This window comes from Fundulus heteroclitus, chromosome 12, assembly GCF_011125445.2.
Source record: "Fundulus heteroclitus isolate FHET01 chromosome 12, MU-UCD_Fhet_4.1, whole genome shotgun sequence".
Taxonomy (NCBI): domain Eukaryota; kingdom Metazoa; phylum Chordata; class Actinopteri; order Cyprinodontiformes; family Fundulidae; genus Fundulus; species Fundulus heteroclitus.
The window spans coordinates 38856252-38915133 of NC_046372.1; the positions used below are offsets into that span (position 1 = coordinate 38856252).

The window sequence follows — 58882 nt, forward strand, 5'->3', positions numbered from 1 at the left end:
CGCTTCCTCACAACTTTGGATCTGAGGCTCAAACACGTTAGAACCTCTTCCAGCCTAAATGCAACTAGACTGCTTCAGAATCCATAATAAACACGCTCATGCTAGCTGATTAGCTTGATTCTTGTACATCTGGTGATGTCAATCATCCAAATAAACACAGAGCAGAATTACCAGTTGGTATTTTTCAATAACTGCTTTTAACATTTTCGCGTTTTGTGAAATCTTGCATTAAAATGTCATACTAGTCTACCCAGCTGTGTTTATATTTTTTGCAATGGATTGGTTAGTGGAATAAAAATGCACCACTGAATAGTATCTTTAAACCATACTGGCAGAAAAGAAGGTTATTATAAAAAAAAAAAAAAACAAGAAGGTAAATGTCTCTCAAATGTCTCTTAAACACTGAAGTGAAATCCTGTTTTTGTAGTTAAACCAAAATCTAAATAGAGGAATCTTAGTGAACATTTCTCTTGTTGACTATGATAACCGACAGGTCTCAAACTTGAAACCGAGCTTCCAGAACGCCTTTTTTTAAAGTTTATTTTAACACAAAAAAAAAAAAAACATAAGAAATGTAGACTTTCAGAAATCTATTTCCACTGTTTTCCCCCCTGAGTTTGAGCGTCCCCAGCACAGTAGAACCCATCTTTTCCTATCTTTCTCCCTCTCATTGTTGCCGTGGGACTCTTGGCACTGTTTGTGCTGAATCATGTGGATATCGAACAATGACCGGCTGGACAAAACTGACAACTAATGAAATAACTTTGTGGGGGGATGACCCTCTGGGGTGGGGTGGATTGATTTGGAGTGGGGGCGGAGGTGAGGGGGCGACAATGGGGGGGTATACAGTGACCCCCTCATTTCAGTCTGGCTGGCCTATGGCGGGCCGATCTGCTGGCTGGCTTGGACGCGTTGGGTTCTGTTGGCAGAGATTCCCCCCCGGGCGTTCAGTATATATTGAGCTCCGCGTGCCACCACAAACACACTGGTGCAAGCAGGTACTGGTGAGGGGTTTGTGTTTATCATACTAATTTTGAATTTCTCATCATTTCTGAGTGATTGCTTGCAATCTGTCCACAGATCGCAAACTCTTCTTTTAAAACAGATGGACAATGTTTTTTTATGTAGAAATTTCAATGCATAACAATTGAAAAGGCAATAAGTGATTAAGAGATAAATGTCAGTATGGGGCTTGAATCAGTTGCGTTATAACGCTGTTAGTTTTTCTCTTCAGGTTTACTCTTGCCGATACGTTCACTATGGCTACAGACCACCAGATCCCTGCATCCAAGCAGCAGCAGCCGGGAAGCAGCGCATTTAAGGTGAGAGGACTGCATCTGCAGCCGAATCCGTCTCAGGTTAAAACTTTTAAAGAGTACCGCCCGCTTGGAACATTTTGTTTACCAGACATCAGATTGTTCCTTTTCACCTTCAGACTGAAGTGTCACATGTTTGATTTGGTTCACGATCGCTCCTCTTTCTGGCCCTCTTTGATGCACAGCTCATCATCTATGAGCAGGAAAACTTCCAGGGACGCTGCCATGAGCTGACTGGGCCCTGTAACGACCTCCAGGAAGCAGGCGTGGAGAAAGTGTGCTCCATACTGGTGCTGTGCGGACCGTGAGTGTGCCTCAGAAAAGTAGAAAAAGATTTTTTATTTTTTAACAAACCAGACAGATGGGTGACTGTGTGGGAAACAAGTGGACGAGCCCCCTGTCTCTTTCCTGCGTCCTGTCAGATGGGTGGGATACGAGCAGGCCAGCTGTAAGGGGGAGCAGTATGTGTTTGAGAAGGGGGAGTATCCTCGCTGGGATTCCTGGACCAACAGCAGGCGCAGCGACACCATTGTTGCCTTCCGCCCAATTAAAGTGGTAAGAAAGAGATTTTTTATTTTTTTTTAGTTCTCCTCATAGTCTATTATTCTACCTCAGTCGTGCTGTCAGCTACCTGATGTGATGCTTGACTGCATTTGCTGATTGGTTGCTCTCTCTCTCCCAGGACAGCCAGGAGCACAAGATTGTCCTTTATGAAAACGCCAGCTTTGCAGGGAAGAAGATAGAAATCATAGATGATGATGTTCCCAGCTTCCATGCTCATGGCTACCAGGAGAAGGTGTCCTCCGTTCGGGTCCAGAGCGGCACGTAAGTTCCTGCTCAGGACAAATGAGATATTATTTGAAAAAATATTTATTTATTTTTTACCTCTGACATGCATTTCTCCCTCCGGCCTCAGCTGGGTAGGCTATCAGTATCCAGGCTACAGAGGCTTTCAGTACCTGTTTGAAAAGGGGGAATATAAAGACACCACCGAGTTCGGAGCCCAGATTCCCCAGATCCAGTCAGTTCGGCGCATCAGAGACATGCAGTGGCATCAGAGGGGTGCTTTTCACCCCGTCAACTAAGCTTGTGACTGTTCATCAATTCTGACTTTGAAATCCTTGACTCCATCGAGCAGCAACATCTTTGAATCCCAGCTAAATCCTTCAGCCTTTATTGTCTACTGTTGTAGCAGGGGCATTCTTTAAAGCAAACTAATAAATCCGCATTGCTTTGACACTTCCCTTGGTGATGTGTTTTGTTTCGGTTTTGTTGCCGATAAGCTCGTCTCGTCTGTAATCTCACCTGAATTTGAATAAAAGCATCTCAAACACGTACAGTGCCTAGCGAAAGCATCCATGCTCTTTGAACTTTTTGACATAGTTTTGCCTTTTCAACCACACACTTTAAGTTTATTGAGATTCCTTGTGAAAGACCAGGACAAAGAACAAATAGAAATCTGAGAAGGGTGGTTTGCATATTTGTTGGGCCACTGGATGCCAACGCTTTTGTACAACCCCGACTGTTCTCCTTTTGCTGTGGTGGTTACACTCTCTTGAGAGGGGTCTGGTACAGTACAGCTGAATATACTGTATAAAAAGAGACATGTTTTTTTCTCACTTTCCCTTACAAGGCATGGTAACCTTATTTCATGTGAATATCACACTTTCTGCTTAGAAAAACAGCACTGAGAAATACTTTTCGTAGTCCCCCAGACCTAAAACAGCAAAAATATATGTTTAATATCAGACAGTCGGAAACCATTTGTGTCTTTTTAAACAGTGCATGGTTTCAGCTCGATGTATATATGATTCTTAATTAATACCGAAGTCTGCAGCAGCCACAGACTGGTACCTACTGTACTTCATCCACCATAGTGCGCTCAGATGTGCAGTGACGCCCTCCGACCAGCAGGGGGCGCTGTTGGGTTTTACGCCCTCGCTTGTCTTGCGTAAGAAAGAAAAAAAAACATGGATCCGTTTAGCAACATGCGGATCATTTTTGTTTGATACAAAGTTATTTTTTTTTTAAATAAGACAAATAAACGTGGTTTTAAAGCGTTTTTTCTTGAGTTCCTGGTTTCCACGTCCGCCCTTCAAAGCTCGTCTCACAGGAAACGTCGGTATGCAAAACTATTCTCACTTGAACATGTTTTAGTTTCTATATTTCTTACTGTACATTGTAGCATGATGAATGAATTAACATCAGAACAGCACAGTGGTTTAGCTTTGGGCTGCTGCCAATCGTTGAACATTGGAAACGTAAAAAAAAAGCTGGGTGAGTTTGGCTCTTGTAATCCTCGATACCTTTTGATATTTCTACCCCGAAAAAATCGCAGCATTACAAATTAATGTAGGCTGCTGATGTTATGCAATAAACAAAGTGCCGTTAAAAGATTTTAAGGAGTTTGGCTGATGGTTTGTGCTGCTGCAACGTCTCCTGCTTATTCCCAGTCTGTGGCCTCTTCTTGATACGGTCAGTCTTCTTACTGTCCGTAGGTAAGGACTCCTCGCCTGCTGCCATTCCTGAGCTCTGCACTGGTGGTGGCCCAATCCCTCTGTTAAATCCTCTGTCTTTGGCACCCTGAAGCTTGCTTCACTGCGATTGAGGCTTCCTTCCTTGAAGTCCTTGATCATTTGCTTAGCATTTAATTTGAGTGGGGTCATTTCTGGCATCGATGCCTGTTTATCCCTTTTGATGCAAAGCGACAATGATCAATAAATCGACAGAGGGAGGCCGGTTTCTGTGCCCTCGATGCTTTCACGAGCCCTGGCCAGGCTCAAAGACAGTACAAATGAAGTTTGTGTGATTGAGTGATTTTTTTTATTTATTTACATTGCAATTAACATCAGCAAAACTGGACTTGAAAGAAATTTCTTACATAGAACTTAAGCAGGAATGTTTGTTAAAAAATAAATAAATCCTAAAAAGCCAGATTTTCTTCATTCTCAGAAGCTTTGTTTGTGTGTAAAAGCTTTTCTCAAGCAAAGCAAACATATATGACGAAACTTTAGGTGAGAAACTGTGCATCGCCATGGTAGAAGGATGACGTCAGCAGACGTTTCTTGAGCTAAATTTGTAAGTACTGTGTTTTTGTTTGTTTTTTTACCCAACGTCTCTCCACAGTCAGGATGCCTGTTCTCTGCAGCAGCTGCTCTGAAAAGCGCGCCGTGCTGAAGCGTCCGAAAACGGGCCACTCGCTGTGTAAGGAGTGCTTCTTCGGGGCGTTCGAGGAGGAGGTGCATCAGACCATTGTGGCAGCAAAGCTCTTCAAACCCGGGGAGACCGTCGGGGTCGCCGCCTCGGGCGGAAAGGACTCCACGGTGCTCGCGCACGTCATGAAGCTGCTGAACGAGCGGCACGGCTACGGACTCCGGCTCATGCTCATCTCCGTGGACGAGGGGATCACCGGCTACCGGGACGACTCGCTGGAGACGGTGAAGAGGAACCAGCAGCAGTACGAGCTGCCGCTGAAGATCGTTTCGTACGAGGAGCTGTACGGCTGGACGATGGATGCCATAGTCAGGCAGGTGGGACTGAAAAACAACTGCACCTTCTGCGGGGTGTTCAGGAGGCAGGCGCTGGACAGGGGAGCCATCATGCTGAAGGTGGACAAGATTTGTACAGGTAATCTGTTTTGATGAGCTGACTTCATATTATGATCAACACTCACACAGTCTGGAAGATTATAGAGTTTAAATCTGGAAAACGGGGGGAAAATGTAGTAAAAGATATGGACTTGTCACCTCCAGACGACCTGACACGTTGCGTTTATCTCCTCAGGTCACAACGCCGACGACGTGGCCGAAACGGTTTTAATGAACGTCCTACGCGGGGACATAGCTCGCCTGCGTCGCTGCACCGCCATCTCCACAGCCAGCGAGGGCGACGGGGTCGTGCCCCGCTGCAAGCCCCTCAAGTACGCCTACGAGAAAGAGATCGTCCTCTACGCCTATTTTAAGAAGCTGGACTACTTTTCCACGGAGTGCATATACTCCCCCAACGCCTACCGGGGCCACGCCAGGACTTTCCTCAAGGACCTGGAGAGCATCCGCCCCAGCTCCATAATGGACGTCATCCACTCTGGCGAGAACCTGTCTGTGCGTGAGGGGGTGAAGATGCCCGTCCAGGGAACCTGCGGCCGCTGCGGCTACATCTCCAGCCAGGCGCTCTGCAAGTCCTGCGTGCTGCTGGAGGGGCTGAACCGCGGGCTGCCCAAACTGGGTATAGGGAAACACCACCGCCTGCACGACAAGATCCTCTCCCAGCAGCCGCTCACAGAAAGCGAGCAGCGAAAGCTGAAATCGGTGGACTTTTGATAATCGCCGATTATCTGTGTAAAGATGTAAGATGAACTTTTAGCCGGACCAGGAAAGCACATTAGCTGGAGTGGCAAATATACCTTATACTGGTGTCATCAAACTATGTTACATTATTCTCTGCTGATGTCTAATTGCACACATGAGGGGTTTATTATTATTTTTGTAATATATTTTGACTCATGAATACCCAGAAAACATTAATTTTTAAATGGGTGTGCATTTACAAACTTTTATGGAGGTTCATACATCGGTCGTGGAATAATCTCACTTTATTAAAACCAAGGGTTTATTTAATATTTTAGATTCTAGACATCTTTGCTGCGTATGTGACGGTCACCCTTGCCGTGTGTTTTATGATTCGTTCGGTTGGTTTTTGTTCTCCCTTTTAGAGCCTTCTGCCCCGAAACGTTCGGAGCCCACCGTGCATCAATACGTTCTCGCGTAGACGACCGGCCTTTTAAATCCGTGAGATTCGAGCTTTGTCACGACCGCTGTTAGAAATCGGGAAAAGCCTCAACTATAAAGAGAAATATGATATGCGTGGTTTAAGGTAAATAGTTATGAAATTGCAACACGGGGGTTCAGCACAAAGGTATGAAATGACAACGGGGCAAACTGACCCAGAGCTGTTTGATGACCTGAAATAAACCCTTTTCTTGATTTATCGGAGTCTTTATTGTCACGAGAGCTTTTTTTTTTCTGCTTGTGATAGTTGCTTATATTAATTTCCATTAATTCTAAGAGTTTATTTCAGACACACTTGTCCACGAATACCAAATAAAGACAAAATAAGGGAAATATGAGGGGTAACCAATAAAGCAATGCACGTAAACATTACATTGAGCTCAAGGAATAGCCTGAGTTGGTTTGTGTCAATAAAGTCAAGGCCCTTCTAAACCAGGCTGAATCATTTAAATGGCACAACTGTACAGGTGCTGGTGATGATGTTAGAATATCATTATAAAGTAGTTATTTCAGTAATTCCATTCAAAAAGTGAAACTTGTATATTATATTCATTCATTACACACAGACCTTGTGGAATTGAGTGTTTATTTATTTTCATTCTGATGAAAATGAACCTTCAGAGCTTCCTGGAGGTTTTTAAATGTTGCTTTTGATGTGAAAACATACTATCGGAAATATCAATCTGCTGTTTTCATTTCCATTTACACTGAGGCGTCTCGGTGAGGGAAGGTGCTCAAAATAGGCGGAGGCTGGGAATAGCCACATTGAATACTTCATTAATTTTTTAAGGTCAGGGAAACCTATTAGTGACCTATTAGTACTTTAAACTTGTGTTTCTGTTAATGTTGATTATGTCTTAATGCTAAATAAATAAATAAATTTAGCTTCTTGGAAAATTAGGATATCACCCAAGGCCAATAATTGACTTCTCACTAAAACCCATCACTAGGGTAAGTCACAAAAGACCGGAGCTGAAGGGGCATGTTGTTCTGTTCGTCCAAGCATATTAACAGAAAGTTGAGTGGAAGGAAGAAGTACGGTTGAGTAAAGTGGTAAAGCAACAGAGACTGCAGCAGAGACCATTGAAGAGTTTGGGGGAGATTTCTAGTGTGCAGTGGAAGTCACTGATTTAAGAGTTACTGCACAAAGTTGCAAATTATTTGTGTCAGGCTGCTCCTAAACCTGAGACATCAGATGTGTCTTCTTCTTAGAAGAAGGATTAGACTGTTGCTCAGCAGTCCAAAGTTTTTCAGGTGAAAGTAATTTGTATTTAGAAATCAAGGTCCCAGAGCCTGGAGGAACAGTGGAGAGGCTCACAATCCAGTTTGCTTGATGTCCAGTGGGCCGTTTCTGTAGTCGGTGATGATTTGAGGCGCCGTGTTGTCAGCTGGTGTTGGTCCACTATGTTTGAACAGAGTTAAAGCTGTCATCTACCTGGACATTTTAGAACACTTTTTGCTTTGCTGGTTTCATTTTCCAACAGGGTCTCCTGTCCATTCTCTCAAAAGTACCAATACCTTACCTGCTTTATTTGTTGTATCACTGCACTTATTTAGGGACACAGGTTATTGTCTCCATAGCATGTTGCATTGATTTAGTAATTTGTGCGAAAGGAGCTCTTATGAATGAGCTTTTTTTTTACTGCACAGTACATCAAAATACTTTTTAGTTGGTTGACATTTCTATAGAAAGAAAAAAAATTCCCATGTAATAATTACATTTTCTGAGAAAATGTCACCCTCTGCAGTCTATGTTTAATGAATCTATAAATGTTTCACTCTTAGAATTGAATGATTAACGTAAATTAGACTTTCGGTGACATTTTATTGAGGCGCACTTCTCTCCACCTTGGTTTTAAGCGTGCAGTTTTCGCTCTCGGACGCCAGGTGTCGCTCTTCACCCAGCCTGAAGCGCCGCGCGCGCGCGCGCTCTATGCAAGGCTTACACGTGCACACGCTGCTGCGCGTTCACGACTCGCCTCCTGACTGAAGTTGTGGAGCAGGAGTGGAGAAGTTTGCAGAGCCAGGATCCAGACTTCGCCAGCAGTCGATAAGGTCGCCAGAAAGGACAACTCGGGCCGGACACCACCGGGCAGTCACCATGGACGATCTTGGTAGGTGGCTGAGCTGTTTTTTTGGAAAGCCTAGGGGCTCCTTCTGAACGCGGAGAGGGACGGACAGCAAGGGTGGAGGAGTTAGGGACGTTTCGTCGAGATTTTTCTGTCTAAAATAGCATTTCTGGTTACTTTACTGTACTGTACTCGCCGTTTATCTTTGGAAAACTTGGTCACTATAACAGAAGAATGTCACGGCGCTCTGTGGGGGAACAAAGTAGACGTGTGTCTCATTTTCCTGCCCCCTCCCTGTTTGTTTATTAAAAGCATGGTAGTGGGTTAGCGGCTGGACGTCGCTAGCCTCCTGCCTCCGTCTGGCGTTACGTGAACGTCTCCGAGCCCGTGTGTGCGTCCGCTGCCCGGGATCAACACGTCCCCCTCCGCCCCCGGGAGGCAGGAGAAGTTCAGTCGGGCTTTTAACGCCGACTCCTCCGCGGAGCTCCCGCCCCGGGGCTACTCATTCCAACTTTGAAGTGGTGGAGTCAAGAGGCCTCCGCATTTAGACTGCTGGCCCCGCAGCGCAGCGTGGGGCTCAGTCAGCCCTCAGCCTGGCTGGTTAAACCCACGGCGAGAGCACAAATCACGGCCAGAACACCAGCAAATAGCCTCACCACCGACCCTGGTCGTTCTTTATCACTCCGCCAAAAAATGTTCGTTTAAACCTGATCATTGTGATGGTGGGAGATTTAAAATCCATTTGACAGGCTTTCTTAATTCACCATATTACCTGTTTAGTTTTGAAATGGTTAAACAAAGGGCATTCTTGTGTTTTTAACAGAAGTCAGACATTTAATTGAGCTTCTTGGTGGGAGAATAATTATAAAAACAACATTTTCCAATGATCTTTGGAGCAATTGTTCTGCAGATACTGTATTTAAATCTTAACTATCTGCTGTGGACTTATGGTGAACCTTTTCTTCAGCTCATGCTTTTATAAAGACCTGCAACATTGGAAATCTGATCATTGAAAAGTAAGGAATCTGACATAAATGTGTAATAACTGTTTTAAAAAAGCTCGGTGCAGCGGTACAGGTACAGCCCAGCCTTATCTCCTTCCTCTGCCTGCTGTCTCTATGTACATTAGCTCCAGATCTTTAATCCTAAAGCTCGGCCTCAGCCACTCGGTCTGACTTGTTTACGGTGCGTCACTTATTTAGACACCTTCTTTCCCCCCACCCACCTTCACTGACAACTCAAAGAAGCGCTTCGGTTAAATAGATTTGGGGAATTGTTTAAGTGGCGAGACGATGGGCCGCATTTAGTGTTTGGCCTGCTGTGAGCGTAGCTCCAGGGCACATTAGATGCTGTCGCTGTTGTAGTCTGCTGAAAGGACTTATTGTTGGCTGAGTGGGAGCTTCCAGCCCTGAACAGCAGGCTGAAGGAAGGAGAAGGAGGGAGAGAGGGGGGGGGCTGCTGAGGAATTTCGAGCATCGTTCTCTGTCGGGGTCCAAGGCCAAATACTCGCGAGGTCATGACTCACCTCTTGCCGCTCCTCTTGGCTCTGTGTGTGCAGCCAGTGAAGGCAGCGCCGTCAGTTTCCCTCCGTCCGCCTGAAATCTTGAGATTTCTGACATTTAGTGGGACTAAAGTCGAAAGGCGCAGGTTGACTGGCTCTGAGTGCCTCGCTGTGGCCGTCTTGACTTTTCCCCTCCGTAGAAATGGAAGAACGAAACACTTCATTACTGGGGTTTGCTGTACTTTACCTCCACCTCCACCTGGTTGTAACATAGAGCTTTGCTGGTTGAATCAAATCTCCTTTTTTTTTTTCCTTCTCTGTGCGTTTATGTGCTCATCACTGCTGGAGGAAGAAGTCATCTCCTTTGCAGACAGAGTCAGATTTTGCCAGTGAAATAATCCAGTCAGTGTTCTCCGGTCTGGGCCTAGCTTCATTCTCAGCACCCCGTGGCCCTCAGGGCGACTCCCCACCCAAACGTGGACCTTAGAGAGGTGCTCGCTTCGTACGAAGGCCCTGTGAAGCTCTGGGGAAATTCTTCGGCTTGGTGTGAAACTCTTGACTGCCTGACCTCTCTCTCTTTGTCTTTGTCTGGTTTCAAATCTGCTGGTTGTGTCTGAACGTTCTCAACAACGTCCCGGGCCTAACTTGGTGCCGCGGCTCCAAACAGCTCATGCCTTTTAACGGCGGGCCAGCAAACGTGCCAGAGTCAGCAGAGACTAACGTGTTGCCACCCCTCCTCAGACCTTTTGCTGCGGGCTGACGGTCAGCTGGCTGAAAGAAAGCTGCAACGTTTTCCAACCCTTTTCCCTAGAAGAAAGGCAAAACATGGTCAGCCATGTGTGGAAACCAAAGCAGTGCCGTCCATCAGTCGTGTTAAGTAGCGCCGTCATAAGGCGACCATCGGGACCACATGACCTGCTGATGCCAGCTTCCTGGACCCGGCTTGCTGTGTGTGAAGCAGTACAGGGTAAACATAGTAAATGCTTGGCTAGGTCTGTATCTAACTGAATCCAAAATATAATTTCTGGGAACTGCGATAGTTTCACTGGGGGTTATGGTGCAGTAAAGAAGCCCTGCTGACCCGTCCTTATGCTTAGTTAAGCTCTAGTTGGAGGGCTGGGACTGAATGCTGATAGAGATGACCAGGAAGGTCAGATCTTCCTTTCATCAGGGGGTCTTTTCAGGTACCGGTCCAGCGCTGATGTCCTGAGAACGTGCTTCTCTTCAGCGCGTGTCCTTTGCAGCAGGGTGACGGCGAGGGAGCGTCTCCCTGCAGGGCTCAGGAGGCAGGACAGGATGCACGAGGTCCGTCCTTAGTAGGCCGTCGAAAAACGCCGGGGTGAAGTTTTCAGGCTTCTGAGTGCATCCCGTCACGCAGCTGGACGAGCACTGCAAAAACGGATTTAAAAATAAGCAAAATGTTCTTAAACATAGTGTTTTTGTCCTTGATTTGAGCAGGTAAATATGATCATTTGCCAATGGAATGAGTATTTTGACCCCTAAATTAAGATAATTAGACATCCTGCACTTGAAATAAGATGATGGAGATGAATTGTTCCTATTTTAAGTGCACAAATCTCATTCTATTGGCAGATCATCTTATTTACCTGCTCAAATCAAGGACAGATACACTCATTTTAAGAAAATTTTACTTATTTTTAGTTCCGTTTTTGCAGTGAGTAAAGACAATGAGCTGTGGCGCTACCCATCGAAAAACATACATTTAAGTCCCCTAAAGCTGACGTATAGTGGCAGGCGTGTGTGTGTGTGAACTGAAGCACACAGCAGCACCTTAACGCCTCCGTAAACACACCGCCGGTCATCTGCTGGTCGCCGGGCAGAGCCTAGAGGGTCTATTTTTCAGAAAACACTGATCGGGGTTTGGTTGGGTGGAGGAGATCGCGCGGCGCTGCACTCTTGAAGCATTCGCCTTGCATGCCAAACATCTTTGAAGGTCTTCAGTGGTTCTCTGGGTGTCAGGCGTGCCGAGTTAGTGTTACCAAACCAGCTATCATCGCCCCGTGGAGGCTGGAGGGCCGCTGCATGCCGCGCTTAACCAGCAAACTTAGAAAGAAGCCCCCCGACTGTAAATCAGTCCCGCTCCTCGTCCACACCCATCCTGTTCGAGGTCTGGGGAGGAGAGAGCTGCAGAGGCTGACCTCACCGCTTAGGCAACGGAGCCGGCCTCACATCCTCAGGAAACGGCGAGGGGAAAACAATGAGCGGAGTCAGAGCTGGGGGGCCGGCCTTGGAGGGGGCGGCAGTCTGTGAACGGGGGGGCCAGAACAGCGTTTCCTCTGTTAATCGCCGCTGTACCGTCCTGTTGTTCCAGTTGCAGCCTCTTCCTGTTTCTTCCTGACATGCTGTTGCCATGGCGTCCCAGCTGCATGGCCTTATGGCTTGGCTCAAGCCGGGCGCTGACTAACGGGGGGCCGCGTCAGGCTGAGGTGGATGCTGATGTTTGTAGGCCAGGGCAGCTTATCTCATTCCTCGTGTTTCCTCTGTGCCGACGGAAACTCTCCAAGCCTTCAGACGCTCTGAGCATCTCTACGGCGTTATGGAGCCGGACCCCGACACGCGCATCAATCTGGACTCGCTTGTAGGGCTAAACAATTAATCGCATTTTCAATATAATCGTGATTTAAAATAACGCAATTTCCAAATCGCAGAGGTCTGCAATTTTTGGCTATGTAACAATTACGTAATTAGACACGTCCATTAGGTGTTAGTAAAATGTTTTAAGTGGGTTTGCCTCCACATGGAAGGGAAGACAGTTGCAGCAGTGAGATAATCTAATTTTATTACTTGTTTTAGAGTTTATATAATCAAACAAAGCATTAAGTACAGGTCAATCAGTTTAATACATAGACTTGCTTGTTGGTCGGACTTTGCACTTTATATTCAACAAGGATTGATGTCCAATTAAATTAAAAGCTGCTCTCTTGAATAATATTCTGATCAATAGAAACATTAAAAGTTTATGTTTAAAATAGTTCTTGTTTACAAACATATTTATTTAGAGGCCATTTTTGTTGCTTTTGGTTATTCCAGAGAAAAGTCAAAATTGCAATTTTGGTTGAAATATATTGTAGGCAGAACGCAATCATTTTTGCTCCGAGTTTAGATGCTGTGGGTCTTTTAGCAACTAATCCACATGGCGAGGAAACAAATTGATTAGTTGTTTGTATATGTTTTGAAACACATGATAAATTAAACTGGGGAAAAAAATCGCATTACATCACAATACTAAGAAGAAAAATTGCAATTAGATTATTTTACAAAATCGTTCAGCCCTACTCGCTTGTGAAAAAGCCACAGGAAAAATGCCGTGTCACCCACTCACTTTTGTCATTTTCTTCGTCGGGTAGGTATTAATTTTTGATCTCAGGAACTTTAGTGCTGTTAGGAAAAATAGATCATTTAACTTGTAGATTCAATGGTTTATTGACACTTTTGAAATAAAGATTAGGTATTTTTATGTTAAAAGCTCCTTGTGATGGACTGGGGACCCGTGCAGGGCGTGTCCAATCACCGGCACATGGAGGCTGAAATGAGCAACAATAAGTCAATAAATACTGTAAATAAAAGAAGATTTTGCAGGCAAACTTTTTTTCAGTGTTTTATCAATTTGTAATACTTTGTCCGAACTTTTGCAATACGCTAAATGTCTCATCTTTAAAAGCTTTCAACGCAACAAGCACAGATGAAATATAAAAAAAAAATATATATATATTATTGTAAGAAGTCCCTGTGGCTCTACGGTTCCCCAGGAGTGAATGCTGCTTGTCGGGACTTTGATGCAATCAACTGGTTTCCTTATATAGGACATTTTTGACCAATCTGTATAATATGATTGAACTTGATTTTGTAAAGTGCCTTGAGATGACATGTTTCATGATTTGGCGCTATATAAATAAGATTGAATTGAATTGAATTGTAAGAACGGATGTTTGCATGCCCTAAATGACATGTTGGCCGTTCTACGTTCGCAGACAGCCTGAGTGCCTCCCCGTTGACACGCGGCCTCCCCTTGCGCCCGGCGGCAAGCGTCCTCGGTGACCGAGCGCTACATCAGCCCTCAGACTTTCCCTTGTCATCTGATTTACCGTTCTGTGGGGAAGCACTTTTATTTTGGTCCAGCACTCTTTCAAAGGGAGTGTCATCTTTCCTGCACGGCTGGCTCTGCTCGCCGGGGTATTTTTAGGAAGCGATCTCTAAATGACGCTCCTGTCTCGCTGATTGTACGCCATCACCAGCGTCCATCCATTGTCTGTTTGCGGGTTCTTGTTTTGAAACTGAACATTTAAAAAAACAAAGTTAGCCATCTATAACCTGTAAGGTTGTTCCACTGTCTCCTTTTGGGTGTTATCTCTCTCCTTCCCGCTCTCGCCCTCTCTGTCCCCGGACCCCGAGCAGCCCCAGTCGCCCCAGGCATCTCCCTGGCCCCCTGCTTCTCTTGTGCGTTATAAATACATCACGGTGGGCCGGCTTGATAGGACCGGATAGGGTTTCCGTTTGGGACGGTGGCCAGTTCTGCTCTTTTTTGCTCCCAGGGTAGAGACAGGTGAGCCGTGGACCCCGATGACCTGCCACCAGTGCCCGCGTGTTGCTGGAAGAGCTCAGACCGCTCTGATCCCCCCCCCCCCCCCCCTCCTGTAGCGCGCCCCTGGCTGTGTGGCGAAGGGCAGCAAAAACACGGGCCTCTCCCCTCTTTGTGGAATCCAGAGCACGCCGTGGATGAAGGAATGGGTTCCTGTTGGAGCCCAGGTACGGGGAAAAGGAGGGACTTTCTCTAGATTAATGTGTGTGTGTTTGTGTTCACGTCACCCAGCTACTGCCCACCCCCCCCCCAACCTGAGAGCTTGCTGTTCTCCCTGAGTGGACGGAGGAATGTGTGGAATGCCCCGTGTACCTTCAGCCCGTCTGATAAACATGCCAGGACTGTGGCGGGGGCGGGAGCCTACGCTCACCCACTGCCACAGGAATGTGGAACACAGCGACGGTCCGTTGTCACGCTTCTGTCCCCGGACCGAGCCGCCGTCAGTCCGTCCGCTCAAGTCGCCTTAAAGCGTTTGATCCAGGGGTTTCATTTTAGGATGAGAGTTTGATTCCTTAGGACGGTGCACAATGGGCCGTTCAGTCAGGATGCTGCCGGAGCAAGGGGGGGGGGGGGGCTTTGTCTGTCTGGGATGGAAAAGATTAGCGGCGCACTTGGCCTGCGCTGCTGCTGCTGCTGCTGCTGGGATTGTTACGCTTTCTATGGTTCTTTCCGTACGTTTCGGGCTTTTCTGAGTTGGAGTCATTCAGCAGGTTGTGTTTTGGTCTTTCATAAGAAACAAAACCATTTCATTTCCATACCCAGCCTTTGTTTTATCATTAAGAAGCACTTTAAACTCCAGACATTTTTTTAAATAGAAGATTTTCCATTTGTTGTTTTTTTTTGACTCATTTGAACTAATCTCTCCAAAGCTTATGTTCCTTCAGTCAGAACCATGTTTCATTTGGCTCTTTGACCAACAAGGCCTCACTGTTATTGTTGGCCTGATGTTTTATCCGCATGTTTCTCCTCTCTCCAAAAGTTTGCATCTAGATCACTCTGACCTTTTAGGATGTTGTTTCCTGGCTGACCAGCACATCTTCATACTCTGACAGCTCCAGGAAGTTTAACTTGTGCTTTTGTAGTTTTCTGCTAGAGTGAGAGGATTGCTGTGATGGCAGAAATGTCTCCCCACTCTTCTCTAAATCTTTTGCCTTGATATTATTGTCTGACAAATAATTGGTGCCTGTTTAATAAAGTTTGTAATTAAAAAGCCATTTTTCCAATAATAATAAAATAGATTTTAGACTAGTATGAATTCTTGACTGTTTTACTTACTTCCTTGCAGAATGGCTGTGACACAAACTATTTTTATTTAAATTTTAGACTTGTGTGCAATCGGATCCTGACCCTAAAAGGTGCTTGGATGGCTGCTAGGCACAAATCTACATTTAGAAATCTCACATTTGCAGCCCTTCTCTGAAGTGGACTTAAATTGTCTAAGCTGTGGTCTGCAGCCAGCTGCAAAAATAACTCAGAAATTGCTAAATGCAATATATGGTTGTCTGAGTTTAAACTTTGGTAAAGCAGTTCTAATGACGACAAATAATTTTTTTTAAATGTACAGTTATCAGTTTTTTTAAACTAAATTTCAACCCTGCACAACATATTGCGAATATATCGTCATCTGGATATTGGTGTGTACAATATTGATATCATAAAGGCCGGTTTGCAGTGCAGTAATTGTTGGCTAACATAGCCCAAGTGCCATGAGCTTACATTTTAAATCCTAATGTAATGTTTAGCTGGTTGGACAGCGGCTCGCGGCAGCAGATGGCCAAAATGCTAAAGCCAGAGAGAAGAAAACAAGCACGTATTGCACCTGAGAGCATCATTCTTATATTTACAAAGATAAGATAGACTTTATTGATCTCACAGTGGAGAAATTCACTTGTCACATCGGCTCAATAATCAAAAGAAGGTGCCAAAAGGAGGAAAAGGTGCATAAGGTATATACAGTGCATCACCATATATATAGTAGATCTAGAAAAAAAAAAACAATAAAGCAGAGATTTAAGGTGACTTATGTACATTTAAGGTGACTTATACACATATGGATTTGACGTATATCGGTTTTCTAGTGCCGTGCTGCCTTACAACGTAATGTTTTGTTACACTTGTTTGCTCACCAATCTGATCTTCGTGTATTTATCTTTTTAATACATGTGACGTTTCTCACTCATGCAGCCACAGCTCACATAACAGTAGCTGATTGGTCAAAGGTGGTAACGTTTTGTGATCATCCCCATTATGACCTAATAAAAGGCAGTGAGCAGCACAAGCTGGTGGAGCCAGAGCAAACATACCCAGCTCCGTTTTTATAACTGATGCAAACACGGCGGATCAACATCAACACCGAGGAGCCGGACGAAGGAAATTGCAGAATCTCCGAGAAACGTTGCGTTTATCTCAACAATGATTAGCAATAGAACGGTCATTATGCCCACTATTGTCAGCCCATACGTTCCTTTAAAGTGCCGTCCTCATCCTTTGTCACTCGTCAATATATACACTTGTTGGTATAATAGCCTTGAGTTGAATAAAAACAGCTTCACAAGTCATGGTTTGATAATTACAGGTGTAATCACAATTGTCAATATTTTATTATTTTGAAACGTAAAAGTTAGGAAAAATATTGACTAAACCCTGCCTAATTCAGCGGTTATTATTTGCAGCATATTCCAGCTTTTAGTCCATCGTCTCGTAATCATTATCGCTATAAACAAACCAGTAACCAGTATTAATGCCCTTCTGCTTTGGGCTCAAAGCTGACAGAGATCTCATGTTAGCATCTGGTGTTTCGGCAGTGAAACAGGTTAGCTGTAGTTTCTTAATGTCTTGATGACCTAAGCACCTTTTAATGCAGCATTAAACAATCCTCACCAGATGTTTCACAGCCAGAGGTCCCTATTCCCCCAGTACCTACGCGCTTCATCTCAGTTTTCAGAGTTTTCCGTCAGCTGCTGCTACTTGGTGCCTTTTGTAGTAGCTGAGTCGAAGCGAAAAGGTGACATCAGTAAGCTGCTGGACACCGATTGGTCAGCGGGCGGCGTCACTGAGTCAGAAGACCGACTCCGTTAAATGAGTCAAACCAAAAAAGTAAAAAACAAAACAACTGGACTTGTTTTCTGTAGTTAGGAGACGTTTTGCTTCCTTTCCAGGAAGCTTTCTCAATTCAAAAAGTTGAGTCAAATGCTGCGTTTGTAAAAACTCGAGACAGCGACTGAGCGTACTCCGAGCTCAAAAGCAGTTTACCTCTTAAACGGATAAATGGGAAGTTTTGGCCTGCCTATGCCAGGTTTTCAAACTTTTTTTTAGAGGATGTGAAGAAAATTGGCTTACAGTGACTCAAATTATTGTAATTATCTCCCCGCCTGTCAGGAATTCAAACCTCCTTTAAAACGAAACAAAAACATCACTGTTGGTCATCGCGGTATCAATGTGCACAGTATTGTAGCGATAAAGGACTGCTTGGGTGAAATGTTTGGTCAAAAATACTTTAAGTATCTGCGTATCCACAGTATTTGGCCTAATTCCCTTAAAGGCCACCTGGGGGTGACGGACAGAATAGCACCGACATCCTTATGATGGCGCAGGGAACCTTCCTGTTCTAGAACCCTGCAGGCCGGTCACTAGCAGCTCAGAGGCCATTACAGGCAACCGTGTCAGGTCTCTACTTTCCTCCACGCATTCACCACAGGCGTTTTTTAGTAAGAGTGCTCAAAAACAAATGCCCCCAAATGGAGAACCTGTGGAGCCGGAAGCATACGATGGAGCTCTTTGAAATGTACGAAAAGGAGCTTAGGCTTCTTTCGGGTGAAAACGAAGAGCTGCACCAGCAAAACGCAGAAATACGACGGCTCTACGGGAAAAAGCTTCGAGCAGAGAGGAAGAGGAACGCGGCTCTACGCCAAGAGGTCGACAAACTTAAAGAGCTTCTTTCAGGCAAAGCCGCCGGTGGTAAGTTGGTTTAAGCACATTGGTTTCCAGCGTAGAAGACGAGCAGTCAGCAGATTAGATGCTGCTTCCAGCTCAGCTTTGACCAGAAGGCTTGAATTTGTCACTCATACAATTACAGAAGTGAGTCAGCCGCTCCAGGTGGAAAAGAACCTGCGGATGAAGGCAGAGGCCAAAGATGAGAAGGACGAGGAGCTGGAAGAGACCCATAATGTCCCTCCAAAGCGCACCGTGCAGATTCCTGAGGCAAAGCTCATAGGTGGAGTGGATGACCTCGGTGAAGAAAGGCTGGAGCTAAACCTGATGCTTCAAAAAGTAAAAGAACTGAGAGCCCAAGAAGAGGCCCAGAAACTTGAGGTCCTCGCTGTTGCTGAGGACATGCAAGGAACCCTGCAGGTTCCAGGAAACCATTCACGCAATTTTGTGGACAAAATCAGCGCTGCGGAGAAGACCGTCGACGCAATGTCCAACAGCTGCACGGGACTGAAGAAAGAAAGAGACGAACTGCAGCAGGAGACGGTGGAGCTGCTTCAGCGGGAAGCCAGCATGAGGGATCAGATTGAGCACCACGGCCTGAGGGAATTTGAGATGCTGGAACTGCTCTGTCAAGAACTGTCAGGGCTAGAAACGTCAGAGAGCCGGCATCTTTGCCAGGACGCGGCTCAGATCTGAGGGCGAAGGCAGGAAAAGATAGAGACCAGGCCAATTAAGGTTACCACGGCGATGTTTCCAGCAATTGCTTAATGCCACGTGAACTCAGAGCAGTAAAAATGGGTTCAACACAGTTTCCAATCAATTGGTTTCTAGCTTTAAAAATGTTTAAACATCCAAGATGAACTAGCTCACGTTCATTTATCTTTTTATCGTCTTCTGACAGCCTGGAGCAAACGCAGCAGAGAAACTACTGACTGCTGAAGATGCTGAGATTCATGAACTCAGTGATAACCACCTGACCTTCAGCCGTCTGCCTTCACTCTTTCCCTTTCATGTTATACAATAAAACTCATCATATCAACTTGATGTTAATAAGATGTTTCTCTTCTGATTGCTGCAACCCTTTATTGCTTGTTTCGCAATTTGAATCAGGTAGAGCGCTCATAAGTTGGCAATATCTAATTCCAGCAATAAAACATTACATCCATGCTGGAGAGTTACTTTATTGTGTTTCACCCTAAATAACTTAGCTATTAGCAGCAAACTGCAGGGAGAGACAGATAAAAGTAGGAAAAGGCGCCTATATTAAAGTCGCTGATATACAAAGTTATTTACAGCTAATGATATAGAAACATAAATACCTCTTAACTCCAGATGTTCCTGTTGGGGAAACGTATTTTAACCAAAGACGCAGGAAAACAAAGCCCCATGTAGCATGAGGTAACAGTTTAAAATAAAAAAGAAATAAATGCCAATCACTGGTAAGCTGGATGTGTTGCATCAACAAAAACCAGAAACATCAAAAGCAACGACACAGATCATCTCCTGTTTCCATGTGTGATGTTGGACACTCTCCACCTGGGTGCACCTACTTGTGTTTAATGGTGTTACAACACAGCAGAAAGGACAGACTGATGCTATGACAACTAGGATTTGGTTGCTATTCTCATTTATTTATTAGCTATTTTTTATATATATATATTTTACTATGCTGAACATCATTGCTGTTGCTTCTCAGCATCATGGCTTGCAAGGCTGCTGAATGTGTCTTGCTGCCTTGGCTCCTTTCTCCAAACTGGACCGGGTCTGATATAGGCTACAGGTTCTGACGCTGTTCTTCTCATCCTAAGCGCGTCTGGTTTTCGATTCAATAATTTTATTTAAATGGTGCCAGTTCACGACACTTTACAAAGTCAAATCAGACAGACTGGTCAAAGAGTTTCCTCTCTAAGGAAAGCCAGCAGACTGCATCTAGTCTTTGACAAGCAGCATTCACTCCTCCTGAAGGAGCGTGGAGCCACAGTGGACAGTCGTCTGTCGATGGCTTTGCAGCAATCCTGCCCCTGGTTTTTCCCAGAGGAAACCCCGTATTCATATAAACAAGAACATGTGAGTTTAGATGTAGCAGTTAAACCCTAAAAAGTTCAGAATTATGTTTAGTTTAAAAGTAATTAATCTTCTGAGTGTTAAGATGCATGAATGGCCAAAATAACGAGAGGCCATTTGCGTTGAACTTCCTGTTGACTTTTAGCTGTAAAGAATAAATCAAAACAGTGACGTGTTGATTAAGGACGAGGTTAATCTTTGCCACATAAATCAGTTTTCTCCTTGAAAACTATTTTTTTTGAAGGCTCCAGATTTAAGGATCACATTGAAATTATAAAAGTAAAACATTGACTTGTGATATTTCCAAAATCATCATTTTGTTCTTTGAATGAGAACTCTGAAGATTTCCAGAAACATCCTCTGCTGAGTCACAGATGTGTCGTGTCAGCAGAAGACGGCGATGCCGACGGGTTTGGAAAGCGCTGCTTTGTCTGCAAAGCACCTCGGCGGTCCTTGGGCAGGACTTCTGTCCTTCCTGCCAAGGCCAACACGAACTTTCTAGGAATTCAACACAAGAAGCAAGTCCTTAAGCGCATTGAATTTGAAGACTCTGGTCAGAGAAATCTGATAGCGTAGGCGCATTTAGAGCGGCCCACCTATGTCCTAAAACCACCGGTGGTATTTTAGATCTGCGGGCTTTGTTTTAGGAGTGACAAAGTCAATTTTCGCTGGGTCCTTGTTTAGCGTGTCAGCACCAGGTGCAGCTTATTTTGAGCTGGTCGGGATATTCCGGCACATTTGCACAGACATGGTTACTCATTGAGCTTACTGCTTTAAATAGGCTTGAGGTCCCGCTTGGTCTACGTCAAAGCGCGGGACCGAGGACGTTTGGCTTCTGGGCAGGATTCCCCTTCGCGCTGCGGATGGTGCTGATGAAACGTCAGGATTAAATAGGATGGAAGTGCTCATCTAGGAATGTCTCAGCTGCTCATTTGATACAGTTTATATATATATGTATATGTGTTATAGTCTAATTACCATCATTAATGAAGTCTGAGTGAATATTTATGATACAAATGAAAGGTTTATGTTAAAGATCTTTAGTATATCAGGTAGGGGGGGCCGGTGAAAGGACCCTGACTCCTGTGTTGGCCTTTAGCCACTCCCCTGGTCCACCAGCAGTGTGTTATCCCTTCTCGCTGCTCATGCTATCTTTGTCCTGCCGCCGGCTTCACATATAATCCCACACATGAACGGCACTTCATGGGAGATACCGCAGAGACCGCAGTGGGAAATACGTGAGTAGACAAATTGGGCTTCATTTAAGGAAAACTCTACAGTTTTAGCTGCTGTAATTCCGCTTTAATTGTACAATTGTTGTTTGGTGAGGTTTCGAGATAAACGAGAACAAAGCTCAACAGTTAAGCCCAGCTTTTACTTTCTAAAGTTTTGTATTCGGTGCGCGCTCTTCTGATGACTTCATAAAGATTTAAAGCAATATGGGCTCCACGGCTGACTGACATGTTAAGCCAGGAGAACTATCTTTGAGCCACTTTCTAGATCAACAGGAAATGAAGGTATTCATTCACAAAAAAAAAAAAAATCCAAAAAGTTTCCGTTTTCAAAGTGAAAGGAGCTGCTTTTTTTGGTTGGTGTGAGCGCTTGGCACGTCCAAGGCGCTGTAGCATAACGGTAAGCAGCTGGTGACGGCGGTCTATTCTGGACAGGCTGGATGGACGGACGGATGGTGTGATGTAAGGGTCTATTTTATTCCAGCGTTGCACCAAATTCTCAGGAGGATAGCTCTGTACCCCCTCAACCCTGGACATGAATCAAGTAGGATTTCTGTCTGTCTTGTTAAGTTTGTGTTCGGTCTCATTAAGCTGAATGGAAATCAACAGGCGAATCAAGCAATTACACTAATAAACCGAGAGAAAGTGGCTCTCACTGACTGAGTGGTTGTAGCTTTAACTAATCAGAACGGTAGACTGAGGATTTGTTTAACCTACTGAGTTTGGGTATAAATGTTGATCCAGAGGTATTGCTTCATGGCATACAGTAATTTAGCAATATCAGTGCCAGTCAAAGGTGTAAACCTTGCAGCTTCTAGGGATTCCCACAGTCTGGCTAATCCACGAATACTAAGAGAAACTTGAATTGTTGTAGATGTGAACAGAGTCATGATGATAACAACATTTTAGTCATTTCCAAAGCTCTGCCAAAGGGTAGCAAATATCACAAGAACGGAAAGTCTGTCCCGTCTGATAATTTTCACCATTTACCTCCTGAGCTCAAAAAGCTTTGATTTACATTCTAAAGTTAAATCTAGTTTATTTAGCTCCAATTCACCTCAAATAACACATCATGGCACTTTGCAAAGTCAATCCCATCGACTCGGACGGATCGCTTAAACAGGTTTTCATCTAAAGGAACATCCAGTCATTGCCAAACAGCAGTCACTCCTCCAGGAATGAGCATTGAGCAACAGTGGACAGTCGCTTGCATTCATTGTGTTGTTGACTTTGCAGCAATCCCTCCTAGCGAGCAAGCATGTAGCGATAGTGGAGAGGAAAACTCCCCGTTAACAGGGAGAAAAACCTCCAGCAGAACCAGGCTCGGCGTGAACGGTCATCTGCCTCGACCGACTGGGGGTCAGAAAGGGCAGAGCAGAGACACAACAATAATACAGAAGCACTGATCCAGGAATACTTTCTATGTGAGGAAAAAGTAAAAGGTTAATGACAGTACTAGCTCCATTAGTGGTTCTATCTAGGAAAGAAACACAGCTAAGCAGATAGGCTCTGAGCCATTTTTAATATAAGTATATAAAATGCTAAATATTTATAAAAGTTATGCAGCAGGGTGGTAGGCTTGACTGGTGGTAGGCCCGTAAAGGAAGTTTTGGTTAGGGCTTTCTAGCTTTGGACATTTGAATTCTTTGTTGGGGTGAAAATTGTTGTGTTTTTTGTTGTTGTTGTTGTTGTTGTTGTTCAAAACTCATGGGAATGACAGACTCAGACTCACTGTCACTGAGGTATCCCTTCCCATGAAGGAATCTCCTGGCCTCCCCCCCAGAAACGCTGGATGTCTTCCTCCCCTGTTCAGCTGTGATAAATCTGTTTGAATGACAGGGAGGAGGATTGTCATTTAAATTGGATGCACCGATTTTAGTTTTTTTTTTTAAGCTTTAACCTTCATTTGCTGACTTTTCAGCCCTTTCTAATTTCTCTTTACGAAACGATGAAGTAAGAAGATGTAAGAAAGATGCTAAAAATGTTAATTTCTAACCTTTCTGCCATGTGTGGTCACTATTTATGGCAGAAGAAGCAGAGGCATAGATTAAGAAGAAGACATTTTAAACTAGCGGGATAAAACTAAGGAGCTTTGCTGTTAGTTTAGCCTTCCTGTTATCTGCTAAAAGTCTCACTCTCTCTAGCAGACTGATTGAAACAGACATGACTCAACCTCTTGGTTACAGCGTTGGCCGTGGTGCACTTACTGGCTGGTTTTAGGTTTCCGACCGACCGCTCACCAGTCACAGCTAATCAAGCTGAAACATGGACTAAGAAGATCCCTCTGATTTGTGTGAAACGTATCCTGTAGCAAAAACTGTGTTTTACCTTTTAGATGCACTGCTAGCAGACCTAGAGTCTACAACGTCCCACATCTCGAAGCGCCCGGTCTTCCTGCCCGACGAGACCCCCTACTCCATTCCAACGGGCGGCCTCCCCTACCAAGATGCGTCGGTGCCGCCTCCAGTGCCGCCCCCTCCTTCAGCCGATGCTCTGAACGGCTCCCTGACGGATCAGCCAGACTCCGACCACTCCTCCCAACAGGTAGGTCTCTTCTTTCTACGTATGGATCCATGTCAGAACGCGGGCTAACGACTGATTCCTCCTGTGCAGTCTCTAGGTTCGGCTCATAAGAGCTCGTGGTCCAGGGACAGCAGCAGTTCTCCGCTGTCTCACATCGAAGAGGACCACGTTTACAGGTGTGTGTCTCCCCCCCATCAGCTCTGTGAATGTTCTGTGAGTAAAGCGGACCACCTCATCTGGCATTTCCTCTTACCTTCAATCGCACTGTGTGTGTTCTCAGCTTTCCTAACAAACACAAGACGTCAGACTCGTCTCCAGCAGCCATGACCTCGGCCCTGGGCAGTAACCTCTCGGAGCTGGACAGGCTTCTGTTGGAGCTCAACGCCGTGCAGCAGAGCTCTCCTTCCTTCCCCACTACAGGTAGGGAAGGGCCTTATCCGAGGAAACTGGGCCCCGTTGTCTCCGTCTTCTTTGCCCTGCCTCTAATCTGAAAACACTGATGCTCTTCAATTCTTAAAATAAGTGACAGAGAAGTGAGAAGAGTGGAGGCTGGCTGGAGAAAATAAAAGCAAGCATCAACCAATTTGTCCCGTGACTCATAAAGCAGGCAGTGCATTTAATCCCACATCATAGATTAAGTGGTAAAGTATTTAAAGTGGATTTTGGCAGTAAATAAAAGCATTGTCGCAAACGATTTGTGCTTGTATGATAGAACTTCTGATTTGGTTGTAGGTTAGAGTTGTCTCACCTCAGGTTTCCTTGTGTCTTTTCTCCCTGAATCTTCCTGCGTTTATGGGGGAACTAAAACCTGAGGACAATATAAGTGGAGAAACGGGGCAAGTTTGGCTCTTTCTCACCTCTGTCAGCGTTGAGCAGTCTCACTCATACTGTCACATTTCCTTAGAGGAGGCAGCTCCACCATTGCCGTCCTGCAGTATCACCCACTACGAGAACGGCGGCGCTCCTGACATCCTAGTAAGCCCCCCACCTCAGGAAAAACCAAAAAGGAATGGAATCAGGCCGGAGGAGGCGGGACCGACGATGGAGAGTCTGCTGGACGGTTCAGGTTCTTCCCCCAGGTGCAGTCTCTGTTTTGGCTTCTACAGACACTAGCGCTTATGCTCAGGCATTTGGAAGACGCTTTAAGCCAAAAATAATAAGTTATAAAGGTTGTGAATACTTTTGCAAGGTGCTCTATATGGCTTTATATGTCAAATCCTTCGTGGGCTTGTAAAGCTTTCAATAGATACGAGCTTGACGGATGTTAAAAAAGACATTCTGTTGTAGTTTGTTTTGTAATTACTTCAATACAGTAAGCCTGTATTAAGCTGCATAGCTGGCTAAATGTATTTGTGTTTGTTAATGCGGAGATGGGTAAGGAGTGCTGTTTGTGAATATTACTGTTTTTACATGCATACGTTTGCCTTTTTTGTGTAAAAACAGAAAGAAACACTTTGTCATATTCTCCTGCCTTAGAGATATTTTACATTTCAGTTTAAGTTTCATTGTTAACATGCTTCAGGTAGAAAGAAAAATAAAAAATCACTTTTGTATTTTGCAGCTCCTCTCTGCGACACAGTGATTTGGACCCGTCGTCTCAGCAGCAAGCGAGGATGTCAGCTTCCTGTGCCACCAGAGAATTAGACGAACTGATGGCCTCTTTGTCTGACTTCAAGGTACAAGGCGGCATGGGCGAACGCTTTAAAGGCTGCTTTTTCCTCCTCTGTTCATAAACCTCTCCTGAATACGTTTTTATACTGATCTCTGTCCTCTTCCTCCTATTGTGCTTCTGCTGTTCTCTAGCCCAGTTCTTTGGGCTCTCTGCCAGACCAAGCAGGGAGACCGTCTTCCTCTCGCCATTCTCCAGCGCCTTCCTCCGTCACCCCCGTGGTCTCCTCTTCTTCTTCTCTCGGTCTTCCCCACCCACCTGCCTCCTCTTTCCTCCCTTTCTCTGCTGGTCTAGAGTTGCACATAGACGAGGACGGAAGAGACGGCGGCTCAGCCGTGCCTCCTCCGAGCCTCCTTGTTCCCCGTAGTCCCACTTCGTCTCTTTCTGCCGCCAGCGACATAGACCTGGACTCCGTCATCGACGTCTCTGCCGCCTTGCTGTCGTCCCAAACGAAGTCCCTGCTCGTCCTCTGTCAGTCTGCTCCCTCCAGTTCCAGCTTGTTGGGGAATAGCCCGAGCCTTTCCAATACCACCACCCCCTCGCTTTCCTCTGTTAACACTGTTCTGGAGCGCAAGACCTCCAAATCGCCCAGTCCATCCGCAGAGCGCCTTTCCCCCTCCGTCGCTAAGGCGTTCTGCGCGTCTGAGTCCGTCGGCCATCGGCCTGCGTGTTTCCTCGACCCTGACTTGGATTTCACCTCTTCGCCTCTTTCAAAAAGCCGCACTCCTCCCCTCTCAACTCCTTCCCCCCTGCCCGCTGCTGCGTCCCAATCTTCTCTTCACCTCCCAACAAAACCCTACTCTCCGTCTGCGGCCTCTCCGCTGATGATGCCGTCTCCGCTGCTCTTCACCAGCAGACGGCTGTCGGAGGCGTCTCCTGTAGCACAGAGAGACGCTCCCCTCACTTTACAGCAACCCCCTGCGGAGGAGCCCTCTCTTGACGAGGCCCTGGATAAACTCCTAGCCATGGGTTTTGCACAAACGCACTCCTCCCATCTGGAGGAAGCCCCTGAGAAGACGGAGGCTCGCTCTCTGGGGAACGGACTGCAGGAGGTGCAGGAGGAGCTGATCCTGCCCATGGACAGAAGCTGCGCTCAACCCGACACGTTCACCAGCACCACCAACACCCTCACAGACGACTCGATGGACCTGGGAGCCGACGGCAACGGAGACCTGGACTGGGCGGACGAGGAGCTGTCCATGTCCCTGCGCGATGGACTGGACGGCTCCATGACACCGTTCACAGAGAGGCTCTACACAGACGGGAGCATGACTCCGCTGACTGAAGCCAGCTGGATGGACGAGTCCATGACGCCGTCCTCGTGCCCGGGGACCCCTGACGTCGCCCTGGACCTGCCCATGCTCCAGGCTCCCAGTATAGACAGAGTCTCTGCGACAGGACATGTACGCATCTGCACTGCAGGCTTGTTTTGCTCCTGGCTGCTGAGACTCACACCTTTTATACACGCTAGGCTTTTCTTTGTTTTTGTTAACGGCTTCAAAAAAGGCTGAGAAAACAGTAAATGTTTATCAACCATGCTGCTGGTCACAAGGGTTTTACTCGTATATAAAAATAAAGATAAAATAATTTCAGAGTTTAGCGCTTTTTATTAGCGTTTAGCGCAGCTAGCATCACTAAATCAGCGGTCTCCAGAGATTTGCCCAGAGAATAGAGATATTTGCCTGGAGCAAGATCTCCAGTAAGATGCCAAAAATGTCCTAATCTGGTTTGTGCCGTGACCGAGAGAGGTTGAAAGCTCAAAAGGTTAAACCTTCCTGTTGTCTGCCGAACCACTTGCTCTCTCTCTCTCACTACTTTGCTGAACCACAGATATTTCTTTCATCACAAATACAGTTTAGTTTTAAAATAGCCGCTAACATCCTTGTACTTCCTCTGGCATAACCTTTAAACACTAAATCGTTGCTAAAAAACGGGAAAGTGTGAGACGTCCTCACTCGACATGCACCCTGAAGAGTGTTGATGTGCGAGCGCCCGGTCAGCAGTCCTGTGCCTTGTGTTCACTGGCATCTCTGGTTCGCTGCGGCATGTTAAACCTACCTCTCAGCATACCCATGGAAACCAAGTTGATGCATTTAAACATGTTAAAAGCCATTTAACAGAGAGTTTTTGGTTTGACATTGCACCCATGGTTAACTCAGTGCTTCTGCTACTTTAACCATAATAATAATCTGTTGTAGTTTGACTTGTGTTGTGTGGAGGAAGCTACTGCATCTTTAGTTTGCCTGAGACATGCTGAATACGGCATGGAAGTTTTCAGCTTATTGCTGTGATATGACCTCAGCATATAAAGGACATGGCGCATGCCCCCCCCCACAAGCCCGCTAACCACCGCAGCACCCTGGCATGTTGCGTGAAGCGGTTTACAATGACTCTGCGTGTAAGACCAGGTGTCCGCCGTTCCCTCCTAGATAAAATCGGTGATTAGGCGCACTAAAGAGACCCCCAACGTGCATCCCATGTTCCGGGACGGTCTGCTGCGCAGGAAGATGGGACCCGTCATTGTAAACAAGAACTCGTCCCAGGACCGTCTCATAGAGGAGCTTCAGGGTAAGCTGGGGATCAGCCGCTCGGAGCGCCGCCGCAAACAGACGGACGAGTGGCTGACCGAGGGTGTGGTGGTCACGTCCAAACCCCAGCGTTTCCGTCCCGAGGGATCGGGCGGTGAGGTGGACAAGGTTGGCGTCAGAGTGCTCTCAGGTTTTACCCCCATGTTTTCCAGCTCCTTTGCCTTCTTCAGCGCTGTCTCTGTCTCTGTGTGTGTCTCCCTGCTTTCTCTCTCTTGCTCAGATCATTATTCCTCCTGAGTCACCCGTTCCCGTCAGGAAGGTTCTCCCACCCCTCTCCCCCCCCAGCTCTCGTCACCCACCTGTGGTAGAAGAGCCTAAAAGACCACCCCCAGTGCAGCAGCCCCCCGTCCCAACACCACCACCACTTCCTCCGCCTTCAGCCTTTAATGCACAAGCTAGCCGTGCTCAGGAACCGTTTCCCCTTCCTCACCAAATCACAAAAGCCTCACCCCCACCAGCGCCCGTTCAGGACCTTCCCACCCCCAAAGCGGAGCCCCCTCCTCCTGTTGTCAGTGCCCCAAACCACCCACCGCCGGTGGAGCCAGCACAGCCAGCTGCGCCCAGAGTCCTGGTATCTGTAGGCTGCCAGACAGAGTATGACCCGTTCTTCCCTCCGATGCAGGCATGGATCTCTGTCTCTTACCTCCTCTGTTTTTCATCCTTCTAAGAAAAGTCTGTTTTTTTAACTTCAGTAGCCTCGGTGTGAATGTTTTTTGTCATTTGCACCTCTGTGAAACACACGTACTTAACTGTTTGCAACCATTTTAGATTATGGCCCAGGGGAAAGCAGGAGCTCCAGGTGGGCCTCCGACACAGGTCAACAAGCTGGACAACATGCTTGGCAGCCTGCAGTCTGACCTCAACAAGCTGGGGGTGCAGACGGTTGCTAAAGGAGTCTGCGGAGCCTGCTGTAAGCCCATCGTGGGACAGGTGAGCCCCTTCATACCCCTGAACGTTTGACCGTTTTGGCATCTTAAAGCCTTCAACCTTAATCCATCATGTTGGGATTTGATTTGATAGCCCAACACAAAGTAGTGCATAGCTGTGAAGAGGAAGGAAAGGCCATGCGTTACCCTTAGCAGCTTTTATGTGCAGCGTCGCGGGAAGCAGCGGGTCATTGGGCGACAGGCGCACAACCCAAACCTGCCAAGAAACACTGCAAAAACGGAACTAAAAATAAGTAAAATGTTCTTAAAATGAATGTATTTACCCTTGATCTGAGCAGGTAGATAAGATGATTTGCCAATGGAATAAGATTTTTGCACTTAAAATAGGAACAACTCATCTCCATCATCTTATTTCAAGTGCATGATGCCTAATTATCTTATTTTAGGGGTCAAAATGCTCATTCCATTGGCAGATAATCTTATTTACCAGCTCAAATCAAGAACAAACACACTAACTTTAAGAACGTTTTGCCTATTTTTAGTTCTGTTTTTGCAGTAAACCTTCCGCCTAAACTGAACGGTCTCTGGCCAGAAGCCTGTGTGGTAGAAAACCATCAGGGTCCACTACAGTGGAGCGTCTCCTCCCTGCAGGATGTTAACATCAGGCACAGCTGCAGCGTGGGGCTTCAGCTCCAATGACATTAATGTGGCTCAATGGTCCAATCAGACTGCAGAACTTCATCCAGCAGAGATTTTCTTTAGTAACACTTGAAAGGCTTAAAAATGTATCAATGGAAAAAAAGGTGAAAAACCAGGCATCCTTTTCTGTTCTGCACAATTATGCAATGCTTTGTGTTTATATGTCAAATCTAATCCCATAGAATTAGATTAAAGTTGTTGTTATAACATAATAAACTAAAACCATTTAAGCGGTGTGAGGATGTTTTTGTAAGGCGCCGTGAAATAATGGATCCGAGCATGTTTTAAAATCTCCATCCATCTCGTGTGTAATCAGGTGGTGACGGCCATGGGCCGCACATGGCACCCCGAGCACTTTGTGTGTACGCACTGTCAGGAGGAGATAGGCTCCAGGAACTTCTTTGAGCGGGAAGGGCAGCCCTACTGCGAGAAAGATTACCACAATCTGTTCTCTCCGCGATGCTACTACTGCAACGGGCCCATACTGGACGTGAGTGGTGTCTCTGTAAAGCCGCGCGGCCGACGTGCCGCCAGGCGCTAAGCTCTGTTGCTGTTGTCCGTTCAGAAAGTGGTGACGGCGCTGGACAGGACGTGGCACCCCGAACACTTCTTCTGCGCTCAGTGTGGATCCTTCTTCGGCCCAGAAGGTACAGGCCTCTGTGTTTTTTAGCTTCAGTGCTCAGATGTTTACCCCGGCAAGCGTGTAAAGCCTCTTTTTCTTCTTCTGCGTTTCGTACGAAGGCTTCCACGAAAAGGACGGGAAGGCGTACTGCCGGAAGGACTACTTTGACATGTTTGCACCGAAATGTGGCGGCTGTGCCCGAGCCATCCTGGAGAACTACATCTCTGCGCTCAACTGCCTCTGGCATCCGGAGTGTTTTGTCTGCAGAGTCAGTATCCAGAATTTCTGCCTCTTAAGTTTGTCGGATCCACGCGAAGAGCAGAGGGTGAAGTTAACGGCGTGTGTTCATGTCGCCCGCAGGAGTGCTTCACCCCGTTCGTGAACGGGAGCTTCTTCGAGCACGACGGCCAGCCGTACTGCGAGGTGCACTACCACGAGCGGCGCGGCTCGCTGTGCTCCGGCTGCCAGAAGCCCATCACGGGGCGCTGCATCACAGCCATGGCCAAGAAGTTCCACCCGGAGCACTTTGTCTGCGCCTTCTGCCTGAAGCAGCTCAACAAAGGCACTTTCAAAGAGCAAAACGACAAGCCCTACTGCCAGGGCTGCTTCATCAAGCTGTTCAGCTAGAGAGTTTGAGGGAACGCTTGTCCCCCCCCCCCCTACCAAGCGTACAGGAGGGCGGCGCCTTTGCAGCTGGCTCTGGTCAGACCGTGCGCTGCCAAAAATATTCACCCCCCTCTGAACCTCTTCCCATCCTGAAACGTTACAACCTTCAGTGCATTTCATTTGGATGTTATGTTGTGCACCAACATAACTAACGTTTAAGGAGGATGATACACGCTTTTAAATGTTCTTACAGATTAAAATCATGCAGCACAAAGTGAAGCATGCATTCGTACTTTTGCTGCAGCTACAGTTGTAAATCAGCTGAGGGTTTTTCTCTCTGTTCGTCCGTTCTTTGCTAAATAGCTCCAGCTCAGTCAGGACGGATCCGCCTTTAAGCCTTTGAAAAGTTTCCCAGCATCTTGCTTTGTGCCATGAGCGGCTTTTTAACAAACTGCAAAGGGAGCTGATGACGTGATTTACGGCGCTCATTAGTTTATCCTCCTCGCAGTTCCTCACTGCTTTGTGTTGCTCTATCATGTGAAATCCAGATAAATGCTTTGTTGTGTGCGCCTGTGACTAAACGTGCAAAAAAAGGTTCTAGGGGTGTGAATAGTTTTATGGGGCGCTCGTGTTAGTGGTGTGAAGTGAAAAGCGGGGTTGTCCTCTGGAGGTGATGGGGGGGGGGGGGGGGGGAGTACGTTTTAGACGGAACGTGTGCATGTCCGTGAAGCAGGACTGACCGAAACTTTGTTGAAGTGGCTTTTAGTTGGTCAGCAAATCTGATGACGACACATTCGGCGTTGAACGGCGCCGCAAACCTTTTTAGAAATCCCAGAAATGGGCCGTCTTTCAGCTCCCACAGGCAGCAGGAGACCGTTTCTCTCCCGTTTCCGTGTATGTTTGTTCCTTTAGGCGAACCTAAAACCGTCGTTTTTAAGCTGTCATGGTTTCTGTCGTTTTATGAGGTAGTGAATTCAGACTGGATGAGATACTGGATCCATACACGCATATCCATACAGGAATCTGCGTGTTTCATAATTTTGCTCACTGGCTGAGTGTATCGTTGTAGGAACCATAAAGCAGAACAGACAACATTATATTCTTTGTTAAGCTTTGGAAAATGCACGATTAGCTTTTTTTTCCTTTTTTTTAGCTTTTTTTTTTTTTTACCACATAAAATTTCATAAAAAGCCTTTTAGATACTTATGTAGCAGAAACCGTGACGAGGATAAACCCACGTCACTACAAACCAGGACTGTGAAGGTGTAACTCAGCTTGTGTAGAGAAGGGGAAATGTGAAGTCACTCTAAAGCGATGTTTAGACTCATTGGTTAAGAAGGGTAGGAACCATGTTACAGAGCTACACTTTCTTTTATGGCAAAGCCAATCTTTGATCCATTTTACAGTCTCTGCAATTATCTTAACACTGTTTTTTTGTGTGTTTTGTTTTTGTAAACAAAATCCCTTTTTCTTCCATTTGGGCTGTCCATAATTAGCTGTGTTGACATTCTGCGCTGTCGGATCATTCCTCATCTTTTCACTGAACAAAAGAGAAAAATGTGTCTCGCAAAAAAGGTGGAGCCACAGTGTTTGGATCTCTTACACTGGTGTTACTGTTTCTGACTAAATCCTAGGAGGGTTTCTGTAAATATTCAATGCAGCTACATTGTCTGGAATGTACTTAGCATATGTGTTTAGTAACCACTTGTTCAGTGAGGAAGAGCGAAGGCGTAGTGCAGATAACTCAGATATATTTGCTGTGATTACTGTATTGGGCAACGGATGAATGTTGAGCAGCACACAAGCTAGAGGAGCCGTTTGCTCGTGATGTCCCAATAACTATGCAACTGTGGCTTAACGGCCCTTATCCCGGCACGCATTAACAGACTCGTTGCTTTTGTTGCTGTAGCTTGACTCACCATCCAGTCCCGGTTCTAACCCCTGGTCTGTCTGTACCGTCGTCTGTGAGTTCACTAAAATGTGTTGGCTGTTGAAGGAGAGCGCGGTGGTCTGCCAGGGGGATTGGCAGGACTAATTTGAATCATTTCCCACAGCATGAGTGGCGTCTACTGTATGACCACTAGGTTGAGTCTCTATTCATGATCATTTGCTCTTTTGTCTTGTTCAGGGAATTCTAGAGCCTTATTTCTTCTCTTATTTAAGATATCATGTTACAGGAATCTCTCAAATCAGTGTAGTGGTGTGTTATTTAACCAAAGCCATGCCTTCTTTAAATTTTTCTTTTTTTTTCCCCCCCTTTTCACTTAGAATGTCAGTGTATACGAGTAGTGTGATTAATCAATGTTAGTTTGATTATACAAATAAATTCTGTTTTGCTATCAATTTGTCTGAGGGTGATTTGATGGTATTTTCTAATCTGGTTTTAAAAAAAGTCTTAGTTATTTTACTATAGCAGGTTTTTTACTATTTATTATTTAATGTTTTAAACCTTGAAAAAAAATTTCACAGAAGCTTTGAGTAACACCTTACATTTAAATTTCAGTTAAATAAAGGGAAATGTATTTTGTGTGTGTGTGTGGAGGGGAATAATCACTGATATTTTTGTCAGTGAAACGCTGGAGATAAATGTCTGCAAATATTTAAATAAAAAGTGACGAGGGTTCGTGGAATCCAGAAGAATGTCAACAACAGGGATGAGCTCCGTGGGAAGTGTGTGTGTGTGTGTGTGTGTGTGGTGGGGGGGGGGGGGGGGGGGGGTTATCTTGGCTGGGGAAACACCACCATCTGCTGGATCAATGCTAGAATTACAAGTGCCACATTTAAGGGTAGTTCAGGTTCAAGCCTGTCCACATATGTAACATTCTCCTTTATTTCCTTATACCCAAAGCTGCTCATAGTTAGAATAATGAGATGCATTTTGTATTACAGAAAGAAAGTGTAGAAAACGACATCAGACACTGAAAAGCTTCTATAGATATAAGTAATGTCAGAGGAGAATGGGTAGACTGGTTCAAGCTCAACACGTACAACCTTGGTACACTTTGGACCCTTTAGTACCCACTGAGCTTTGTTTAAAAGACCTGAGTATCTTTGCTGATTGAGTTGAACCGGTTATCACCGCAGTGCAACCATCTTCTGATGGCTTCTTTAACCAGGATGATGCACCGAGTCATTATGATCAGATCGTCTCTATCTGGTTTTTTTGAAGCCATGTACTCCAAAGGCCTCTGCACCCACCAGATCTCAATCCTGCAAAGCTCCTTCTGTATTTAGTGGGATGAGGGATATTAAGCCTACAAATCCGCAGCAACTGCGTGATACGATCATGTCTAGGGCTAAAGTTCTGGAAAAATATATTTTTTAAAGGTGTCCAACTGGACAGAAGTGGGTCCAAGTCATTACTTCCTAAGTCACGGATAAATCCGAAAGCCTTGTGGTTTGAATTTCAATTCATAACTAGCAATTACTAACACCACACACAAAGCTAAAACAGTGTTTAAATGTCAGAGAGCATCTTTTAAAAAGCTTTCTATAAATGTTAAACTTCTTTCTTGAAAGCTTTCAGCTCTTTAATGGACTGCCAACTTGTTCAGGGTGTAGACATTTGCCTGCTACCCAATTTTTTTTATTGAATAATGATGTCCAAGTCAAGCAACATGTCATTAGTATTCAAGTCAGAATCGAGTCACAAGGCTTTTATAATGTAAGCGATTCAAGTATCAAGTTAACTTTGGCTCGAGTCGATACAACACGTGAAGAAGCCACTCAGTAAAGTTGCAAGAGAGTATATATTTAATATATATTCAATATATACTCTCTTGCAACTTTATATATATATATATATATATATATATATATATATATATATATATATATATATATATATATATATATATACACACACATTTCATATATATATATATATATATATATATATATATATATATATATATATATATATATATATATATATATATATATATATATATACACTTGCATGTGTGCACTGAAAACGTGGCTAAAATCATCTGTGGTGAAATTACTGCAGGTGTGGCAAAGAGGTGAACATGACCTCTGTGGTTTCAAAGGGTAAACACAAAAGCAGAAGTGTAAACAACATTTTTTTTAAAGATCCAGCAGTGCCATAAACTTAATGTTGCGGTTCACAGGGGGGGACATCACGGGAATATGATTTGGCCATAATATAAACGCCCGAAAGAGGCAGAGGGCCAATGAGCCAGGCGGCCTGACCTCGCCATGCTGGTTTCTCCCTGGCCACTGACATGTCTCAATTACACCGCTTGGGGGCAGCACTGAACACCACCCGTCAGCTACACGAGCAGGCAAAGAAAACCCCGTCCTCTACTGTGATTGGACACGGTGTGACGTAGCCGGCAAACGTAACACCCGGAAGAATGACAAATGTTTATCGCTGACCGTTCGGGGTAAGTCTTGATATTTTATTTAGTCTTCTTCACAAATACCGAAAGTTAACTTTTTGTTTTTCTCCACCGCTGTATGTAAGGTGGTCATTTTTACAACCTGAGAAAGAAAACAGACACAACTCTGTTCAAGTGTCGCAAACTCTCAAAGTTAGTCGGACATGTTCTGAGTGGTTAGCCGTAATGTAGGAGAGAGTCCTGCTCTGGTGAGGATGGTTAAGGTTTAGTTCTGGGGTTATTATTGTGTCGCAGTGAATAGACCCAAATTCCGCTTGTAGTAGATTGTGGTTATTGGTAGAAATAAAAAAAGTTTAAAATCTTTAATGTTGTTTTTTTCCAGTTACATTGCTGCTAATGCGCTCTGCAGTAGAGCAAAGCTATTGCTTGATTATAACTCAGATCTATCTGCTATTTCCATTCATTTAGTGGCTCATAAAGCAGTAAAACTCTCTTTACATCCGCAGTTTTCCTTAAGGCAAAGTTCCCACACGGCTGACCGAAATGGCCTCCTACTTTGATGAGCACGACTGTGAGCCCACCAACCCTGAGGAGCAATATCGACAGAACGCACTCCTGGAACTGGCCAGGTGAGATCCAGCCCAGCCCGCCCAGCACACAGCTTCAAGCAGCGCTGCCACCTGCAGATTCTCCCCCCGCCATCTTTCTCTGCAGGTCCTTGATGCAGGGTTTGGACCTGATTGACTCTGGGGTGTTCGACCTGTCGGACTGGGACCAGCGGCTTCCTCCCCCGGCTGCCAAAACTGCTGTTCAGACCCTCACAGTGGTGGTTATATCCGCAGAACAAGCAGGTGACCAGTACCTCTTCCCCCCATGTCCTTCCTTCCTCCCTCCATCCATAAGTTTGAGCAGAAAATAGTCATAAAATTCTGCTAAAAAGAAACACATTCGGGAAACACGAGTTTGGAGAAAGGGTTAAATGTTGACTTTAAAGGTGTGTTTGAACCCCTGTAAAGAGGAAGCTGCTGGCTCACAGCGCTGAGAGCGGCTGGTTAGATCATCGTGTGCGATTTGACGAGACGTTCGTCTGTCTCCTCACAGACAAAGGTGTGAAGTGTCCCGTGTGCCTGCTGGAGTTCGAGGAACAGGAGACGGTTCGAGAAATGCCTTGCAAACACCTCTTCCACTCAGGATGTATACTACCCTGGTTGGGCAAGGTAAAGCTCACAAACATGTAATCTATGAAATAACCCCCCCCCCCCCCCCCCCCCCCCCCACACACACACACACACACACATACATACATTTGAACAGCCGTTTACAGAAACCCCTCAGAAACATTCACATCTTCCACCTTTTCATCGTAGACCAACTCCTGTCCGCTCTGTCGACTTGAACTACCGACTGACAATCCAGAGTACGAGGAGTTTAAGAAGGACAAGGTGAGCTTGCTAACCCACGTTTTCTCTGTGTCACGTTTTCTCTCGTTACAACCGTGATGTAATGCCCATCGTTGGGATCCGATGTGATAGGCCAACCCAACGGTGCCTGATTGTGACCAGAAAGCCTCCACTTGCATGGTTTTAGAAATTCTTTGCGAACACGAGGCAGAAAAATTCAATGTGGATGTATTTTGTAAAGTGCCTTGAGATGACGTGTATCATGCATTTGGCGCTACATAAATAAAATTGAATTAAAATATTTTACTCGAGAACGAAGCAGGAAGAAAGTGGTAGAGAAGTTTAAGGAACGGTTAGGTCATAAAACAGTATCCCAAGTTTAAAAACACCTAACAGAGCGCTGTTATAAAAATGGAGAGCAAAAAGAAATCCACCGTAGGAGAAAAGCCTGCAGAAGTTAGGTTTGCAGTTTGTCTCACATCATTTAGAGGAAATGGCAAACCTGAGGAGGACCATGTCCTGGTTCGATTAGAGCAAAGGTGAATGTTCTGGCCTGCACAACACTCTGCAAAACTTAACACGCCACGTCCCCCTGAACACACCGTACCCATAGGAGAGCATGGAGGTGGCAGCATCATGCTGCGGGGATGCAGGGAAGATGGCTGGAGGCAAACAAAGGGCAACCCTGGAAGAAAAGCTGGTAGTCTGCATGACAGGAGAAGAGCATCACCTTCCAGTCCTAAAAGTATTCACCCCCTCGGATTTTTACCTGATTAGTTACATTCCAACCTGTAATTTAAAGGTTTTAATCCTCTTATGTGACAGGTCTGCACAATATAGTCTTAAGTCGTGAAGTGAGAAGAATATATTGAAAAAAGAATAATAAAATAAAAACTGGTATGTACAGAGGTATCTACCCTCTTGCTATCTACCCTCTACTACCCTCTACCCTCTGCTATAAAGTCCTTAAAAGTTTTTGGTGCAGCCAGGCATCGTCAAAAGTCCCAGAATTAGACAACGGAAATCTGACTGTTTGCGGTTTAAGTGTCTCATGATCTGTCAGTATAAACACAGCTTTTCTGAAAGGCCCCACAGGCTGCAGCACCATTAAGCAAGGAAACGTCCAGACAATACAGAGAGAGAGTAGCTGAGAAGCTCAGGTCAGGGTGGGGTTAGAAAAATATCCAGCTCTTTGATGTTCCCCTGGAAAACCATCAAATCCATCATCTTTTAACGGAAATCACGTGGTACCACAACAAACCTGCCAAGAGAGGGCCCGACAACCAGAACTCACAGAGCGGGCCAGGAGGGCATTAATCAGAGAGGCAGCACAGAGACCCTGTGGTAACCCTGAAGGAGCTGCAGAGCTCCACAGCAGAGACTGGAGGATCTGTCCCTGGGAACACAATAAGCTGTAGGCTCCATAGAGCTGGGCCTCATGGAGGAGTGGCCTGAAAAAAAAAAGCCATCACTTTGTGTTAAAAATAATAAGGCATGTGCTGAGTTGGCCAAAAGGCACACGGGTGACTCCCCAAATGTATGAAGGAATGTGCTCTGGTCAGATGAGACAAAAATTAAACTTTTCTGAACTTCATGGAAAACGCTGTCTGATGCAAAGCCATCCCCTCACCCCATGAGCACCATCCCTTCAGTGAAACATGGTGGTGGCAGCATCATGCTGTGGGCATGTTCTTCAGCAGCAGGGACTGGGAGATTCTTGAGCGGTCGGCTTGTGATTTGGGACTGGGATGGAGGTCCACCTTCCAGCAGGACAATGACCTGAAGCAGACGATAAAGCAACACTAGAGCGGCTTAACAGGAACCATTTAAATGTGTTCAAATGGCCTAGTCAAAGTTCAGACTTGAAGTTTGCTCTCCACCAGCTAAAACCATCCAGCATGAAGGAGCCTTGAGGAACGGGCCAGATGTTGTAAACTCAATCTATTTTAATTCCAGGTGGTGAGGCAACAAAACTTGAGAAATGCCAAAGGGGGTGAATACTTTTGCGAGGCGCTGTACAGCTAAAGCTGCAGTGGAATGGTTCAGGTCAAAGCGCAGTGAGGGGGCGGCTGGTGCAGCAGTAGAGCCAGTGCCCTCGTCTCCAGGGGCCATCAGGAGCCCGCCTCACTTCCCACCCCTGAACAAAATCCATCTGGGAATCTGGAGGAAGTTCACCGATGCTGTTCAGAGCTGGCTGAGACCAAACCTAAATGACTTGCTGCTCTGACTGCAGTGAAAGGTCCTCAGAGGGATTATTGACTCAGCGAGGCTTAGTAGAAATACACATCATATATTTATCAATTCAAACCTAACAGCAGCTTTTATCTCCCTTTAAGTTGATATTTCTGCGCCGCTTTGTGTTTTATTTCCACGTAACGTGTAAAGTGGTGCGGGTATTTTCTCCCGGCTGCTGTGCCTGTGAAGCTGAACGGTTGTTACGTCTTCCAGGAGAGAAGAAAGCAGAGGGAGCACCGACTGGAGGACCTGCACGGAGCCATGTACACCTGATGAGAGGCCGCTGGAGGTGCTGAACGCTTTAAAACCCACAGCTGCATTCAGACTGTAGGTGAGAGCCCAGTCCTTCAGAGGTGGAATCCTGTCCCAGGCACTGAACCTTTTTTTACCTACTATGTTTAGTTGGCCCATTTGAATCCACACAGCAGCCACCACTGGATGCTCCGTTCTATTAAATGACTTTGTGTCGTAAAAATCTCAAATTCACTCAAATCTGGTTGTATTTTAGTTCATTTCCTCGATATAAAGACCTTTTGGGGTTGTGAGGACTCCAGCTGTGTGTGTGCAGCATTAGGAACATTTAAAAGCTCTTTTTTTCTTTTCTTTTTTACTCGCTGGATGTTTCCAAATAGAGCTGATGGCAGCTCTGCACACTCCGACTCTCCATTCCTTTATTTAAATGTGTGAACCTCTAATGTGGATAAAAGCTGTACTCATCCAAATCAGTGGAAAATGTTTAGGAAGACCAAATGATCAATGGCTGTTTGTTATATAAAAGAATAATGTTTAAACTCTGGAAACTTGTTGTGGTTCATTGCTTCGTCTGTATTTCGTTCGGCAATTAAAGCCGGCCATGTGCCGAAAAGGTCAAATCAAGGAGGTGTTATGTTTTATAATTGCATCTGAGTGGAAATTAAATAATTAAAGTGATGATTTAAAAACACAGTGAGCAAAACGAGCTCCAACCAGCTCTATAATTTATTTACTGTTCTCTGTGACAGAGCAAGTTTAACTTTATGAATTCAGCGACTATCTTCTGATTTATTCAATCAAAAGCTCAACAAAGCTGTTTAATAATTTCTCATTTTTATTTCATATTTGAATATAAATCTCTGTCAAAACAAAAGGCCTAAATGATAGACAAAAATCAGACATATTTACAGAATTTATAAAAAGGAAATTATCTGTTGACCTTCTTTATAGGGCTTCCTCTGATGCCTTCAGTAATATTCTCTATGGTCTTCAAATTTACAGGACATAGGAAGAGTACATTTCATAGACATTTGGATCTGTGTTGCAAGTGTTGAAGACATTAAAAAGTCAGGCAGCCTCCGAAAACATAAGGCTCCACACGCACACAAACAAACAAACAAACCCTTAAACAGAGTAGACAATGACCTCAGAACCAAAAGAAAATATCCACCTTTCACTGGAGTATTTGGCATGTTGAGAATGGTAATCATGGTACAGAAGCTGCTCCTGCCCTGACGTTAGGGCCGACACCAGCTGCCGTTTAGTCGCACATTGACTCGGTTACAGTATGGCGAAAAAGGCTACAGCTGAACAGAAGTAAAAAAAAAAAAAAAAAAAAGAAGTTCCTCAGGCAGAATACAAGGGATAAGGCTGAAACAGTGCACTTCATACCGATCCATCCCCCTGCTCCTGACACACAGACGCACAGAAACAGAAAGCAAACTGTCTGCTCCAGTCTTTTTGGCATGGGTTTCTGCAGTCCAACAACAATAATGTCAAGTTAAACGTTTTGCACAGTAAGCAGCGCCGCCCTCACCTGTGGACAGAGCTGGGCCTCGCTGCGCCTGCAGGAAAGACGCTCAGCGCGCTGGGAAGCTGCAGCTCTCGTCTCTCACATCAAACCTACAAAGGAGGTAGATGTGACCTTTTTTTTTTTTTTTGAAAACGCGTATTGCTGGCATCCTGTGTGTTAGACGATAAAATGCGATGGACAAAAAAAAAAAAAAAGCAGGTTGTATGAGTGCGTTATGACGCCTGGCTCATCTAGCTGAGAACCTTCGTCGGGGAGGGACTCGGAGAACGGCGGCAGTCTGCCGTGTGCGGCTGGATCACAGCAGCAGCCGTCTTCTCTACTACACACTGGCTCCAGGAGCTGATCATCATCATCATCATCATCATCATCATCATCATCAGCGCAGGAACCTTTGAAGTAATGTGGACTACCTGTATGGCAGTGTCTTAATGTAACACTGTTGTGACAGCACCGGTTCTAAAGACAGAACAAGAACTTTCTCACACCCCTTCAACTCGTTCCCTTTAGTGACGTTACAACCTTGAACCTGTACGGCTGGGCGTCTCGCCCCCCTTTACTCCGACACCCAGAAATGTAATCTAGTGTAACCAATCGCCTTCAGCGATTCATCATTCATTCATGAGTCCACCTCTGTGCCGGTTCTGTGAGAACCCAGATTTGGGTTGAAGCTACTCAAGGGCCACAGAAGTTGGATTTTCAATTAAATCCAGAGAAATATAATTATCTTCAAGCTCAGCAATAAAGAAACCGGAAAATTGTAATCAAAGAAACAAACTAGTCTGGTATTTTTTTTTTTTCTTTGAAGAAAATGGATCTGGAAATCCCATTTGAACGGTTCTGAAATGATTTGCCTTGTAATAAGGCAACAGTGGGAAACCATTTTTTACATCACGGTTCAGTCAATTGTGTTTAGGCTGTTGTCAGCAGCAAACACAGCATTTGGGTCACTCTTTCTTCTACGATGCTGGCTGCAACGTATCAGCGGCCTGCGCTGGCCGGTCGGAGTTGCACCGTTCTTGATTGCAGTCAAAAATCCTTCTGAGGGCCAGAAATGGCCCCTGGGCCGCTGGTCTGACACTCTGCCTTGCAGGTTTGTTAGAGAACGTTGGTGATCAAACATCATGAAGATCAAGGGACTTTCCCAAGGGGCCCCTGGTAACTTTGGAGGAGCAGCAGCAGCATCCCCAGCTCAGGGTTAAGATCGTGTAAGAATGGCTGAAGGAAAAATCATTGTTAAAGAAGAAGAAAGCCATGTGGAGGTGGAAGAAACCAACACCGCTCATGACCATGAAAACACCATCCTGATGGTGAAACATGGTGTTGGCAGCATCATGCTGTGGGAATGGTTTTCTTCAGCACAGCTAAGAATCCAGGGAAATCCTGGAAGAAAAAAACTGAACTATTATGGTGAAGGTTCACCTTCCTGCAGGACACGGAACGGCCTAGTCAAAGCCCAGACTTGAAAGGTAACTTTTCCAGACGCCATCCTTCCGTTTCTCCCAGCAGCTTCTTTTCTACAAAACCAATGCGCGAACCTTCTTTGGCTGTCACAAGTTTTGTGCTACTTTGTGTTGGTCTCGCCCATAAATCTCAATCGGCTACGTTAAAGTTGGTGGTTGTAACGTCACTAAATGAGCAAATGTTGTTGGCGGGGGGTTTGACTACTTCTGTAAATTCCTGTGCATGCTTCTGCTGTAAAGGAAAACTTCTAAGAAGGCTTCACATGACTTCATACTTCATCAAAAAAAAAAAAAAAAAAACGACATTTCTTGAACTGTAACAAAGGCTTCCAGGGATCCAGCCTGGAACGCGATCAGTGTTTAGGACAACAACTCTGTTATTCACTAAATACGAAAGATTATAGCTTCACCTTCACTCGCTTAGATCATCACATACAGGCCACTTTATAAACTCCTGAGCCCTGTGCTGAGCTCCAACACCGAGGAAGGCATTACTCGCGCCAGAGGAGAGTAAATTAGTGGATGATTGTTACTTCATGTAACTTTGGATTGAAAGAAATACCTATTAGAGCGTGCAGTACTCACTTCTCAGCTCAGAGCGAGTCGTTACAACAGAAAAGACCACCCAGTGTTTTGCACCGACATGAATAATGATTGAAACCGACGTAAACACTTAAAAAAAACAAAACAAACAAAAAAAAAACATTTCAAATAGACTATCTGCATTTAAATTAGAAGTGCAATCAAATAAAAAGCAGATGAATTTAAACGGTTATATACCTTTCAAGTTATTAATGCATGATTGATTAAATTAGACCGTAAGCTTACGGTCTGTAAAATATACTATAGCTAGTCACTTCTCAACATTCATTATTTTCTATTTTTTTACAATGCAAAAATCCAACAGAAACTTGTGTTGTTCCACTCAGGAGCAGTGCCGTGCAGAGATAAGCGAAAAGGCCAAAAGAGGTGGGCCGCGCAAAGCATTGGACAACAATGTCAGATAAGGAGGAGGGGGGGGGGGGGGCAAACTTGGAGGGAACGTTTGTATTTTTAATCAACAAGCCGGTGGGTCTGATCTCTAGAGACAAACACCATGCAGAGTCGCCAACATCAGGCGCTGCCATGGAAAACACTCGTGGTTCCAGTTTTCCAGACGGCTCCAAACATTCAGCCTAATCTGCAGTGAGAACCGTGGGGAGGGGGGGGGCTTATCAGTGAGAATACCTGGTGTCGCTGAGGTTAAAGTTAACAATTTGCTCTCCTGCTTCACATGCTGCCCACGGAGCACCTCTCCCTACGGCTTTTTTGGACGGAGCTACAACATAGCTATGCTCTCTGGGGTGCAGTTGAGGTGCGTGGACGTGCTGCTGCCTCCGGGGGACTTCAGGCCCTTGGTCGCTCCCCCCAGCGTCGACGCCCTGGACATGGGGTCCATGATGACCCCCGAGCCGTGCTGGCTCTGCTGCAGGGCTGCCATCATGGTCTCCGTGGTGACGGTGCCGAACTCGTAGGTGAAGGTGCCGTAGAAGACCAGGATGTCCACGGTGAAGACCCACTCGCAGATGGCGGCAGCGTGCTGGAGGATGAAGCTCTCGTGGATGAAGAAGATGCCGCCTGGAAGGAGGGGGGGCTGATTAAGGAGGGCAAACATCTCAGATAGAGAGGAGAGGAAAACAAACGTTCCTATAGTGATGGACGGACAGAAACACTGTCATGCCCTACGATCCCTTAGGTCCGATTTAACACATTAATCTTTTAAAATTTTTTTAAAGATAAAACCATTTAAAAAATTAGCCGGATTATGAAAAATAACGTGTGACACAGGATGTCATGTCCTGGTCATATTCTGGACTTCTGCTCCCTTCGCCTCGCTGCCAGGACACACAGACTTCAGATGTTTTCCAACCCTCTACAGTATCTGTATGAAACAAATCAGAATTTTTTGTTCAAAGTAAAAAAAAAAAAAAAACGCAACAGATCAGCATCTGTTAACCTGAATTTTTTTTTAATGAATCAAGCAGGAAGTGTTTTTATTCGGGGTAATATAAGGTTTTCATCTCAGTACTTGAGTTTGTTAATTTGAAAGATTATTAAAAAATGTTTTACATCTGCATGTAAAGCCTCGTCACGTCTATCTGGTAAATATGTTCTATAAGGGACAACTAAGGGTCAGATCAATGAGCTGCGTGAATGAAAAGTACCAGGATGTGCTTTTATTTTGAAGAACCAGACCTGTTTCTGTGGTGACGCTAGCTTAAAAGTGAGACAATACGATGCCAGAGGCAAGTTATTTTGTTCTGAAATGAACCAAAGTCGTCCAATCACTATTATGACAGCTACCATTAAGACTTAACCAGCAATGGCCCATTCTGCAAACTAATAGATCCAACGCACGAGTCGCGAGTCGAGTCCACGACTCAGATTTGAACGCCAATCTTCAAACGACTCCTGGATGATGGAAACATTTATGACAACAGGAGGGACAATCGTTCTGAGTGAGAGGATACTGAGGACGAGGGAGACCAAGGCTCCCAGCACCAGAGCCACCCTGAAATGAGCCATCCAGTAGTCCAGGGCGGTCACAGCCACTCGGTAGGTCAGCACACACTGCAAGCACACAAACAATAGCCCTGCAGGAAAGGCAACACCGGCCCCCACGTAATGGAGAGATTTGGAGTGATCCACCTGTCGGAAACAGAAGCGTCCAGTCAGAAAAGCAGACATTTCAGACCAGGGTCCATTAAAAAAGGTAAAGTATCCGTTTAAAGCAGCGGTGTCCATCGGCAGTCTTTAACATCAATGTCGCTGCCAGACCTTGTCAATCAGGAGCTCATTGAAGACGCTCTGGACACCCCTGGTTTAATGTCTGGATGGGGTGATGTGCCGTGGAGGGTTACCTGGAAGTTGCCAACCATGACCAGACCCACGGCGTTGGTGCAGCCGGACACCAGGGCGCTGGTGTTGAGCCAGCAGTGGTGGCTGTGTTCGATCACCTGGGCGTAGCGTAGAAAGCACACCATCACCACTGCGGGAGGAAAACACGTGCATTAGAAGACAAACCAGCCAGAAAAAACATCTCAATACCGCCGTTACCACTGCAAACCGCAAAATGGAAGATAAATAGGTATTTACTTCAAATTATGTCCGACTACAGCTGGGAGTTATTTCAGTAATAAAAGATAAAGAAAGAAGGAGTGAGTGGCAGGTAGTGGCCTCCATCCTGGTGCTGATGCAAGACTATCTGATCTGTTTCTCCGAAGCCTCAGACAGGATGTGTTCTCCCAGCCATTGATCCATCATGAGGGAGCAGCTTTCTTGGCAGGTGTGCCGTCTGTGTTTGGAAACAGCTTCCTGACTCACATCGACAACGACAGCACCACAAATCTGACCCAAAAAAAATTATAATTTGGAATCTGGAGAAAGGACATGGACAGAATCCCAAATTAAAGGACGGAGGTGCGAGTGGGAGCGATGGGGAAAGCAGCTGGAGCGAGGCGAGCAGGAAAAGCCACGGGAAAGTGGGGCAGAAGTGAGCGGTGTTTAAAGCAGAGGGAGAGGAGTAATGGCTGAAGGCCAGGGAAGGTGCAGGCAGGGAGGAGACACGGAGAAGTGGAGGGAAAGCTGCATTCATTATTGATCAGACAGCAGCCATGTCCGGGAGTCCCACAGGCTGCTGGCCAGAGACTGCACACAATGCACACAATGCGTTTTCTAAGTCAGAAATGACCAATTTATTCTCTTTTATAAGCCGTATGTAATCGTCAGCAGAGACCGCTTAGACATTTAGAGGTTGGAAGCGAGCCGAATTGGAAATTGGCTTAATGTTCGTGTTTGCACACCAGCACCTTTAAATAAAACGGTTTTTACACCGTTTTGATTCATTTAATCCTTGGAGGACAAAAGGTTTTGCGTGGATGGAAACTTCTGACAAGCTGCTCGGCTCAGAAACGTTAAAGCACCCGACTTCTGTAAATCCCCGTAATTATTGATTGGTTCGCTGCCGCCGCCAAGGAAAGCCTGGAGAAAATACCGGGCAAGGCATCCTTTTACTGCTGCTTTAGGCTGAGCTACCTGCCAGTCACACACAGCTTTATACGAACTGGAAGATGTAGAGACGCCGCTGGGCCTTCAACGCACCATAATCCAACTCTATCCTGGTAAAGCAGCCAGTCAGTCTGAATGCATTCTGACAAACACTTTGTCCTGACCACATCACATTTACAGGTTTAGGTTAAAACCCAATCCCACCGCTGAGATCAATAAATCAGAGATAGTGGCTCCTTTTTACCAGGCTGAATCAATAATGTGGTCCCTGTGCACGTTCCTGTCAACTTTACAGCTTTCTGCTTTGACATACATGGAAATACATTATGAAATCATTTCTACAGTGGCTGAGCTTTCAATATGGAGCCTGTAAAAATAACACAGACGGACAGACGGGCGGAAGGAATTTCTGTTTTCCATCATTATTAAATGATATGATTTGTAAACACCAGACAGAATGGATGCACTTAGATAAACAGGAACAGCTAAAGTAAAGTAAAATCTCCATTCACATTCAGTTTTTGTCTCAGCTGAATAAAAAAAAAAAGGTTTGGTCTGATTAAAAATCCACCGCTCTTATTTTCTTTATTGTGTTGCTTTCTAAAGGAGCCGCGGCAGCATGATCCGCTAATAAAACAAAAAGCAGACACACAGCATCCATCCAGTGAACTGCAGACGTACCCATAAAGGCTCCGACGTTGCCAATCAGGCTGAAGAGGCAGCTTTCAGGAGGGAAGGAACCACATTTACTGCAGAGGGAGAGGACAATCCAGATGTTAACACTGAAGGCCACAGAAATACATGCACACATCTGCATATGACCAGACTTTCCCTGCTTTACAGCCCCTAGGTGATTCACAATGCTGCCCTCCAGTAAATCTACAAATAAAGTAATACGTTTGCCCCAAGATTAATAAATACATTAAGGTGTCTGAAGGCAGAAATCACCTTGTTCTGATTTCAGTGGAATATCTAGCTGAAATGTACTAATTTACACATCCTGCTTAAGGAGCCTCCATGTCCCATCGTGCCTCCCCTTTTGTACTCGCCCACTGTTGGAGGCCTACTCTCAGATTCCAAAGATTCAAGTCATGCAAAGCGTGGGTTACTGAGCGACGCGGCGCAGCAGCGTAACCAGACGTTGCTTCGTGCCCGGGGCCCTGAGCCCAGACAAGCCACGCTCTGTGTGCAGAGGCAGCAGCTGAGGAGCAGACCTGATGAGGGGGATGTCCTGGATGGTGCAGCAGGTCTTGGGGAAGCCTGGTCGGGGCAGCTCCTCTGTGCATGTTACGTTGTAGGACCTGTAAAAGGCGACACAAGGAGTTTGCAGGTTAAAAAACACCAACTTCAATCTGTTTTACTGGGATTTTACAGGATAGAGCAACACAAATCAGTGCATAACCAAGCTAAAAGGAAAATATGTTGTTTTTACTTTAATGCAAAATAAACCAAGATTTAAAAAAAAAAAAAAGGAAAAAAAAGGTGTGAATTTGTATTGAGCTCCATTTTAATCTGAGGCCTCCAGAGATTAGTTGTTTAATCCCCAAACACTGCTTCTATAGAGGATTGACTAGAAGAAGAAGCCTTTGAATTTAAAGTCCGCCCCACGCTGTGCAGAACACCTGGAAGAAGCTGCTCTGGTCAAAGGAGACCTAAACTAAACCTTCTGGCCTGCATGCAAGACTCCACATGTGGTGGGAAACCAGCCGTGCTAAACGTGGGAAGAAAACATGCTAGAGGCTGCAGAAGGCTTGGGCCCTGGATGTTTACTGTGCAGCACAACACCGCGACACGCCCAGCTAAAGATGCGACGTTTAGATCAAAGCATGCTCCTTAGGGAGAAAGGCGTGGCTAAAGGCTGGACCACAATCTGACCGAGCATCTGTAGCGAGGCAGGAAAATGCTCCCACATAATGCGTGTATACTTTATACTTCACTCCTTTGTGTTGGTCCAGCCCAGGGATCTTCAGTTCTGGTCCTGGAGGTCCGCTGTCCTGCAACCTTATTATGCATCTATGCTTCAACACACCTGCAGATCCTGACTGCATGCCAAGGAGCTTCTTCAGCCCACTGAGCTATATAATACACTGGAGTGCTGATTTTGCCGAAAAACTGAAGTCACTGGCCGCCATCTTGCTACTCCCTACTCTCACAGAATCCCATAGGATTTGGTTGCAACGACAAGCAGTTTTCTGGCTGAGTGAAAACATTTCACAGGTAATTCTACAGTCAGTGGATGTACTAACACTATCAACTACTGGGAAATTAGGTGCTGAAATATTTTACATGTTATTCATATTAAATATATATATATATATATATATATATATATATATATATATATATATATATATATCTATATAGATATATATATATATATATATATATATATATATATATATATATATATATATATATATATATATATATATATATAAAATGCACAATATTTCAGCACGACTTTCTCATTACTTGATAGTTTTAGAACATAACATAAAAGTATATGGCATTTGACATTTTAAAAGTTTTAAGACCCCCTGAACATGAAAAAAATCCTCGTTATTTGATGCTGTAACGCACATATTCCCTAGTTACTGGGGGAAAATAGGGAGTACCAATATGGCGGCTGGTGGCTTCAAAGCGACTCGTTCTAACAGTGGGCTATTAGCACTCCAGTGTATAATATAGCTCAGTGCTTCAGCCATTTGACTCAGGTGTGCTGGACCAGGGACACGTCTAAAAGCTGCAGGACCAGAACTGAAGATCCCTGCTCTAACCAGTACTTTTCTATTAAAGTCAATGGTCTATTTGAGAAAATGTGAAAAAGTTGAATTTTTACTTTAACAGCTGTGGAATAACTCTACATGTTAAACTCATCAGGCTCTATGTTATTATACGGGAGAAGCAGAAAGAAAAACACCAACCAGTTCTCAACAGGACAGACGTGGTGATTCATCACAGCCATAGCGTACCTGCAGGTAACAGAAGGTCAGAGGGTTAAGAAGGAGCAGCACATGGTGGCCGGCCCAATAGACCCCCTGATAAATACTCCTACTGTAAAAGCACAAATCAGCCCCGGGACTCACACTATCCATATCCCTGTGATGGAGAAGGCAGCCAGGCTGACAGGCAGGACGATCCAGGCAGTCATTGGGCTGGCAGTGAGCTGGCTTTGTCCCAAGCATGGGGTGAGACGGGGGCTTAGGGCCGGGGTGGCGAGGCGACAGGGTGGGTCGGGTGGGGGTCGGGCGGGGGCGTGGGGGTCACCGGTGCACTGGGAAACACACAGGGGAGCATGAGAGGACGAACGGGGGACTGGCACAGCTCCTCTGCTCCACGGCACCCAGCGACCAGCGACAACCTGAACACAAAGGAAACAACGTTTAAACTTTACGGGGTTCTCTGTCAGGTTCTGGAATATGTGCTTTTCCTTTGCGGGGAAAAAACTACCAAGTGGAGTCTGTATACTCCTCAGGAGATTAAAAGACAGAGTATAAAAAAAAGACTGTAGTACAGCTGACAAAACACTCCTCACATGTTTGTAGTATAAATCAACAATGGGAGCGGCCGCAAGGCAGACACAGCAGGGGGGCGGTCGGTGTTTACACCCAGAGTAAAAGTCTGGATTTCTCCTGTCGGTGCAGAACGTCAGCATATCCCAGTTTACAGAGAAACGTCCTTATTGACTGTAAACGAACACATCCTGTAAGAGGACGCTACTGCGGTTGTACTGTGGACATGCACCCAACGGGCAAAGGAAGCCCGTCTAAAGAGGCCGTTTCCACGTCGCTGTCAGAGCGGGGTGCAGCGCTGTGGGGTAAAGGGGGCTCGGCCCGGCGACTCAGGGTCTGGGCAGAACCGAGCGGAGGAGGCTTGACCTTACGGACGGCGTAGTTACATGCGTGTCCTGTAGGCTTAGAGGGAAGATGCTTTAAAAAATGTATACAAAACAAACTGAAGCCGATAAAAAAAAAAAAAAAGGAAACGTTTTAATGCGGGTCATCCTGCGCTGTTGCTCCAGCCGCGTTACTTGGTGGGACGGTGGCGTGATATATAGACGCCGGCAGATATGTTTTTAGGAACTTTGAAGCTTTGAGGGAAGTCCAAAGACTTCCGGCTGAACACACAAAAAAACTGTTGAATAAAATTCAAGCGAGAAGCAGCTGGAGATTTCAACATCTTTAAAACGGATAAAAACGTTTAGGTGGAGTCTGTAAATACCATCAACTGAGAGCACGCCTCAAAGTGAAACTAATTCAAGGTGTGTCTGCGATGACAGAAGCAGGAAAAGCTAAATCAACCTGAAGGGAAACGGCCTTCGTTCAGAGAGCTCACCAGGATACACAGTTTGTAGTTTCACTCCAAAGCATCCAGAAATCTACTAAATCTATATAAAAATCCACCTTCCACCTCCTCCATGCCCACAGCGATGCAGCAAATGCAGACGGGTTGAACAATTTGCACTAACAAGGAAGGTAAACGTGACCCAATGAACCTAGAAACTACCTGTCAAACTTCACACGGTTTTCTTTACGCTTGCCAGGAATGAGCAGGGAGCCTCGGCTCTGCCTCACGCCGAGCCGTCTGTGGGAAACCGGAGCGCTGCACAGAGCCCAGACGACAGTTCTGCTAAACCACAAGGCTCAGAACCAGGAACTGAGGCAGGACACGCGGATGTTTTTGCAAACCGAGCCCGCAGCGAGGGAAGCAGCACGACATGCTGAAAGCTGAATTATCAGAGTCACCTAAACACACGGAGGAGGAGAGCGCCGGGAACATCCTCTGGTGCAGAGATCTGCATTCTTACTGGCATCTTTGAGGCAGATCTGTCATTAATTAGAGAGAAGTCTGTGTTTAGTGAAGAGTTGAGACGAAACCCTGATCCTCACTGGATCCACTCAACCGCTGTGGACCGTGAGATACTGAGGAAAGGTAGAAAGCATTTAAAGTTCATTTCTTTATCACGTTTATATTTACACACTAGAGCTTTTGTTCCTGAGCTCGTGTGAAACGGTTCTTCTTAAATATCAGGCAGGTGGGTTTCTAAGCCCTTAACCTCCCAGACACCTGGTGCTACCAAAACATCCTTTTTCATAGAAATCTGTTTTTCAATTAAAGCCCATGTACTTACGAAGGAGGCCTCGGAGACAGCAGCCCACGCCTTTGTGGGCTGACTGCAGCTGCATTAGTGGAACAAATTTTGGTTTCAGTGGGTCTGTAATCACACGTCTTCAGACGCCTTTTAACGAACACGCCCAGGTTTCACTGGCTGCCCGTTAATTCTAGGATCCACGCTGAGATCATTTGCGTTCAAGTCTTTAAATGACCTTTAAATGACCTCGGCACACTCTCTGACCAGCTTTTTTGGTTTCATCTCCATGGGTTTTCTTAAAACTCTGAATTTCATTAATTCTCCTGCCATTATCTGCACTTTGCCTTGATCTGTGCAACAGTTTGGCCTTTGTGTTTGTTTTAAGTGCTTTAAAAATAAAGTTGGCTTGGACATTTTGCGACTGAATTCATGTCTTAAAGAAGAAAAAAGGGACATTTTAAAAACATGAAAATCAGTTTTTTTTTTTAGTACAGCAAATTCAATGAGTTTCCAATGAGGACAAATAATTATGATTTCATTATTGACAAAAAAATGAATTAAAAATCCTGATCAGCGTTTGTCCCATTATGGTGCGGCTCTAGTTCAGATAGGAGGTCAATTGTTCCCCGACATAAAGCCCAATAACTCGGGAGGACAAAGAGCGATTTGGCCCGACGGCCCGGCCCATCTGCCACATGAGCGCCTCCATCTGCAAGGACACAATCAGTCCTTGAGTTTCTGAGTACAGAGGCCACAGCAGACAGCAGCCGAGAGGAGCTGCCCAATATGTTTGTGTGGACGCCGCTGCCGTCAGAAAACATGATCGCCCGTTATTTGGGTCGGTTTCCAATCCCGTTTAACCCCGCAATAAACGTGCCGGTGTTTTTACAAGCTGTCCTCGTAACTGAAACAGGCCTTTACGCAAAGTAAGGCTGGAGCAGTGGCTAGGTATTCAGCAGTCTTTGGCTTTTTGTTTTTTTGTTTATCCACCACCACCGAGGCAACTCTAATCACGCGGCAGATTTTGTCCCACGTTCCCACTGGATTCGCCATGGCGATCTGGCGACGTCTCAAACACGTCTCGCCTTTCTTGTCCGGTCGTTGCAGAGCAGCGAGTTAATCACGTAGCATGTGATGGAAGATGTTTACACTAGTAAAGGTTGCCTCGCAGCTACAGAGATGATTCCAGATGTACGGCTGTGAGGGAAAGCTTGAAGACGCACCGCTGACTGCGGATGATTTACAATTTAACAACCGCTCTGTGGGACCACAGCTGGGAAAACGCGTAAAGTGTCTAATAAATACATGTCAGCTACAAGAAGCAGGGCTGCAGCTCTGGTCCGGCCTTCCCACAGCAGGATGGGACGACATGAAGGGATTTTAACATTGCAGAGCGACATCACGCTGGCAGGGGAGCGACAAGCCATCAAAGTGAGCAAGTTAGGCCTTTTTCTCAATTTAAAGAGAGAGATGGGTACATTTATACCCCCCCCCCCCTCAAAACAAAACAAAAACAAACACCTATAGTACTGTAGTATCATGCTGTTCCTTGGTGCCTCATGTTGCCATCTTCTTTTAACTTGAAAATGGTCAATTACAAAGTTTCATTTATTTTGACATAGTGCAAGGGGTCAAAATGATTCATACAACTGGCAGATTCAGACTTGAAAATGTTTTCATTCCACCGAGACGTTTGTTTCTGATAAGAAATAAGAAAGGAATCTCTGAAATGATAACAATATAATAAGAGAATAAACATTGAAAAAAAAGTGTTTTTCTTTAAAATAGAATAATAAATTAAATAAAAACTTGACATTACATCAATCAAACCTAATTTCCGCTTGGACTGCGAGCTCCAAGGCTTGGAGGTAGGAAGGCGTCCTTGCTACCACCCTTAAATCTTTAACTCCCTCCACAGATTTAAAAAAAAAATCAGATTTAAAAATTGGGACTTTTGGTGTTGACATGAAACATTAATGGAGGAAAATGTTGGCCCAATTACTTTATGTTTATATCTGCCAAGGGGTGCTGGGTATTTAGGTCTTAAATAATTTCAGAAACGTCTCAACTATAACACTTTACATTCTGCCAAGAGGCACAAACTACATCTGTCGTCACCACAGCCACGCTGCTATTCTAAGTCATTTGTTACCACTTTATCATTATTTAGTTTTGCTCTAATTTTGGATCATTTTGGATTATATTGTGAGCTAGCTCTAAAACAAGTTTTTCCATGGATTTCGAGATTAGTTTTAATTTGAAGATGCTAAAAAAATAATAATAAATTTTATTCAGGGCTTTGTGGCTAATTTCCATCTTGCCAAAACAGATTTTAGCGTACGTCTGTTTCTGTTTAGGAGCTTTAATCAACAGCGTTCACAATACTTTCGTTCCAGCCTTCCTGCTGTGCGCAATCATGGATTATTAATGATAGCAACAGGGGTGACGTCACACTGTGTGTGAGACAGTGGAGCTTTAAGACATTATTTAAGACATGGGGAGTTCATTGTGTCCTTGGGCAAGACACTTCACCCAGATTGTCTGCTGGCGGTGGTCAGAGGGCCCGATGGTGCCGATGTATGGCAGCCTCGCGTCTATCAGTCTGCCCCATCTGTGGCTGCTAACGTAGCTCACCACCGTCAGGGTGTGAATGACTGTAGTGTAAATCGCTTTGGGGTCGTCGGACTAGTTAAAGCGCTGTACACGCCATTTACCATGATTTTACTAATACTTCAAAGGAGAGACAAAAGGATTTAAATGAAAACGGATTTTATCTCCTCACGACGAGGAAAAGGGGTAAATTTGAGTCTTGCTGCGATTACCATGACCTGTTAGTGCACATGTCTGCTCCCCTCGCTGGTCGGAGAGAGGTTAGATGTTTGAATTCCTGCCTGGCTGACCATCGGTCTGATTAGGCGGAGAATGGTAGGATTCTTGTGACTAGAAGCTCTCTGGACATGTAGCCAGTACAATAGCCCCGTTTACACTAGCCTATTTTAACCGTGCCGAGAACGGTCCGAGCTCGGTAACTGAGATAACTTTCGAGTGTAAATGGAATGCAACTGAACTGAACCGTGCCAAATCTAGACCAGTTCGATGGGTGGGCTTGGCCTGGTTTTTCAGTGGGTTGGTTCTCTGATAACAAAGAGTGCATGAGCAGACCGCGTCGTCAGACATTCATTAAAACACTAGCTTCTCTACCGTGCCACACGATTTCCAGTGATGATTCTGCTTAGCAGTGTGATGAACCTCAGCGTCTGTCGTTGTTTCCTGTGTCTCTAAATCCTGATTAGACGTTCGTTTGTCTTATCCACGTCCCAAAAGCCGACTTTGTCAAGTAATTTCACCAAAAGTTGCCTTCTTCGCCTGACTCTCCGCAAACAACATAATATCACAATTATAAACAAGCATAACTTCCTGAATGTTACAGGTGTGGCCATTTTTATTTGATTGAGTCCCTCTTCACCCTAGAGAGCAGTAGTACCGTAGATCGTCACTAGGATGCAAGGAACCGTGCTAACGTAATGTGTAAACGGCCGTAATAACAAAGCTCGCTCCGAACTCGACATGGATGGGTTTAACAGGGTAGTGTAAATGGGGCTATTTTCTCCTGGAAACTGAATGTCTTGGCAAGCTAGATTCACATGCTTTTATTTACATACTTGTTACTTATGGAAAATTATCATTTGATAACCAGTGAAAGTTTTGTGAGTGTTATACACCGAATGTTTTCGATTTCAAAACTTAATGCGACATCTTTACAAGGTATTCAACTTAGAGAGTTATATTTTACAGAGGTACCAGTCATTAGATAAAGACACAGTTTTATACGATTGCTAAAAACTTAAAGGATGAATTTAAACTTCACACTGACAATCTAACACAAACACGCACATCCTTGTTTACACACACACACACACACACACACACACACACACACACACACACACAGAGTAAAAAAGTTTCAATGAACTGATAGGGCTTTCATTTTGTGTTCTTTTCCACCTTTGGAGAAGTAGATAGTTGCCATAGTGCATTGTTTCTCAGCCCAGGGGCCTCATGTATGAAACAGTGCGCCGTTTTTATACTAAAAGTTGGCGGTAGGGAGAAATCCTGAAATTTGCAGCGCACATAAAAATTAAGATGTACAAAACTGTGCGTAGACATCTCACCGCACCTCACAAAAAAGCTCTGGGGGCAAAGACTGCAGCGTAGTTAGAAGTTGATATGGACCGGCTGACGCACGCTTCCTTTTGGTTTTCTTCTGCAATGCTGGGGCCAAATCAAAAACAATCGGCCCCGGCAATCTGAACCAGCTGATAAGCCGCAGGTCAGTACGATCTCTGAAAAAAATGCTCCCTCCGCATTCTTCCATTGGAGATGTCCTCCAGCAGTACCAACGCTGCCACTGTTCCACGCGGCCCTCCATGCAGCTATTTATGTGCGATTGTCTCCACCTCAGAAATCATCACACCTAACTTGTTAGGAGCTAATCTGCTGATCTGACCCCGTTTTCTTTTTTAGTGAGAATGAAAGCGCCCCCTGGATGATCCACATGCACGTTTACATCTACATGTGACAGAAACGGAGGAACAGACGCAGTTTACATCCGACTGACGTTGTTTCCATCATTTTAGGATGCGTTACGTTGTTGTTGTTTCAGGCTAAATGCGATTCAGATTCTTTGTACGGATCCAAACCATGGAAGCTCAAACTCGTGACTAAACCTCGGGTTCAATGTTTCTTGACTTGAAAAATGAACAGCTATAAATTTCAGTGTATTTGGGTGAGTTTTAGTGCTTTGTTGTTGTTGATTGAAAAGGGTTGCTCTGCTGCCGTCTCATTTAAATGAAACCTTCATTTTTGTACAAGTTGAGTTGAGCATTAAACAGGTTTTTTTAGTGTGCATGAGCAGGTTTCGTACATGACACCCCTGAATACCGGAACCGCTTTATACTTCCTGCATCCGACTTCCTGTCTGGCTCATCTGATTTCTAGAAATTGACACATTTTGCTCCATCACCCAACACAAATAGACTCAACCCGTATTTCTGAGAGACGTCGGGAGGGGAGCGGTCTGTCATGCCGTAACGCCGCCGTGACGGAGAACGCACGGATGAAGGAGTATGTGTGAATGAGGGGTCAGGGGCCGCTGTCCTGCATGTTTTGGGTGTTTCCTTGCTGCCAAACTCCCGACTTTAATAAATGATCGCTAAACTAAACGGCGTGCTACACAATAATTTGGATCGGGTGTACTGGAACAGAGACATGTCAAAAATTACAACTAAACCCGAAAGGTCCGGGGTTGTGTGAGCCCACATAAAAAGCTGCAGCAATAATACTAAGGAGGAGTGATGCTACTAATCTCTAATGTATATTTGTGCTCTCTGCGTTAAATGTTTAGCTCAAGCTCTTTCAATACAATGATTTGTTTTTACATGACTCTCTTTTGACAATGACGCTAACACACCCACAAGAAGCAGCCAAAACTTTGTGACTTACGATACAAGTTTATGCGGTTTATGTCCACGCAGAGGGGGGGCCAGTGAGACCACCGACCCCAGCACTGTACTAAAGAACTATACGCCCCTGTACCTTACCAAATAAATAAATAAATAACTCGAAACAACCGAGACAATATATTTCTCCAAGCTCTTCATCTGGTTTTGTCGGTTTTAGTTTTTGGTTAATTAAATGAAAAGTGTGGGGCTCTGCTGTGGAGCCTGTTATGAAACAGTTAACGGTAACCGCTAGCCCGGCTAGCTAGCGCCTAGCCCGCTAGTTAGCTAGCACTTCCCCAGTTGTCTTGACTTGACTCTTGGCCGCGTCTTGATTTCCGCTAACCTAAACGATTAGCCGCTGAACAAGCTTCGCTCAGAGGACACCAACACAAATAATACTTGGACAGCTGGCCCAGAAAACTGAGATAGCGCTTACCTTCCACCTGCTGTGCCCACAACAGACCTCATCAACCTTCGTTTCCCTTTAAAAACATCGTTTTCTCAGCAAATAAAGCTAGCTGTGGCGCCGACTTCCTGTCGCGCCTGTCAAAATTAAACACGAACGCGGTTTTTTTTTTTTTTTTTAAGATTAACGCTGCAAAACATTGTTTCGTCCTTTTCAAAACGTTATTAATTTTTACTTTAGTGAGTTTGTATAGATATTAATTTGTTAGCTTTGCAATGCTTTCACTGAAGTGACAAAGAGTTTAATCGCCTAAACTGAGAGGAAGATCCCTCTTAGTTTTTTTCTACAATAGAAACAAATCAGCACGATTTCACATATTTCTACATGTAGATTAGCATTTTTCTCGGTCACAATTTTAATTGTAATTTTTTGCTGTTGTTGCAGGAGCCTGGCACACCTGACGCTTTTATTTTAGTACAATCGCATTATCTGACGCAAGCAAAAGCAACTTTACAAAGATCTCCCTTCTTTCAGGCCCTGCTCTGCATCTTTGCATGGACACACATTTGCCAAAATGCAAAGAGGTGATCCTGTTTATGAAAGTCTGTCAGGGAAAGACTTTTTTTCTCTGACAGGCTTTTAAAAAAATACATTATATGGATACCATTTTAAATAAACACTTTTCATAATTAAAATATTTTAAATTACCAGTGATATCTACAGTGTTCTTTTTTAATTAAGGAAAGCAATAATATTCTATACTTAGCTTGGCTGATCATGGTGGTTCGTATGGCTTCCTTTTAAATTGAGTTTTTGTTCAGTATTTTTTATTTTATTTTATTTTTTATTTTTTTTTACACAAAAACACATCAACGGCCTGACCAGGGAAAGGGGTAAACCACAAACTACACACAAAGTAGGTGTAGCTCCAAAACGTTGCTTCATCACTGTCAGACTACGTAGACTTTTTCCCAAGGCAGTTTCTATACACACATCCTCTGACAGTAACGTGTCTGTTCAAATGTTATCATGTCCGACAGCAAGATATTCAAACCAAAGTAGCTAAACCCATCCATCTATCGTCTGTTCCTGCTTATACTTCCTGCTTAAACTTTAACCTATTGTTGGGGGGTCTAAAATCTAACCCAGCGTGCTCGGTCAAACCCATAATCTAACCCTGTTGCAAAGGAACCCAAGTCGTGGATTGGCCCAGAACTGACCCGGCAGTTTTTAGGCAATGGTTTTTCCCATTCAGCATTTTTCTGCCACTGTGTGCTTTCTGTTAAAACTCCCGATTAGCTCTTTCTCTTCCCACACTTCTCTAGCAAGACTGGTGACTGTTCTTAAACCTTAAAGACATCATTCTGTGCCTGGTTTAACACGTCTCTGGACACTGGGATGATGATGGTAAACAAAGGCTCAGCAAAGGCCACATTATAGTTGATGTCATCCGTAGGCGGGGCTGAATGGAAGCCACCTCTGGTCACCTTACGCTGCTCAT

At 45.1% G+C, this 58882-nt stretch overlaps 5 protein-coding genes across 11 annotated transcripts; 4 read left to right on the forward strand and 1 right to left on the reverse strand.

Moving 5' to 3' along the window:
• Positions 1 to 892: 892 nt before the first annotated feature.
• crybb2 (crystallin, beta B2) lies at positions 893 to 2573 on the forward strand. 2 transcript variants are annotated; one of them, XM_012852119.3, is made up of 6 exons: positions 893 to 998; positions 1235 to 1322; positions 1502 to 1620; positions 1739 to 1871; positions 1999 to 2141; positions 2233 to 2573. In XM_012852119.3, the coding sequence occupies exons 2-6, from the start codon at positions 1260 to 1262 to the stop codon at positions 2399 to 2401; spliced, it is 627 nt and encodes a 208-aa protein (XP_012707573.1). In that variant the 5' UTR covers positions 893 to 998; positions 1235 to 1259; the 3' UTR covers positions 2402 to 2573. The 2 variants fall into 2 exon arrangements, with proteins under 2 accessions (XP_012707573.1, XP_035999445.1); XM_036143552.1 differs by having other exon boundaries at positions 981 to 1004.
• A 697-nt stretch (positions 2574 to 3270) lies between these two features.
• On the forward strand, positions 3271 to 6304 carry ctu1 (cytosolic thiouridylase subunit 1 homolog (S. pombe)). Its single transcript, XM_021310344.2, has 3 exons — positions 3271 to 3438; positions 4443 to 4943; positions 5100 to 6304. Exons 2-3 carry the CDS (start codon positions 4448 to 4450, stop codon positions 5633 to 5635), a joined length of 1032 nt encoding a protein of 343 aa, XP_021166019.2. The 5' UTR covers positions 3271 to 3438; positions 4443 to 4447; the 3' UTR covers positions 5636 to 6304.
• A 1772-nt stretch (positions 6305 to 8076) lies between these two features.
• Positions 8077 to 33436, forward strand: pxnb (paxillin b). 3 transcript variants are annotated; one of them, XM_021310347.2, is made up of 14 exons: positions 8077 to 8217; positions 23835 to 24043; positions 24113 to 24198; positions 24303 to 24442; positions 24927 to 25101; positions 25584 to 25698; positions 25826 to 27094; positions 28121 to 28387; positions 28500 to 28901; positions 29048 to 29209; positions 30182 to 30355; positions 30431 to 30512; positions 30607 to 30755; positions 30848 to 33436. In XM_021310347.2, exons 1-14 carry the CDS (start codon positions 8205 to 8207, stop codon positions 31112 to 31114), a joined length of 3510 nt encoding a protein of 1169 aa, XP_021166022.2. In that variant the 5' UTR covers positions 8077 to 8204; the 3' UTR covers positions 31115 to 33436. The 3 variants fall into 3 exon arrangements, with proteins under 3 accessions (XP_021166022.2, XP_021166021.2, XP_021166023.2); XM_021310346.2 differs by lacking the exon at positions 8077 to 8217 and adding an exon at positions 21234 to 21505; XM_021310348.2 differs by lacking the exons at positions 8077 to 8217; positions 25826 to 27094; positions 28121 to 28387; positions 28500 to 28901 and adding an exon at positions 21313 to 21505.
• Positions 33437 to 35358: 1922 nt separating this feature from the next.
• On the forward strand, positions 35359 to 39889 carry rnf181 (ring finger protein 181). 4 transcript variants are annotated; one of them, XM_012852122.3, is made up of 6 exons: positions 35360 to 35499; positions 35961 to 36083; positions 36169 to 36305; positions 36556 to 36671; positions 36822 to 36896; positions 39303 to 39889. In XM_012852122.3, the coding sequence occupies exons 2-6, from the start codon at positions 35998 to 36000 to the stop codon at positions 39360 to 39362; spliced, it is 474 nt and encodes a 157-aa protein (XP_012707576.1). In that variant the 5' UTR covers positions 35360 to 35499; positions 35961 to 35997; the 3' UTR covers positions 39363 to 39889. The 4 variants fall into 4 exon arrangements, with proteins under 4 accessions (XP_036000480.1, XP_012707576.1, XP_036000481.1 ...); XM_036144589.1 differs by lacking the exon at positions 35360 to 35499 and adding an exon at positions 35564 to 35702; XM_036144587.1 differs by having other exon boundaries at positions 35359 to 35499; positions 35961 to 36305.
• Positions 39890 to 41660: 1771 nt separating this feature from the next.
• Positions 41661 to 57498, reverse strand: LOC105917315 (transmembrane protein 150A). Its single transcript, XM_036144590.1, has 8 exons — positions 57412 to 57498; positions 49469 to 49743; positions 49307 to 49354; positions 47597 to 47683; positions 47064 to 47131; positions 45236 to 45363; positions 44846 to 45023; positions 41661 to 43952 (listed from the first exon to the last, which is right to left on the reverse strand). The coding sequence occupies exons 2-8, from the start codon at positions 49531 to 49533 to the stop codon at positions 43654 to 43656; spliced, it is 873 nt and encodes a 290-aa protein (XP_036000483.1). The 5' UTR covers positions 49534 to 49743; positions 57412 to 57498; the 3' UTR covers positions 41661 to 43653.
• Between the last annotated feature and the right edge of the window lie 1384 nt (positions 57499 to 58882).

Bases quoted from the DNA above. Each gene is read 5' to 3' on its own strand.
- ctu1 (XM_021310344.2), top strand. From the start codon at position 4,448: ATGCCTGTTCTCTGCAGCAGCTGCTCTGAAAAGCGCGCCGTGCTGAAG. The intron at 4,944-5,099 runs GTAATCTGTTTT...TTATCTCCTCAG, and splicing joins GGTGGACAAGATTTGTACAG to GTCACAACGCCGACGACGTG.
- rnf181 (XM_036144587.1), top strand. From the start codon at position 36,014: ATGAGCACGACTGTGAGCCCACCAACCCTGAGGAGCAATATCGACAGA. The intron at 36,306-36,555 runs GTGACCAGTACC...GTCTCCTCACAG, and splicing joins TATATCCGCAGAACAAGCAG to ACAAAGGTGTGAAGTGTCCC. The intron at 36,897-39,302 runs GTGAGCTTGCTA...TACGTCTTCCAG, and splicing joins AGGAGTTTAAGAAGGACAAG to GAGAGAAGAAAGCAGAGGGA.
- pxnb (XM_021310346.2), top strand. From the start codon at position 21,457: ATGAACGGCACTTCATGGGAGATACCGCAGAGACCGCAGTGGGAAATA. The intron at 24,044-24,112 runs GTAGGTCTCTTC...CCTCCTGTGCAG, and splicing joins CCGACCACTCCTCCCAACAG to TCTCTAGGTTCGGCTCATAA. The intron at 24,443-24,926 runs GTAGGGAAGGGC...ACATTTCCTTAG, and splicing joins TCCTTCCTTCCCCACTACAG to AGGAGGCAGCTCCACCATTG.
- crybb2 (XM_012852119.3), top strand. From the start codon at position 1,260: ATGGCTACAGACCACCAGATCCCTGCATCCAAGCAGCAGCAGCCGGGA. The intron at 1,323-1,501 runs GTGAGAGGACTG...TTTGATGCACAG, and splicing joins CGGGAAGCAGCGCATTTAAG to CTCATCATCTATGAGCAGGA. The intron at 2,142-2,232 runs GTAAGTTCCTGC...CTCCGGCCTCAG, and splicing joins GTTCGGGTCCAGAGCGGCAC to CTGGGTAGGCTATCAGTATC.
- LOC105917315 (XM_036144590.1), bottom strand. From the start codon at position 49,533: ATGACTGCCTGGATCGTCCTGCCTGTCAGCCTGGCTGCCTTCTCCATC. The intron at 47,684-49,306 runs GTTGGTGTTTTT...CGCCTTTTACAG, and splicing joins GTCTGTCCTGTTGAGAACTG to GTCCTACAACGTAACATGCA. The intron at 45,024-45,235 runs GTAACCCTCCAC...TGTTTCCGACAG, and splicing joins TCATGGTTGGCAACTTCCAG to GTGGATCACTCCAAATCTCT.